We start from the raw sequence: 72089 nt of genomic DNA, 5'->3' as shown, positions 1-72089 counted from the left end.
AGGTTAGCATATGTCTTAACTTATTAGCTAGGATATTAATGTTTACAATGGGACTAAATCTGTGACTTGAGACTCAAGTGACAAAGTTGGGTTCACTATGTAGATGAGCAATATGGCCATAGCCATGAGCCTGTGGGACCAGGGAGTGGAACGTGGTGGTCTGAATGCAGGCTTGTGAATCCATGTGCATGGATATCCATGGTCTAGGCTGCCGACAGAAGCCATGGTGGTGTCTGTCTTCCATGTTGCCACTGGAGGTCATCATAGTATTTGCGGTTTATGCTGTCGCCCGAGGAGTCACGTTAATGTCTGTGGTTCCTGCTGTCTGCAGTCCATGCTGTTCCATGCTACAACACAGAGATCATGTTGAGGTCAGTGTTTCCTGCTTCTTACAGAGACTGTGGTCCATGCTGCCACTAGAAACCATGTAGAAGGCCATGATCTGTGCCACTGCTGGCTTCTATGGGCAAGGAGGCTTCCTTTGCCATGGTATTTATGACTGCAGACTTGTGGTTGAGAATGAGACACATGTGACAATCTCCCCCAAAATAAATAAATAACAAATAAATAAATAAAACCGTATAGACAGGACACCTTTGAAGAGAGTCTTTAAAAACTGTGATAAAGATGCTAAAGTGTAGCTCATCACAGCTGATGGCTTCTGGAGGGGAGTGGGGGAAGGACTCAGTTATCTTTAAGGTGCTGGCCACTGGGAGCCTGACCATGCTCTGGTGAGCATAGAACGTGGTGTATTTTTTTCCTTTTTGCAGGAAGGGTATAAATGTGGACGGGTAGACCTGGGGAGGAATGGGAATTGAGGTAGATTGTGTGAAATTCCCAATAGTCAATAAAAATATTATGCTGAGGAAAAATAATTTAAAGGTCAATAACACCTAAGGTCATCTGACTTACACACACACACACACACAAGCTGACACCCCTCCCAAAGGGTAGTCCCTCCCAGAGTGACTGACGAGTCCCCCTTCTGGCTCCCACTGTCACTAGACAAGCAGTAAGGGTTGGAAATAAACCTTCGCATTTGAAGCCTTAAGGTTTGGGGACTGTTTGTTACCACAGAATAACATGGCCTATCCGGACTATAGCATTATTTCTGGAAGAAAAAGGCACACATAGAAAACTATACCCAAATGTACCTGACATTTTCTACACGTATGATAGACTCTGGTTAAAACAACAAACAAACAAACAAACCAACAAAATATCCAACCAACCAAACAAAAATCCCCAGACAATATCAGATATTAGCAATGATGTGTGAAGCCAGAATTCACTTATATCGATTCTGGGGATATAAAATGGTATGGTCACTTAATAAAAGTTTGGCAGTTTATTTAAAAGTTAAATGTAAGTTAATTATACAATCTAATAACTTTGCTCCAAGGTTTCTATCCAGATGTGAAAACATATGCACACAGAAATACTTGGAGCCAAATATTTGTGGCAGTATTATTCATAATAGCTAAAAAGCTGAAGTGATCCAAATGTCTATCAATTTGTGAATGGCTACACAAAATGTGGTACATCTATACAATGGAATATTACTCAACAATAAAAAGAATTAAAATACTGATACATTCTACTCTATGAATGAGCCTCAAAAAACACTCTATCAAGTGAACGAACCCACATAGACACAAAATATTGCATAATTAAATCTCTTTGAAATATCCCATAATGACAAATATGTAAAGAGAGAAGGCAGATCAATGGCTGCCTGGAGGTGACAGTGGGGTATGGGGCTGACAGTAGGTGTAAGGGCACCTGGGGAGGCAGAGCCTATTCTAAGATTGACCATGAAAATGCCTGCAAAACGCTATCATTTCTTTTGAAAATCTTTGAATCAGATACTTTTTTATTTATTTTATTTTCGTTTGTTTGTTCGAGGCAGGGTTTCTCTGTGTTCCCCTGGTTGTCCTGGAACTCATTCTGTAGACCAGGCTGGCCTCGAACTCAGAAATCTGCCTGTCTCTGTCTCCCAAGTGCTGGGATTAAAGGCATGCACCACCACTGCCTGGCTTTTTAAAAATTTTTGAGGCAGGGTGAGACACACTCTCTACAGAGTCCAGTCTGGTCTCAAAATCATAGAAATCCACCAGCCTCTGTTCTCCAAATGATACTTGTAGTGGTCAATGCTATGCTATCTGTGAATTCTACTCCAATGATGCCACTGAAAGAGAATACAAACACACTGTTTGGCTAGTAGCAAAACTTCTGTAGATGCTGTGCTAGTACTACTCAGTTTTGGACTGCATGACACTGAGGACTGTTTTGCGGTGGTTGATTAAAAGTGAAACTCAGAATGCTAGGGATGGCCTAGTGCTTGAAGCGTTCTCACGAGGCCAGAGAACCTTGCGTGTGGGTCATCAGCACCCATGTGAATAAGAAAGACGGAGCCTCACAGTGCAGCCGTGGCTTTGTCGTCCCCAGTCGGCGCAGCCTCTCAGGTGACACAGCTGCCTTTGAGTTATCTGGGCTCCTCACCATACTCCAGTAAGCAACCCCAATAAACGCACGGCTTTGCCAAGCTGGATTTTGATAGACTTGTTACTTTGGTCTGTCATGGGTGCTCTGTAACTCTGGAAAGAGCAACAGAGGAATCCATCGTGCTAGAATTCAAAAGAGCTTCCAAACAGATGAAGGAGATCAATGTAGAGAGCATACCTCTTTAAATTTATGTTGCTGGAACACTGACTAAAATAAGCCAGTTAAACCCACACAGGAAAGATCCGATGAGGCAGAGAGTTAGAGAAGATCTCCTTTTACTAAGAGAGAGTGAACACGGGGCTGGGCATGGCTCTGTCAGTCAGGTGCTTGCTAGGCAGGCTTGAGGCACCCATTAGGGTCTTCAACTTCGTGTAAAAAGCCAGGTAAAGCTGTACAAGTCTGTAATCCTAGCGATGGGAAGCAGACGCAGGGGGATGGATGCCTGGAGCGTGCTGGTTATCCAGCTTACTTGAGCTTCAGCCCAGTGAGAAACTTTGCTTTAAAAATAACGTGGAGACACAGAGTAAGACACTGGAAATGGACCTCTGGCCTTCGAGTGCACACACAGAACAACTCAGCTGGTATAGTGGGGCCCACTATAATCCGGGCTCCTGGGACATGGAGGTGGTAGCTGGAGACCCTGACTCAAAAACCAAACCAAATCAAATAAAAAACTCCCAGTGGGGAGTGGGTGGGCCAACCTGTCACATGAAGGGAGTGTTTTCTCAAGGATTTAATTGGTTCTAAAATCTAAAGAAAATAAAGATATTCCAATTAACTTTATCAAATAAACTCTACCCTGGTAACCAAATACCAAGGAGACAGAGAAAGAAAAATCACCAGCATAGATTTCACTTACTCAGGACTAAAGTGGTTGAGGAGCGGCCCCCACAAAGTCGGTGCCCACCGGACCCTCAGGCTATGACTGCACTTGGAAATGAGGTCTCTCCATGTGTAACTATGAAGAGGGGATCCTACAGGACTAAGTGTCTAACAACTAAAGAGAGATCACATGCGAATGACAGCAGAAGCTGGCCTGAGGCAGCTACCAAGGTTGGTGAGGGGACACCAGAGCCACAGGAATACAAGGCAGGGTCCCCTATGAAACCCCTCCTCAGCCTCAGGCTTCTGTGACTGGACAGTGACAGCATGGTATCTGCTTTAGTAAGCAGCCCAACATGTATCATGTTCTGGAGTCGCCAGTACAAAAACTGCAGGGAGACATGCAAGGAGTTTTCTAGTTCCTGGGTGAGCTTGTCACTCTGGGAATGATGAGCAGGACAGACAAGAAAGCCTGGTACAATCTTTTAAATTATATTTTATTTGGATATTTATCCTAGCATTCAAGGAGCTGAGACAGAAGAATTGCTGTGAGTTTGAGGCTGGACTGGGCTACACAATGGATTCTAGGGCATCCTGGGTTATAGATGAGACTCTGTCTCAAACAATAGCAATAACAAAGGAAAAACAACAATACATTCAGGAGGCAGAGACAGGTAGATCTCTGTGAGGCTGGGGCTGTAAGACCCCAGAAATTGGGGAGACCTCAGTTCAAGTCCCGGAATGAGCTGGCCGGCACCCCAATGACTCAAGAGAAAACCACACCTGATGCAAACTGCAAGAGGCTTTATTATCAGCTAGCTGAGGATGCACTCCTTTTGCTGCACAGGGCAGGGCAGTTCAACTGCGAGCTGTAACAGTAGGGGGCTTTTAACAGCTAGCTGAGAAATTGGAAGGAGTTGGGAGGAGTTGGGAGGAGTTGGGTTACAGCTCTTCTCTGCCGGGTGTCCTTGGTAAAATTACAAGGCATGAGGAGTAGGGAGTGAGTTATAGTTCTTCTTTGTGAAATTTTATCTCCATGTCCTTGACACAGGGAGCCAGGCAAGTGCCTGGCTAGGTCTTTTTACAATTATCGCATCTCTGGTTGTAAGGTATAGAAACAAAAAGGCTTTTTGCTGTCTATAGAGAACAAAGAGCTTCTTTCTGGCTGTATCCCCAGAGATCAGGGAAAACAAGCTTGGAGGAATGTTTTAGGGGCTTTTCCTTTCAGGGAGAAATGCTCTAAGTCAGCATCTCACAAGGCCAGCCTGGTCTACATGGTGAGTTTCAAGCTAACCAGGGATACATAGTGAGATCCTGTCTAAAAAAACAAATGATAATAAATAAACAGAAAAAAATAATGTTACACATTTAGCATCCCAAAGAATAAATGCTTGAGGATGTCTAGTTAACTAATAAAACTTTCCAGCTATTATAATAGAGAGCCACCCATTCAGCCAGTGATTTACATTTATTGCAGTCTTTTGATGGTTAGCTTTGTCAACTCAGCACATGCTAGAATCATATGGGAAGACAGTCTTAGTGAGGGATTGTCTATATTGGGTTGGCCTGTGTAGGAAGCCGGCAGCAGGTGGCACCATTGCCTTGGTGAGTCCTGAACTATGTAAGAGTAGAGAAAATGGGGATAGAGAACTGGCTCAGTGGTTAAAGGCACTGACTGCTCTTGTAGAGAACCCAGGTTCAATTCTCAGCATCCATATGGCAGCTAACCACTATCTTTAACTCCAGTCCCAGGGAACCTGACTCCATCTTTTGGCCTCTCTGGATACCAGGCATTCAAGTGGTACATAGATGTACATGCAGACAAAATACACATAAAATAAACTTTAAAACAGAATTTTTAAAAAGACAAGACATGTAGCTGGGTGCAAGCGAGTGAACACACGGGCATTGTTTCTCCTGCTCCTCACTGAGGATTCGCTGAGCATCTGCTTCGGGTTCCACCATGCGCTGCCTTGCAGTGAGAGAATTCGAGAGCTACCACTCAAAGTAAATTCTTTCCCATCTAGTTTGTTTTTGCCAGGCTATATCATTGCAACAGAATAGAGACCAGAAGCAAGAATGGTCATTAAATGCATGTGTTTTAACCCCCGAATTACTGATACTAGAGAGACTTCAGTGTTGTACAGACAGTTTGCCTCTGTGTTCCCCACCAGAGGCTCCCATCCTCCCTCTGCCACGCCTTCTCCCCTATGGCAAGCACGGTATGCACACAGCTGGTTTCTGGGCTGTTTCCTCCTGCAGCAGCCTGGGGCTCCCTCTCTCTCCCCTATCTCGAGACATTCTCTCCACCTCTGTGTCTCCAAAAACCAACAGCCAACGCTCCTCCTCATAACTCTCCAGGTGCCTGTCCTTGAGACCTTAGAGAAATAACAAGCTCAAGGGAGACCATGGAAAAAGTAAAAGGTAAACAGAGGTCAGGTCACAGACAGTTACGACTGGCCGTAAAATTAGTCCTGGAACAGACACCCGTTCCCCCTCTCCCACTTCAGTGCTATTCCACCCTCTACTCCCCTTTTCTGTGAATATTCACACTATTCCTAACTAGACTGTATATAAACCCTGAGTTTTCTGGACTCAGGATCGCTTGCCAGCATTCACACAGTGAGTGCTAGGTGAGCGAACAGAGTTTAAACTTGAAACAATAAAAAGACTCTTTTTGCGAGTTGCAGTGGACTTTGCAATTCTTGGGCTCGTCTGGGTTTCCTGTGGACTCAAAGCACAACACATGCACACAGGAACAAAAGGATGAATGGAAAGCCAGAGACACACATAGCTGCAGATATGCATGCAATACTACATAGGTACGGTTGAAACCAGCAGGCTGGCCAGGGGCTGTAGCCCAGGCTAGCCAGGGGCTGTAACCCAGTGGTACCTGGCTTGCTAGCATACACAAGGTCCTGGGTTCAATCCCAGTGCCACAAAACAAAGTGAAACAAACCAGTTCGGCAAGTAGCTCCCTATCCTAAAAGCTATTCCTTATCAGACAGACTGATATGCATTTAATGAAACACTGACAAATACAAAAACAAGAACAAAAGTTTCAGAAAAATTTGGATGTGTTTTACATATCAAACAAAAGGGAACTGAAAAACAATGAGATTTAAAAGCATACACTTTTAATGGGAAATGCAAAACAGTGAAAAAAATTTTTAAAAAGATTTGACATGTTTAAACAGTATCTGTAATGGACATAATACACACACACACACACACATATATACACACACATACAGCTACACTCACACCACTGGGTTGTACACACACACACAAAACTACACTTACACCACCGGACTGTACACACACATGCCCACAGCCACACTCATACCACTGGGCTACACACATACACACAGCCACACCCACACCCACACCCACACCACTGGGCTGTACACACATACACACACACACACACACACACACACAGAGCCATCCTCACACCACTGGGCCATATACACACACCCACAGCCACATTCACACCACTGAACTGTACACACACATGCCTACAGCCACACTCACACCACTGGGCTACACACACACACACACTCCAGATTCAAGCAAACACAAATGGTCAAGACACATGAAAAATGTACCCTTAGCAACTGAAGACATTAAACTCTGGATAATGAGATCATGTGGTCTTAGAGGCAATAGGAGAAGCCGCTGAGAGACTGGGAATGCTGAGCCAGAAATGCTTGCAGGAATGACTGTGAGTTAGTGAAACCCTTCATGTATCATATAGCACTTATAGTGTGTGTGTGACCACCTGCATATGAAGGTATATGCGTAGAAATCAGGGGACACCTCCTGAGAGTTGATCCTTTTTTCCAACATGTGGGTACTAGGGATTGAACCAGGTCCTTTGGCTTTGAGGCTTTGTCTTCATGGCTCAGTATAAAACCTTCTTGGGATAGTGTGATCATGCCTTTGTTTTGGAATTACCACTTTTCCTGAGAAAATGATCATGACTATGCACAAAGGTTTATTGCAAAAAGATGCTCATATCATGTCTGTTTCCAGAAAAGCACAACCTGCAAGTGCAAACTCAACAGTTTGGGACTGGTTGAGCTAGGACAAATACCTAGCCAATAAAGTGCTTAAGGTGAGTCACAGGCTGGTGAGAGACAATGTTTCACAACACAAGGTGGATGGCATTCAAGGATGACACCTGAACATTCATGCACATAAAAAATAAAATGATTTAAATTTAAGATTAAAAAAATCAACACTGGTGCTCTCCTGCAGGGTCAAGAGTGTCTGGCTGGTGGGGGGTGGGGGTGGGGGGTGTTGTTGATGGTGGTGGTGGTGGTGTGGTGTGGTGGTGATGGTGGTGTGGGGGTGGGGGTGGTGTGGTGGTGGTGGTGGCTGTGGTGGGGGTGGGGTGGTGGTGGTGGTGATGGTGGTGGGGTAGGGGTGGTCGTGGTGGGGAGGTGGGGGTTGTAGAGGTGGTAGTGGGGGTGGAGGTAGGGAAGCAGGGTTAGGTCCTGGCTTACAACGCTTGCTCATAGCAAGGGTTCTAACCTTTCAGGAGAATGAACACCCTATCAAGAGATGGGATAATTAATATGCATAATGCAGAGCTATGACAAGCTTGTAGGTTTCATCCTTTTTCCCAGACTTTTGTCTATATCCTAAATTTGACAAGATAAAGCTATGCTTATTATGACCAAGAAAGAAAGCACACACAGCTAGTAAATATTATACTGTATTCTGTGAATTCCACCAGAACCTGGTGTCTGGATCATTCTTCTTCCTCCCAGGCTGCAGAATTTCCACCCTGTTGTTCCCTGCTTCCTGTCTGTGCCCACACAGCTTTCCTGCCAGGATGGCTTTCTCTCATTCCAGTTCTGATCTATCTGTGGTAAATTCATCAAAAGCGCCCTGCCCACACTGCCCCCAAGAACACTGGCTGAAAAGGGCAGTTTGCATATTTCCTGAAACAAAGTTTCAGTAGCCCTAGAGGGAATGCCGAGTTTAGGTTCTTGAGACAAAGTAGACCTCCAGTGGTGTTAGTTCTTTGGGATTTTATTTACTTATTATTATTTTTTTTTTTACATGTATGAGTGTTTACTTGCATGAGTGTCTGTAGAGCATGTGTGTGTACTGCCCACAGAATCAAGAAGGGGGCATCATATCTCCTGGGACTGGACTTCCAGGAGGCTGTAAACGGCCAGGTGGTTGCTGGGAATCAAACCTGGGTCCTCTGGAGAAGTAGCCCGTGCCCTCTTTGGTCCCCAATATCTTGATGTCTGGATGATGCGATCCACTATGGGGATTCATTGTGGGGGGATTCACTCTTTCCTTTGACTTTCCTAGGATGTTTCATGTCAGTCTTGAATGTGAATTGCTGTTCACGCATTGATCCCAAATGATCCCTGAGAAAATGACCGAAATGTCAACATTTTCCAGGAAAGGACAGTTCCAGTGAGCCAAGCCTTCTTTAGTCTGCTTTCATGTTTCATTAAGATTTCAGATTCCCTTGCTATGATGTGTGTTGAACCTTGATATATTTGAAATTTAATTTGAAATAAATTCAATTTTAAGTTTAATTCATTTTGCTCTGAAATATCATGAAAGGAACAAAGAACATTGTAAATGTTTACACTTTGAAAAAATAGAGAAGATGCTCAAATGTATCAAAAGGAATAAAAGAAATAGAAATTAATGGCAGATGATGCTTTAATTTTAGTAGGTAGGGGCCAGCAAGACGGCTCAGTGGATACAGTGCTTGCCGCCAAGTCTGGTGACCTGAGTTTGATCCCAGGACCCACTTGGTGGGAGGTGAGAACTGACTCACATAAGTTGTCTCTGACCTTTACACAAGCACAATGGAATGCATGCACACGTATGCTCACACTTAGAAATAAAATATACATATAAAAATATTTTAAAAACTGTTTTAATAGGTTAACAGTACTTCATTGTAAAAATTACTTATTTTTACTTTGCTTTGTTTTTTGATTTAACATTATTTTAGGATTTAATTGAGGGCTTCACACTGCTACCTTTTAAAATATTCTTGAAAATTTTTATTAATTTATTTATTATTTATTAACTGTGTATGTGTGCATGACATATGTCTATCACAACACTTGTGTGGAAGTCAGAGAACAACTTTGTGGAGTTGGTCCTCTTCTTCCACGTGTGTGTAGGCTACTGTGATCCAGGTCAGGTTAGCACACAAGGCAAACACTTTTACCGCCTCATCGGCCTCTCCTGTGGAGCAATGTTTACAGGGCTGGGATACCATGGCAGAGCACTTGCCTGGCCGGTATCAATCCTGTGTTCTGTCTTTGGTACTGGAAGTCCACAGATGACCACAGAAAGTATAAAGTAATCAGGCATAGCTCTTCATGCCTCTCTCTAATGATGGAACTGAAGAGCTTAAGTCAGAATTCCCACAGGTTTGAGGCCACAAAGAATTAACAACAACAAATGAAAAATAACAAAGTAGCATGCTACATGGCCACTTGCTGCATTTACTCTTGGCTGTCAGTGGTCTCAATTGAGTCAACAACCAGAAACCACCTTTCAATTACAGAGAGTCCTTGAATATTCCAATTAAAACCACAGGCAGAGGGGGCTGGAGAGATGGCTCAGTGGTTATGAGCATGGACTGTTCTTCCTGAGGTCCTGAGTTCAAATCCCAGCAACCACATGGTGGCTCACAACCATCTGTAATGGGATCTGATGCCCTCTTCTGGTGTGTCTGAAGACAGCTACAGTGTACTCACATGCATAAAATAAATAAATAAATCTTAAAAATAATTGGTATCTTGCAGATTTCAGTATTTTAGTCATTTGGCAAATTTGGTTTCTATAAGTTAATTTTCTGTGAGTTAGTCATAAAATGAATTGACTAAGAGCAATTATTAGAACATTTTTTCCTATTGTTAGAACATAAATTTTCTAATAAATGTATGTCTTCTGTACTATTATCACCCTTTTATGAATGAAAGCAGTGGGTGCTTTTGTGAGCAGGGCTGTGCAAGGCCAGAGTTCATACTTGACTTTACAGCCAGTACTCTAGGTCTGCAATCATTGAGCTACTATATGAGCTCTGACTTCACCTTGGCCTTCTCTTTCTCTAAGAAGCCTTTGCTGACCTCCAGGACTAGACATGGGCCTGTGTGTCAGCATGTTTAATGCTTTAGAAGTGGGGAGCCACCACTGTGGCCACGATACTGTGGCCTTGCCATGATACTTTGAGCTCCTCAGAGACAAGTCATTACTCCCTCTCCGTGGTGGCCCTGGCCCAAGTAAGCACTCTTCCAGGGTGTGCCTGATGGAGCAGGACTCAGCATATCAAGCCTTGAAGTAAGAAGTGTAACTCTATGTTTGTATTCTTATCCTGGTGAGGGGATCACCGGCCTGGGAGAACACACTCGGCCAGCTAGTGAATCAGTGCCTGAGGTCTCCTTCGATGACTATGAGGGCAGTTGGGACTGTGGCTGTATTTGGTGTCTCTTCTGGGAAGAGGAGAGGAGACTCAAGGAAAGGGGCTTCTTAGTCTCTGTCTTTCTCAATTCACAGCAAAAATCAGTCTGCAGTGCTTTCGCTCTGCCCATCCCTCCTCCAGTCTTGAAGGAATTTCTGGAAGGTTCTGTAGTAAGGTGCTAGGACTAGCATAGTAGGCAGCACAGTGCTGGTGCTATGCCAACTTTGCTTGGGGTTTCTCTCCTGTCTCCAAGTTCCCTACTGTGGCCTGACTTGGGACTTCTCTGGGGATTTGGCTCAAAGCATCTTAAAACTTCCCAGCAGACTACAAGGAAAACAAGGAGGGTTTGGATGGTTGTCACCAGGCACGCCTGTCATCGAAACTCTAGCAGTCGGAGGCAGAGGGCTTTCTGTGAGTTCTATGCAACGCTCTCTGAAAAATAAAACAAACAAAAGGAAAGACTGAGCTGGTGAGAGGGTCAGCAGAGGAAGGTGAAGGTGAGGGCTGCCAAGTCTGACGATCTGTGTTTGACACATGGCCCAAGGACAGACTTTGTCTCTGACCCCCACACAGGAGCATGCCGTGCCTCACACAAACAGAAACACTTAAATAATTGCAATTTTAAAGTAAGAATTATAAATAAAAGGAAGAAAGAAGATGAGGAGGAGCAAAACCAAACCTGGATTGACTGTGAATTGTTACAATGTGCCCTACACAGGCACTTCTTTGAGCCAGGGTGTCCCTTGGTTGTCTAGGAAGGTGCAGCCCTTCTCCCTTAGTTGCTGAAGGACCAAATCATGGCTTATATCTTCTCAAGGCTTATAATTCATAAATATCCTGACAGCAGTGTCTAATATGTTGAAATTTAAATAGAGAAGCATCACTAAAATAGGGAAGAATCACTTAAAGAGCTCCCCCAAAGAGATAAAGAAAGGAGGCATGGGTGGTGATGGGCTACAGGGACTCCAGAATCTAACTGCAAACCCATCACTTAAAGAGCTCCCCCAAAGAGATAAAGAAAGGAGGCATGGGTGGCGATGGGCTACAGGGACTCCAGAAGCTAACTGCAAACCCATGCACATTAAATGGCTGGGATTTAGCTCAATGGTAGAGCAGATCCAGGCTTGTTCCTCAGCAACACACACACCAAAATGTTAAAATAGTCCCTTACATGTCACATTACAAGGGAACTTGATACCAACACTTCATTCAACAATGTCAGAGAAGGTATCCAGGACAACTGGATAGGAAAAACCAACTGAAGGCACAGGGATCACAAAGGAGGAATAAAGTTGTCATGACTTAAAACAGCAAGGTGAAAATATGGCTTCATATATATATATATATATATATATATATATATATATACATATATATGTGTGTGTATGGGATTTAACCATGTTCCTAAATATTCAAGTGAGAATTCTGTTGCATTTAACATGCTAAACCAGAAGAGATTCAACAGTATCAGATAATGTAAAATATCTTAAAATAATTTGAATAAGATGTATCTGTGATCCCTGCTTCAAAAATAATAAAGCTTTGGTAAGAAATGTTAAAGGAGGCTAAAAAGGTAGACAGACGTCCTATGCTCATGGGTAGTGTGAAGACTGAATTTGGAGTCAAGGTCATTGAATTAAAGGCACGAGAAGGCTCTTAAGGAGCCTGATAAGACGATTCTAAATTTTGTTTAGGGCCCGCAGTCACTAGAACATTTTTGAAGAAAAGCAAGAGAGAGCAGTCTGGCCCTACTGTATATTAGGACTATGAATGAAGCTTTAGCAAGTGAGAGTGGCAAGATGGCTCAGTGGGGAAACACACCTGTTGCCAAGCACTGTGACCTGGGTTTGAGCCTCAGAAATGACAGGGTAGAAGGAGAGAACCAATTCCCAAGTGTACTGTTTATTTGTTTGCTTGTTTCCTTCCTTCCTTCTTTCCCTTCTCCTCCTCATTCTCCTCCTCCTCCTCCCCCCTCCTCCCCCTCCTCCTCCTCTTCCTCCTCTTCCTCGTCCTACTCCTAGTCCTCGTCCTCCTCCTCCTCTTCCTCTCCTTCTTCTTCTATGGGCCCAACCTCAAAACCAACTATAAAGATGCTTGGCACTACTGTGAAGATGCTAGTATCAATCATGTGGTACTCATTAACTTACAGTTGCTAGGCATAAGCTAACCCTGACAATACCAGAGGATTGTTTCATAAGATTCTTACAGACCCATTGATCCTCATAATATTTTGGTTTACTGTTAATTATTGGGACAGCCACTGCAAAAGCTGCTTTGTGGGCAGATGCCATGGTTAAGTGGGTAAAGGCAGGGGCTCCTCAAACCTAATGACCTGGCCTTGATCCTGGAACCCAGGGAGAACTTGGAAGGAGAGAATCAACTTCCAAACATTGTTCTATAACTTTGATGATGGGTATCAGGCATGCACATGCCCATATTTACACACTTATTAAGCACACATAGTAATAATAAAAAATTAAAAGAGGATCTGGACTCTTCAGCCCTACTGACAAGATTGCATAGTCTTAAGGTACTATGCATGCCAATAGGAAATGAAAGTAATAATCAACTTTTCCAGTTGTTAACCCTATGAGCTACAGTATCATCTGGCTTAGCAAGACATGCCTAGCAATAGTGGCACCAAGAGTGTGGGAGCAAACAATCACTTTCTATTGGATTGGATTTAAAGCCTACTCACTCTCATACCCAGCCTATTACTGGGCCAAGAAGATAGCTAGACTGGTCATAGACTCTAGAGAAGAACCTATTATTACTTTGCTAAGTGGACGTAATATTAAGACAGCTTCTAATGACTTAAATTATACCCATATGTTGGAACAGTGTCCAAGAATGGAGTCATGTGAAGAGAATTATGAGCACTGTGAGCAAACTCCAAGAAAGCAAGACAAGCATCTTGTGACCGCAGTATCTTCAAAACACTCTTGGATTATGCTTTCCCAAGTGTAGTGGATATGAAGGAGTTTATGTCAGATCATTCATCACAACTGGCTAGCCCACAGCTGAGATTTTCTCATAGGAACTTAATTTGTGATTACAAAAATGATTCAGTCTTCTCTCATGTCACTATTATATTATATTATTGATAGCTCACTTAGTAGTATAGGAGGGATTCATAGTCCAGACATTCAGCAAACTATTAATAATTCTTTTTCTTCAGCTCAATAGCTGGACCTGGCTGTTGTAGTTCATCTGTTATGGTTAATTCATAAACCCTTAAATATTGTTTCAGATTCTCTTTATGCTGTACAATTACTTTTAGCAATAGAAATGGCTTTGTTTTTGTCTTCACATTTTGTTATGCTTTCATTACTTTGGGAACTACAACATCCAGTTAAAACCTGCACAAACCATTACTCATACTTGTGCACACACTAACCTCCCTGGTTCTATTGCAGAAGGAAATAAGCAAGCTGATGCAGTAACATGCACTATTTTTATTCTCCAGAAGAAAACTGGGAAGGGATGTGCATCTGTCATTGCACATGGATCCTCTGAAACACTATGGATTCCTATTTAGCTCCTCCAACCATCCCGGATAAGAGACAGAGACACCAGAAAGATAGCAGACCTCCAGCTAAAGGACAAAGTGAGATTATGACCATGTCATCAGAAGTCAAACCTGCCACCTGGGATCACATTAAGCCCCACACAGCAAGGGAGAAGTTATTCTCCTAATGACTCTGTGTTGATGGCTGGATCGTGGGACCATAATAGACTCACTCATTCATCTGGAGAAGGGGCTGTGTTTAACTTTTCCTTGGGATTTAAATCACTTCCTATTTGCATAGAACATCACAACATGTGTATTTCTACTAAAGGCATATATAGGTTTATGTTCTACAAGAGACAAGAGCTACTAATCATATGGGGCCCCTTTAAAGTTATTTTCTACATTTTCTAATCAATATAATAATGCAACCAATAGTACTGGGCATAGTTTGGATCCCTGTCCTTGGTGGCCAAGCACTACACACACTGCTTTCGCTATTCTAATATCATTTATCGTGTTGATAATTTGATGCTCATAGGATGCTCATGCCTCAGATGACAATTAGATTTATCTACAACAACTCAAACAAAAACCACTCTGGATATATTAAAAACAGAAAGGGGTGCGTGTGAAATGTTGGAACATGGTCTAAGAATGAAGTTGTGTGAAGAGATTTCTGAGTTTTTTGAGAAAACTCCAAGGAAACGGGAGTCTTGTGACTTCAGTTTCTTCAAAACACGGCATTGCCTTGGGGTTATGCTTTTGCAGTGCTCCCAGGTGTAGTAGTAGGGGTGAGTTTATTTCAGATTATCCATACAACTCGATATTGTTATTTATTTATATGCTCCTATGAAAAAGAAACTAGTTTCTGCCCCATGCAGCTTGCCCATCATGGGTGGCTTGTCTGCCAAGTACAGCGTGCCCTTGTAATTGTACATTTTATTCATATGACTTCTATTAGCCCTCAGAGTATAAATTGTCTGATGCGCTGAATAAAATTGGCTATTGCATGAGACTTTAGCCAAACCTCGTGGACTGGGTCCACTCTCCCAGATCCCATCTCCTCTAGAGCAGTAACACTAATGGGTCAATGCAATTCTCAACTCAATCAGAATAGCTTCTATATGCAGAAGATGTTGGTTGACATTCAGACACACAACTGCCAAGGTGTATCAAATAAGAGGCTGCAGAGTGCTCACTCATAAATGCTACATTTGTATCATACCTCCTCCTCCCGAGGCTCACAGTTCATTTCTGAAGAAGGGACAGAAAGAGTGTAAGCAGTGGTGGGTGGCTACAAGAAAAATAGTGTCTTTTGGACACAACATGGCAGTTGTACATATAAACTCACAACAGCCATGATAATAAATATAAGACCTGTGCAAGCTCAAGCCAGAGCAAATCCTAGCATGTTTAGAAGAACTGGGCACAGAATCCCCTCCCTAGCCAAGAAGCTGTTGGAACTGGTAGATGACGGGAGATGGGGAGTTGCCACACCCACTCTAGTGGAGTTTGTGTGACAAGTCCAAAAGCTTGGCCGCAGTTCTGAGGCAAAAAGTTTCACAGAAACTGGCCTCCTGGAGTCTTTGGCATCCTATAACATGGAAGTGGTCCAGATTTGTCCTTGCAATAGTGTGGAGGTCTAGCATGCTTTTTTACAGAATTGTTTTATTATAAGTGCTCCCAAGGAGTGATTTTACAAATAGCTAAGTTAGATTGAACATTGCTTCCTGGCCTCTACCAGCGTCCCAATATCCTAGGCAATCGTTGAGCCGACCTTGGGCTTGGAATTTCATAAGAATATTACTTATTCAGATGAATTGCCTCCAGAGATATAGCAAAGGAGATCAGGCACTGCAGTTTGCTGGATAGGAGCTAGAAATCTCAGGGTTAGTTCAACAAAGTAAACTTAGAATTCTCATTACAGTCATGAATAGCAGACTACATTACATAATAGTAGAAAGAAGAGGGGTTGTGGTTTAAGGAGGAACTAGAGTATTATATTATTCATGAAAAGGTTAGTAGAACGGAACTCCCCCTGGTGCATATTTTTCACTAGACCCAGAGGAATAGCATAATTAGGTATTTACTAAGGGACCCCTGGTGGTGGGTTAAACAATAGACTAGAATTGCACCTGGGCATACAGCTCTCTCACCTGGCTCCTAAGAATAGCTGACTTTAGATAGGGCTGATCTTATCTCAGTTGTAAATACTGACTGGTTCCTGCTAGATTTTATGTATGCATTTCTCTGTAAAGAGTCATTATGCATTGGATAACCTCAATGTACCTTGGCTAATGTACCACCTAACTTCCTTGTTTTTCTTCTGTGTTATAAGTCTGATGCTCACATTGAGAAATTACATTCAGATCCAACACTCTCTTGTGTTTGTGTCTGTTTGTCATTTGCCGACTCCTTGCCCACCTGAGTACTGGGACCCTGATTTCTCCTGTGGATTGAAGGACTCTGACTGAGCCAACCCATGGCAGGGAGTCAAGTTTTTCCAAGAACACAGCAGCTGATAAGTCTCCTGTGTTCCAGTGAAATATCAAAGACTATTTGGGCAGTATGAATTAGCCTTGACAGATTAAGAAAAAAGACACGAAGTTGGGTGAGGAGGGAAGAGAGGTTGATTTGAGAGGAGTTGTTGTTGAGGCTAGGGAGATGACTTTGTAGGTAAAGATATGTGCTGCCAAGCCTGATGACCTGAGTTCAGTCTCTGGGACTTACATGGTAGAAGGAGAGAACTAACATCCACTACTTGACACCTGGCCTATACATGTATGTCACAGCAGGTTTGTGTGCACCCAGGCTCACATGCACAAGCAAGCAGTTATAAACACATCCATCAGAATGCAGGTTGACAATGGATTGGCAGGGGGAGGGAGGCAAGATGGACCACAGATATACACAGAGACAGATATACACATGGATGGATATATACACAAATAGATATATACATGGACAGATATACAAATGAATGGATATACACACCAACAGATATACACACAAATGGGTATATACACAGATGGATATACGCACAGACAGATATACATGCGGATGGATATATACATGAGGTTGTGTGTAGGTGATAGTCTTGTCAAGGCAGAAGAGCATGGGTATTTTCTGCATTATTAAAAAGCAACAAACTAAATTAAAGTAGGCCATGCTTGGATCAATGATGTTCTTCACGGAATCTAAGCGTGTGATTACTGTTATTCTATGCACTGGTGGTCAAATTAAAATAAACATTTGATAACAAATGGAATATGGTTATCTACTAGAGGTACCCAACAAAGCTTGCGTGTAGACCAGATACTAAACATTCCATTCAAAGAGACTGGAGAGTTTGTGCCCTGAGCTGATCCTGTGCCACAGCACTCTACACCCAAATGCCACTAGGAGAGAGCTGGTCTCCCAGGAGTGCTGACATGCCTGTGAGCACAGGGAAGACCACCACTTCTGATCCGAGGGACCTGTCTGGAGCCCTCAGGACACAGGAACCAAGGAGCAGCCTGGGACAGGATTCTTCCTGTTTCTGTCTGTGCCCAGAACTGACCCTGTGCCACAGCTCTCCATACCCAAATACTGCCAGAAGAGAGCTGGTCTCCCAGGAGTACTGACACACAGGCTTGCAGGAGGGACAAGCTACAGTCTGAGACAGCAAGACCATCACACACAGCAACAGTGACAGAGATTTGAAGACAAGCCACTTTTAAGTGAAGTTAAAAGCATGCACTGTTCTTGCTAAGGAGTTTGGGTTCCCAGCATCCATATCTTGGCACTCACAGCCTCCTGTAAACTTCACCTTCAGGGACCCGACTCCCTCCTCTGGCCTCCTAGGCACCTATACTCACATATCCCCACATAGATACACATATGCATTACTAAAAATAAATTGAGTCTTTTTTTTCTAAATGTGCATATATGTTAAAAGACAGCCATAGGAACAGACAGGGGCTGCATGAGAATTGGGGGTGGGGGGAGGAAAAGATGGGGAGATGAAGGAAATAGTCAAGCCTTTGGGGTAAGGTGAGCCATCAAATGAAAGCAGGAAAGCCCTGTCTCAGGTTAGCCAGCAGAAGCAGGTGTCTCCAAGAAAATATCTATTTAGAAAAAAGGAAAAAGTCTCTTTACTATCTATTGAGGGTGTTTCAGAAGTCAGAAAAGCCCTACATAGTTTTTAGAAGCTCAAAAGCAAGGCCATGTGTAGACATATGCTCATATTTTTCCAATCAAAGATATTTACATGAAAAAAAAAATCTGGGCCACCCTGCCTCTGAGGCTGCATACTTTTGATTAACTCCACCTGACAAGATGCCTTTTTTTTTCCATTTTAAGTGCATATGTGTTCGTTTCCCCTAATTTAATCAGCTTGCTGGTGTGCACACCTCCAAGTGTTTAGTAATTCCATGCGTGTGTTTTGCAAGCACAGGTGACAGCAGCCCTCAAGTGCACTCAGGCTGCAGACTTGACTCAACTTGCTTTCACTGGCTCAAGAATGGGCTTCTCTGTCCTGTGGCTGCCTGGGGTGGGGAGGGGCGGGGTACAACTCAAGGTGCCTCGGTTTTCCATTGCTACCTAAGGTTTCTACCCACGCCTTCTCCTGAGCCATTGCCAATCCTTGCTCACCTGATCCCCTGGCTTCCACTCCCTCCAGGCCCGTGAACAGGGAGCTGAGTAGAAGTGAGTAGCGCTTGCAGTGGCAGGCACTCTGGAGGGCAAGGTGTGACACTCAGCCCTCTGTGGTGTGGTCCCTTTACACTGGTCTTTTTATGTGTCTTCACTAAATGTAAGTAACAGATCCTTATAAATGACAAGTAACGAGCTCCCAGGAGATCACAACGAATATAGTGCTGGACAGCTGTGTTTTCCTCCACTAAAGTGTCTGTCTGTCTGTCTGTCTGTCTGTCGTCTATCTGAACCACTGGGTCATGGCATGCCAAGAAAGCACTTACTAAGTTACATATTCACAACCCTCTTTACCTTTCCTTTCGGGATAGTCTCACCAAGTTGCCCAGGTTGGCCCTAAACTTACTTTAGAGCCCAGTTACTTTTCATTTTTCCTTAGTGGCTGGAATTGCAGGTCTGTGTCATCAGGCTTGGCTAACTATATTTCTTCTTTAAAAACAAAACAAAACAAACAAAAAACATCATTCAAGTTTAGTGTGGTGGTTCACTTTTACCTTAGCACTCGGGAGGCTGCTGTAGGGAGATTTTGCCTTTGACGCTAGCTTGGGTTGTCTCAAAAACAAAACCAGTACAATTGGAACAAAAATCACTGGTCGGGTTTCTATGCTGTAAGGTGCACACAGGTAGGCACAGCTGCTGGTTTTGGGTACGTGTGTCGTAGAACCGCTGCCACTAAGATCACAAACCTTTTTGTTTTTTAATTTTATTTATTTATTTATTTATTTTTACCTATACTTGGTGTCTTTGCAGAGGTGGCCAATTTTTATCTTCAATCGGGAAACTTCTTGGTTTTGAGGGATTCGACTTCTCCTAAAAGCCCAGGGTTTAACGTGGGGTTTCCGGCAATCTTAAGAAATTCATACCACTTCCCCTAAATATATTTCTCCCTCAAGGGGGAAAATGCTCTCTGACCGACCAGATTCAGGACTTCTGGTCTGACTCAGGCTTGTCCCGGGGCGTACTGGGGCTCCGATAAGAAGCAGCGAGTATTCTCTCCGTTTGTTCATGAGTCATGCTGCAAGTCAGGAATCTTCCCCACCCCCCACCCCGCCCTCCCTGCTTTCCCAAGTCATGCTTAGGCAAGAACCAGCAGAGGCAGATACTCCCTATTCAAAGTCGCCATCCTTAGAGTCCAGTACCCCAACGCGCGACTCAATGGGGACCCCTACTGTCGAGACCCGGAAGGACAGAGTGGGCGCCGAGGTTTGCTTGGAGCACACCCCAAAGGCAGTGTCGGTTCCCGCCCACCCTCGCCGCAAAAGTACCTGCACATTTCTGTTCGCTTTGTTTTAGTCAGTGAAAATGCTGTGTTTCATCACGTCGTTTTCATACATATCATAGTCCTTTGCTCACAGTAACTCTCATTTGCCTTCTTGTTTTTCTCTTGTTTGCCTTCTTGCATTTCTCTCCTTTTCCCTGCCGCAGGTCTTCTTCCTCATCTACTGCCATGCCACATATATTTATAGTTTAATTAATTCTTATTTTTTAAAAAAGAAGTCCAGATTCCTCATATGAGACAAAAGGTAATATTTGTCTCAGGCCGGCTTCTTAAAAAAAAAAAATCCAAAAAACCCATGACTGTCTATAGTTCCACTCATCTCTCTGAACTGACCCAAGTCTTCTTGTCTAATGGGGCTGATGGCAGACCCTGGCTCTTGCTAATAGTGTTGCGATGACCGTGGGTGTGCAGTGACCTATTGGGTGCTGCTCCAGGCAGGAAGCCACAGAGCAGCAGCTGGATCCTCAGCACAGTCCCACACTCATTTGCCCCACCCTCATCCCATCTATTAGTGACAAGAATGTGGCCTGAGTCTCAAGTTTTCAGCCTCTGTCAGCACTGGAGCAATTAATCATACTCGCTTCTGGGATGAACCTTCCCCAAGCTATCAACCTCCCCTAAGGGAGAGCTTTAGGCTGTGAGCCAGAGGTTTTCAGGACTGTGAGGACTGAGAAGACCCAGCTTAAAAAAGCCCAAGCTGCAACTTCTTAACCAGTGCTTTTGGGGCCCTGATCCCAAATTTCCCTCCCACAGGTCCTGATGGGAGTTCGGGGATGCTTCACCTAGGATGAGTGTCACGGCCATGTCAACCTGAGATTCATCTGCTGTGTGGATGTGTGGAAGCACAGGGCTCTGTTTTGAGACCCAGTCACCATAGCAACCCAGCTGCCCCAGTTACAGTGCTCGCAGCACCACCAAAATAACAATCCTCTCCAAGCTGCTGAATGTCGACTTTCAGCTCCAGGTGACAATAACCAGCACACATTTTGATTTCATAAGTTTTTGGAAGGAGGTTTTAAGTAATAATAATAAGCATCGAAGCTGGGTTATGTATGTAAAGGGGCTCTAGGCTGATCCTTTGTTATCTCCCAACACCCACAGACCACAGAGCCAAACAGCAGTGCTGTTACAAAGCAGCAGGAAGAAGAAAGGAGCTCACTGTGATTTCCTGGGGCTTGACACTTCCCTCCCAGGTTAGGGGTAAACATGAGAACATAAATGATGGCAACCCAGACAGGTTTTCTGTAGGTGTGACAAGCTAGAAAAGCAAAATCCATCTTTAGTTTTTCCTCTTCCCAACCCCATTCTCAACACATTTATTCAGTGGTGTGTGTGTGTGTGTGTGTGTGTGTGCACGCGCACGTGTGTGTGCATGCCTGTGTGTGCTTGTATCATTGAGTTCAAGCCATGGTGTACATGTGGGGTTTAGAGAACAACTTGTAGGAGCTAGTTCTTCCCTTCTACCATGTGGGGCATGGTGACTGAACTCAGGCCATCAGACTTACCTGAAAGCATCCTTACCCACTGAACATCTCAGTGGTCCAGCATCTTCTTTCCTTTAGTCAGCTCTGCTCCGCCTTCATCTTGGTCACCTGCTAGCAAGACTACCTTCTCTCTGATGCTAGCTGACTCTTCCTGGCCTTCACCCTTTCCAGCTTCACAGCCTCCCAGGCTGTTCCCCCTGGATTCTCCGCACCTGTCACCCACAGTGACCTTCTCTGGTTGCAGTGTAAGCTGACCAGCACTCCCTGCTGATTAGGTACCACCACAGGTGCTAGCTGGTTCAGTTTCTCCACCTCCTCTAGATGGAGCCATTTTCTAAAGTTCTATTGCTCCTCAGAAGCCCTCAGCATTGCTTTAATGCCAGCATCCACGACATCTCCATAAATACACTGTCTCCTGTCTCTGACTTACAATCAAATAATTAATTTAGGACTATCTTTCCCCTGGGGGGAAAAAGACCCTTTCCAGACTTGTTTTAATTTTGTTAGATATTCTTATTATCTCTTGAGTCCAGGCTTAAAACTGGACATCACTTAGATTTAGTCTTTCCCTAAGCATTTTGCTGCACAGACTGCCCGTGTGTGTGTGTGTGTACACGTGTGTGTTTGTGTGCACGCACATGCCCATGTGGAGGTTACAGAGCAGGACGAAATCAGGTGTCTTCTCCTGTGCTCTCATTCTCAATGCCTTGAGGTGGCATCTGTCACTGAGCTTCACCTCTGTGCTGTATATTGCCTGGCTTCTTACGTGGGTACTTGGGATTTGAACTCAGGACATCTCTAGTAGCGCAAGCTTTCCTCCCCAGCGTGTGATGCTTCTTCAGTTTATGTCCTTTTTCATTTCTGAAGCCTCAATTCAGTTGTGACCCTCAATTCCCATTGCTGGGACTGTTTTTTTTTTTTTTTTTTTTTTTTGGTTTTTCGAGACAGGGTTTCTCTGTGTAGCCCTGGCTGTCCTGGCACTCACTTTGTAGACCAGGCTGGCCTCGAACTCAGAAATCCGCCTGCCTCTGCCTCCCGAGTGCTGGGATTAAAGGCGTGCGCCACCACGCCCGGCTGCTGGGACTGTTACAGTGATTCTGGACATGGCTTCAGTCCCACCTCCCACTCCTGCAGGGTAGCCAGAAAGCAGAAGGAAGAAGACCTTTGGAGTGGGTAACCTCTACATGTACTTCCATGGCTTTGATTTTTTAAAAAAATCTTGTAGACAAGGTTTAAGAGACCCTCAGAGAGAAAGAGAGGGAGAGGGAGAGGGAGAGGGAGAGGGGGAGGGGGAGGGGGAGGGGGAGGGGGAGGGGGAGAGGGAGGGAGAGAGATTTGGAACTCAGTAGCAGCTGGGGATGACCCCAAATTCCTGGTCCTCCTGCTTCTACCTCCCAGGTGCTAGGATTAGAGGCAAGAGCCATGATGCCCAATTTCAATAAAATAAAAAAATTAGGGGTGTTTTGTCTGCATGTATATCTGTATACCACATGCATGCCTGCTGCCACAGAGGAATAGACCCCTTGAAATTAGAGTTATAGATGATTGTGAGCCACCATACTGGGAATTGGACCCAAGCCCTCCTGAAGAACAGCCAGAACTCTTAACCACTGAGCCACTTCTCCAGGCCCTGCTCCCACCCTTGTAAGTCAGGATCGCTCTATGAAGACCAGGCTGGTTTCAAATTCACTCACTATTACGCATACTGGCCTGGAACCTGTGGTGTTCCTGCTTCAGCCTCCTGACTCCTGACTGAACAAAAAGAGGGAACAACCAAGCCCAGGAAACAGATCTCTCGATGGCACACTTCACTTAGTAAGAAGTAGCCCCTCCTGCTAACTCCTGAGCACCTTTGGCATGGCTCATCTTTGCAGTTCATGGCTCTTTGAACAGCATAGCTCAAGTCCCATCTGTTCATCTGCTAATTTGGTCCAATGGGCCAAGTGTGCACCCCGGCATCTGTACATCTGTCTGACAAAGTCCTAGCCATTTCCCAGCTTAGTTGCTCTGGGTTGGCTGGCCCCGCGTGGATGCCGTGGACGCCCCTGTGTGGGTGTAACTTCTTCCTCTGATCTCTGGAGCCCTTTCATCTCTCCTGTGGCCTTTTCTGCCTTTGAATTCTCTTTGCTGCAGGACTGAGTGAGGCTTATGACCTGGACTGTGACACATCAGAAACAGACTTGCCCTGTCACACTTCCCATGCTCTCTCCTCAGCAGCCGCTGCGTGCAACTCTGCCCAGAGGCAAAGCTGCACAGGGAGCCAATCCCTGACTAATCAAGAGCTACTCTCTCACTGACAGATTCTGGAGGCAAAATGACAGGAAAAGGATCGCAGTGTGACTTCGACAGGCTGCACCAACATTTCATTAGGCCTTGTTTACCATTTTAAAATATTAAGAAATTACATTTATTTATTTTGTGTTTGGGAGTCAGAAGACAGCTTCCAGGAATTGGTTACCTCCTTCTACCATGTGTTCTGGGCACTCACAGGTCATCAGGCTTGGTGGCAAGCAACTTGGCCTGTTGAGCGAGCTCCCTGGATCCTTTTTACCATTGTCTGGAAACCCAGGAAACTCCTTTTGTCTAACAGCAAGAATGGATTTTGTTTGGTCCCAGACCTCAGGAAGCTGTGTTCTCTAGTGGAACTAGAGGCCTGGAAACTTAGTTACAATTCTTCCTTGACACTCATGAATCTGTGGGAACTCTCCCCGGACTCATGCACTGAGCAAGCACTTAAAAGCATTTGAAAACAAACTATAGTTCTTAAAATTGGCACTGCTGGGGCTGCAGAGATGAATCAGTGATTGACAGCACTGCTCTTCCAACCAGAGCTTGGTTCCCAGCACCCCTGCCAGGCACCTCCAGGAGGCCAGGCGCCATCTTCTGATCTCCTTGGGCACTGCATTCACATGCACACACACACACACACAGAGTAACACAAATAAACCTTTTAAAATAAGCATTAACATGTAGTTTTAAATATAATAATGTCTTAGTACCAAATTATATTTCCAGAATACTGATGATCGTTCTCTGAGCACAGAAAGGATCATTTGAGAGAAGCAAGATCCAGAGGAGGAAAGATGGGTGAGGCACAAATACGAGCCAAGTGTGGTGATATATATGTGTAACAATGTTGTAATGAAATATTCTGTATGCTAACTAAAACATTAAAATGCTTATTTGTCATTCTAGGTTTATTTTATTATAAATTTATTATATAAATGCATATTTACTTTTTTTTCCATTTAGGAGAGATTTATTTGCTTTTAAATTACTTTTATATGTCTGGAACCACTGGGATAAAACAGAACAGTTGGCCATAGGTTCTTCTCTCCAGGGATTAACAACCTAGTGTCAAGGTAGAGCAGTAGTGGCAGAAGTGGGTGTGGTGATTCCAGCCTCAGATGGACTTGCCAGGCACAGCGACACCTGGGGGCTCACAACTTTACTCATTCCTGAGAGACTGAGGGAGGCAGCCGCCTACGAGACTCCATGCTGTTTTTGTTTTTGTTTTTTTCATTGTTTCTTTGAGATGCTCTCTTTTGACCTAACTGTGATTTATTATTATAAGCCAATGTCTAAATAAAACCTGAAATGTTATACCATAATTCAAAGTTATACTGTAATGTGTCCTGCCCATTCGGGCCATCTTTTCTAGGCCTGTTTCTCTGACAGTCATTTATGTTGATTTCAAGTGTATTCTTCCAGGGTGGTACGGTATCAACAATCCAGGTAATAGAGTAGACATCATATCCTTTTTCTTACTTTTTTTGTTGTTTGTGGAACATGATTTTAATATTTTCAACTGTTAATATTTAACAAACAGAATAATTGTTTTAAGATATATTTCATTGTTATGAAAGATCCTGAGAGAGTGAAAAATTATTTAAGCCCCTAGACCTGTGTCCAAAATAGACCTCATTAATGGCAGGGAGTAGAAAATTTTATGACCCATTGTTCCAGGATGTACTAATCACAAAGTAGAAGTTTAACTTGCCCCACTGCTCCGGGAAATGTTTGTACAGAATACTCTAACCATTCCTTATACCTGTTGTGCAAACTTGCTAGCTTGCCAAATTCTATAGCCCAATGCCAGGTGTTTGCGGTTTCTGCCTTTATAAACCCCTTACCCCTTGAGCTCGTCATCGACTCCTCTACCCCTGCGTGGGATACGAGTCGTCTCCAGTGCACTGGTCTTTCCAGAATAAACCTCTTGCAGTTTGCATCAAGACCGTTTCTTGTGAGTGATTTGGGGTGTCGCCTCTCCTGAGTCAGAATGTGGGGGAGTCCTCACACTGTGGGTCTTTCAGTTACATCTCCCTTTTCCTGATTTTATTAACTCGGATACTGTCTCTGTGCCCTCTGGTTAGTCTGGCTAAGGGTTTATCTATCTTGTTGATTTTCTCAAAGAAACAGCTCCTGGTTTGGTTGACTCCTTGTATAGTTCTTTTTGATTCTATTTGGTTGATTTCAGCCCTGAGTTTGATTATTTCCTTCTATCTACTCCTCTTGGGTGTATTTGCTTCTTTTTGTTCTAGAGCTTTCAGGTGTGCTGTCAAGCTGCTAGTGTGTGCTCTCTCCAGTTTCTTTTTGGAGGCACTTAGAGCTATGAGTTTTCCTCTCACCACTGCTTTTATTGTGTTCCATAAGTTTTGATATGTCTTCATTTTCATTAAATTCTAAAAAAGCTTTAATTTCTTTATTTCTTCCTTGACCAAGTTATTACTGAGTAGAGCATTGTTCAGCTTCCATGTGTATGTGTGCTTTGTATTGTTTTTGTTGGTATTTAGATGAGCCTCAGTCCACGGTGATCTGAGAGGATGCATGAGATTATCTCAATCTTCTTGTATCTGTTGAGGCTTGTTTTGAGACCAATTATATGGTCAGTTTTGGAGAAGGTACCGTGAGGAGCTGAGAAGAAGGTATATTCTTTTGATTTAGGATGAGATATTCTATAAATATCTGCTAGATCTATTTGGTTCATAACTTCTGCTACTTTCACAGTGTCTCTGTTTATTTTGTTTCCATGATCTGTCTACTGATGAGAGTGGGGTGTTGAAGTCTCCCACTATTATTGTGTGAGGTTCAATGTATGCTTTGAACTTTAGTAAAGTTTTATGAATGTGGTTACCCTTGCATTTGGAGCTTAGATGTTTAGAATTGAGAGTTCATCTTGGTAGATTTTTCCTTTGACCAGTATGAAGTGTCCTTCCTTGTCCTTTTTGATAACTTTTGGTTGAAAGTTGATTTTATTCGATATTAGAATGGCTACTCCAGCTTGTTTCTTGGGACCATTTGCTTGGAAAATTGTTTTTCAGCCATTTACTCTGAGGTAGTGTCTGTCTTTGTCACTGAGGTGGGTTTCCTGTATGCAGCAAAATGTTGAGTCCTATTTATGTATCCAGTCTGTTAGTCTATGTCTTTTTTAGGGACTTGAGTCCATTGGTGTTAAGAGATATGAAGAAATAGTGATTATTGCTTGCTGTTATTTTTGTTGTTAGAGGTGGATTTATGTTTGTGTGGCTATCTTCTTTTGGGTTTGTTGAAAGATTACTTTCATGCTTTCTCTAGGGTGTAGTTTCCCTCCTTGTGTTGGCATTTGCCATCTATTATCCTTTTTAGGGCTGGATTTGAGGAAAGATATTGTGTAAATTTGGTTTTGTCATGGAATATCTTGGTTTCTCCGTCTACAGTAACTGAGAGTTTTTCTGGGTATAACAGCCTGGGCTGGCAATTGTGTTCTCTTAGGGTCTGTATTACATCTGCCCATAGATGTATGATCTTCTAGCCTTCATAGTCTCTGGTGAGAAGTCTTGTGTAATTCTGATAGGCCTGCCTTTATATGTTACTTGACCTTTTTCTCTTACTGCTTTTAATATTCTATCTTTATTTAGTGCATTTGGTATTTTGATTATTATGTAACTGGAGGAATTTCTTTTCTGGTAAAATCTATTTGGAGTTCTGTAGGCTTCTTGTATGTTCATGGGCATCTCTTTCTTTAGGTTAGGGAAGTTTTCTTCTATAATTTTGTTGAAGGTATTTACTGGCCCTTTAAGTTGGGAATCTTCACTCTCTTCTATACTTATTATCCTTAAGTTTGGTCTTCTCATTGTGTCCTGGATTTCCTGGATGTTTTGGGTTAGGAGCTTTTTGCATTTTCTTTGACTGTTGTGTCAATGTTTTCTATGGTATCTTTTGCACCTGAGATTCTCTCTTCTCTCTCTTGTATTCTGTTGGTGATGCTTGAATCTATGACTCCTGATCTCTTTCCTAAGTTTTCTAACTCCAGGGTTGTCTCCCTTTGTGATTTCTTTATTGTTTCTATTTCCATTTTTAGATCTTGGATGGTTTTGTTCATTTCCTTTGCCTGTTTGATTGTGTTTTCTGTAATTCTTTAAGGAATTTTTGTGTTTCCTCTTTAAGAGCTTCTACTTGTTTACCTGTGTTATCCTGTATCTAAGGGAGTTATGTCCTTCTTCAAGTCTTCTATCACCATCATGAGAAGTGATTTTATATCCGAATCTTGCTTTTCTGGTGTGATGGTGTATCCAGGACTTGCTATGGTGAGAGAACTGGGTTCTGATGATACCAAGCAACCTTGGTTTCTGTTTCTTATGTTCTTACACTTACCTCTTGATATCTGATTATCTCTAGTGCTACCTGTCCTCGCTGTATCTGACTGGAGCCTGTCCTTCCTGTGATCCTGTTTGTGTCAAAATTCCTCAGAGTCCAGCTGTCTCTGTGATCCTGTGATTCTGTGATCCTGAGATCCTGGTGTGACCAAGCTCCTGGGATCCTAGGATCCTGTGATCCTGAGCGTGTTAGAGCACCTGGGAGAGGAGCTGTTTCTGGGTGTCATGGGACTGGCTGCGGAGTTAGCACCCAAGGTCTGCTCAGGGCACCTCTGATCCTATGATCCTGAGTGTGTTAGAATGCCTGGGAGTGGAGCTTCCTTTGGGTGTTGTGGGGCTGGCTGAGTTTGTGCCCAAAGTCTGCTTAGGGCACTGGCTCAGACCAGAAGGAGCCTGTGCTACTGGTGGTGGGCAGAGTTCCTGGGTTTCTGGGTCTCGCTGGTTCCAGTTACTCCTGGTGTTGGGGCAGATGTTGTGTCCTCCTCACCTCTGATCCTATGATCCTGGTCGTGTTAGAGTGCCTGGGAGCAGAGCTTCCTCTGGGTGTTGTGGGACTGGCTTGTAGATTTACTTTTAATATATTTTTATTTATACTATTTACTATTATATGCTTATTTTATATATAAATAAATTTATATAAATATGTGTACTTATATAATAAACACAGTACAATACATATTTTATATAAATTCTACTTATACTTTATATAAATTCTATTTATACTTATGTATATATATGAAAGTATATATTTTAGTGTATATATATATATATATCCTATTAAAATGTATTTTTTTTGTTAAATTTTATGTGTATGGGTGATTCACCTGCATGTATGTCTGTGTACTATGTGTGTGTCTGGTGTAGAAAAGAGTGCCATTTCTCCTGGAAATGGAGTTGTAGATGGCTGAGCTAACATGTTAGTGTGGGGAATTGAACCTGGGTCCTCTAGAAGAGCAGCCAGTGCTCTGAACTACTGAGCCATCTTTGAAGCCCACATACTCTTATTTTTAATGAGGTGTAACTTTTCAATATATAATGCTGGAAGCAGGCTTTATCCTTGAGAGTCATGGGAGCTCGTTTGGCAATGCTGTGGAAAAGTAGTTTACAAAAGTCAAAACCATGATTCATAGTAAAGAAAAAATTAAGTTAAATATTTTTTTATAAAGTTATTTTTGTGTGTGTGTGTGTGTGTAACACCTATGGCAAGCAGGAGAACTGGCCCTGAGGTCATGAGAGCAGGAGGGTTAGCCCTCACCTGCCGCAGCACTCAGGAGAACACGTCCTGCACCTTGCCTGGACAGCACAGTGAAGTTAGCCCTGGATTTGGGAGTCACATGTGAGCTCAGGAGAGCCAGCCCTGCCTCTTGTCTGCTGTGAGGTGGTCCAGATGAGGAGAGATGCCTTCCACCCATCCCCTGGCCCTCTATGACAGGCAGAAGAACTGGCTCCTAGATCATGAGAATGGGATAAGTGGTCATGTCCCTCACTGGCTGCAGGTCCTGTATCTCACCTGAGCAGCACGGTAGGGCTGGCTCTGGTTGCCTGGGGGTGTCGGAGAGGTGGGGTGGGGGATAGGAGTGTGGGAGGTAGGGGATGGGACTTGCCGGTGAGTCAACCCTGGGGTGTGAGAGGAGGAGACCCCACCCCTTCTCTACCCCATCGATGAGTCTGCTGGAGTGCATGATAGACCTGGTCCTACAGGATCTCATGACACAGGGCAACAAGAGAATATCCGAGAGGATGCCCAGTGAGCTTCCAGTCTTGATAGCATAGCATAAGTCAGAGGCCTCGAATCAGACCATGCACAACCACAAGCAAAGAAGTGTGGACAAAAGGGCATACTGTGGGACATACTGTGACACACTATAGCTTCTCAGACTTCTTTTTCTCTGTTGTGGGGGAGGTTGCAAGGGTGGAGGGTGGGTATGAGAGGAGGGGGAGATGGGTGGGATTGGGGTGGATGATGTGAAATTCCCAAAGAGTAGATAAAAAGTTTAAAGAAACTGATGTATGTATGCATTCCATGTCCTTGCATGTAGAAGCCAAGGGAAGACACAATGGGTGCTTCCCCATTGCTTTCTTAGATTTTGGAGGCAGGGTCTTTCACTGGATCTGAAACTCAGCACTGCAGAGAGGGTGGCTCACGAGTGAGCTCGGGGACTCGCATCTCTGCTCAGCAGTGCCCAGCTGCTACTGGGGTGCTGGGGATGTGAACTCAGATCCTCTCACTGGGGCAGCAAATGATCCTGCTCACTGAAGCCACCTCTCCTGACCTGAGTAGCTCTGAGGTCTCGGCAGAACCAAACACAACCTATAAAACCACCCACCAACAGCAATGGAGTGATTCCTAAGGATACTCCACTACGCTTGGCACCTTGTCCAGTGGCCATCTTGGTCTGCTTCCTGTGGCGGCTGATGGGAGCAGGAGCTGAGACCCACAGCCAGCAATATGGTGAGAGTCTAAATTGGAGGTCTCTGATGGGTTCCTCCTCAGAGCTCAGAGAACCCCGTGGACTAGGGGGAGGGAAGACTGTAGGAATTGGAGCGGATGGAGAACCAAGGAGAACAGAGCCACTGAATCCAGGAAGCAGGGCTCACATGGCTCCTAAGAGACTGAAATGGCAAACATGGGTCTGTAAGGGTCTGCACCAGGCCTTCCATTTGTATGCTATGGCCATACATTAACTTACATTAACTCCTACAATGGGAGTGGGTGTGTCTGACTCTTTTGCCTGCTTTTGAGGTTCCACCTCCAGCCTGGATACGAGGGCTTTTACTGTGTCTAATTGTATCTTGTTTCATCATGTTTGGCTATCATCTCTTGGGAGGGAGGACTACTCTTTCTGAAGAGGAAACAGAGGGGAGTTTCTAAAGAGTGGATGGAGAGAATACTGTGGTAGGATGAGAAAAGAATCTATTTTCAATAAAAAGCTATTTACTTTTGTATTTATTAGTGTTTTGCCTAAATAAACATATGTACACTGTGTGTGTCTAGTACTTGAAGAGGTCTGGAGAGGGTATTTGGATCCTGTGGAACTGGAGTTTCAGATGGTTGTGAGCCACTACGTGGGTGCTGGAAACCAAACTGCGGCTGCAAGAGCAGCCAGTTCTCTTAACCGCTGAGCTATCTCTCTCTCCTGACCCAACACAGAGTCGTGGTTTTTTATGTAACTGAAGTAATAAGATTACCAGGAAGATGTGAAGACTGGCTAGAAATAAATCAAAGACTTGGAAATTTATGCAGAAGTAATTCGTCAACATACAGGGCTGGCTCAGAGGTGCCCAGCAACTCTTCCAGTTCCTGGGCAAGGACCAAGAGTACTCTTATCACTTGCTACGAGTGAATCCACGAGGGCTATACAGCTTAGGTTGGTCTTGAATTTCAGCATCCTCCTGCCTCAGTCCTGAGTGCTAGTGCAGAACACGGGCAAGCGCTGCCACAGTTAGAAAAATCTCTCTCTCTCTCTCTCTCTCTCTCTCTCTCTCTCTGTAGGTATAAAATCTGTCTTCCTAATCAACCAGCAGAAGGTGCCTAACCTTTCAAAGTCTGAGGCACCAGGCGGCTGGGCGGGGCTCTGAGCATTCTTCTGCCCTCTGCCCAATCTTGACTGGGAAACAAGCCTGTTTGCCTTTCCCTTAGGGTATTTGGAACTACAGACATGAAAATGGATACCCACATTATTTTCCCCACTCCCAAACAGTCCCTTCCACAGGAAGCCTCCCACACTCAGGCTTCATTACGGCCTCTGAAGTCAGACCATGAGACCCTGTGGGTTTCAAATCATGGTTTTATGAATAACAATCATAGGCTAACTACTTAAGCTCTCTGGCCATAGCTTTGTCACCACAAAGGTCTGCGGCACTGCTTGACTTTGTGCAGGGGATTAAATGGGAGAAGGCACGAGTGGTCTATGTGAAGAAATGGTTCAATAGTTTGCCAGTCTTTATTCAGAGGATACAATGCTGAAAAATAACTGGTCTCCTGGACGTTAGAAAGGGCTGTGCACGGACATTCAAAGCAGAGGCAGCCAACGGGACACCACTGTGGTGACCCAATTCAAAGTATAATTAAACTTGCTGAAGAAATAATAATAAATTCCTGGGCTATCAAAAGAACAATTTACCTCTTCCAACCTGTGAGTTAAAAGGAATAAAAATACAGGGGCTGACCCTTTGTTTGGATGCCCCAGACACCACATGCTTGCCATTTTCAACAAACTGGTATTTCCAAAGGACAACAGCTTTCCCCCCCAGCTTCTTTGGTTAAGGAGACGTCACAGCATGTTAGGAAGGAGCAGCCAAGGACATCCCATTGATGACACAGAGCATGTGTTACTGGAGCCAGGTAGAAGCAGCGACTCAGAGCAAACCTGTGCACTGGTGCGTGGCTGGCAAAAATCACCCTCTGACCGTGCACTGACATTTTTACTTTGCCCAGGAAGCTGAGGAAGATGCTAAATAACCCCCCCCCCCATTATGAGTAAATATATTTCAGTTTTCTCTCCCTTTTACCAAGTCTTGGCTTATGGAACCATAAATTAAAACAACAAAAATAAAATAGTACTCCAACAGCCCAATGGTACAGACTACCAAGTCCTGCTGAAAAGGATGGACAACTGTGTGCCATAGCTCAGAACCAGACAGGAAATAGCATCAGAATGAGGGCAACATAGCCAAGGAAAGTGACAATTTTTGCCAAAGCCTGGCTGTACTGTCATCTTTTTCTTAAAATCCTTTTGAGGAGACATTTTAAAGTCAAGCAAAACTAATGGAGAATTTCCCTCAACAGGTTCTCCAAGGCAGTGTGACAGCAAATCCACCGGAGAAGCAAACGAAGTCCGGAACAGAGCCTCCCTCCTCACGAAGTCCCTGCATCTCAACAACGCAGACCTGGTGAGGGCTGGATGAGAGCATTTCCCGTCCCCTGTCAACTGGGGATTACACCACAGGGCTCCCAAACAGCTGTAGGCCTACAGTCCAGTGAGCACTCACCAAAGAGAGTCAGGACTACTGAGGACAGGGCTGATGGCCACCACATTTTTTTTTTTAAGATTTATTTATTTATGTAAATAAATATGTAAATACACTGTAGCTGTCTTCAGAGACTCCAGAGAGGGCATCAGATTTCATTACGGGTGGTTGTGAGCCACCATGTGGTTGCTGGGATTTGAACTCAGGACCTTCAGAAGAACAGTCAGCGCTCTTAACCACTGAGCCATCTTGCCAGCCCCACATTTGTTTTTAAGACAGGTATTACTACATAGCCCTGGCTAAGTTGGAACTCACTATATAGAGCAGACTAGCCTTAAAGTCACAGAGATCTACCCGCTTCTGTCTCCCTAGAGCTGGGATTAGTTAGGGCTGTGGGCTACCAGGTTTGCCTTGATGGCTACTATTAAGTAGGCTCGCCTCAAATAGTTCTAAGAACACCAAGAGAGGTGCTTAAGCAAGGATAGTTTCTTTTTTAATTTTTTCTTGAGACAGGGTTTCTCTGTGTATCCCTGGCTGTCCTGGAACTCACTCTGTAGACCAGGCTGGCCTTGAACTCAGAAATCCACCTGCCTCTGCCTCCCAAGTGCTGGGATTAAAGGCATGCGCCACCACTGCCCGAATCAAGGATCGTTTCTTATCAAGGCTCTATGTAAGCAGCTCGGAACCACAGTGCTGACCTAGCTTTTAAAAGCTACCTAGGAACTCATCAGTATCTATAATTTTGAACAACAACAACAACAACAACAACATCAAAGGTAGCAAAATGCTGCTGGGAAACAAAGTCAGATTCTAAAAATGTGTAAAAAAAAAGTATCAGAAAACCAAACACCATGTATTTCTTTTGAATCCTTACGAGTTCTCTGAACTGATTTGCCCATTTATCCACAATCCAATACCTTATAAGAAGGAGAGAAACCTACATCTAGAAAGCACCTGGCCCACCTTTGCTCACATCCAGTCCTCACCCAGGAAAGGAGAAGCAGTCAGGACATGACCACGGGCAGGGCAGAGATGCCCTGTGTGCTTCTGGTATGGCACTGGCATCTAAAACCAGTGAAGTGGGGGACTCTTAGACTTGTCATTTGGGCTTAGAGTAGGAATTTGGAGCTCAAACACTGAGAAACCAAGAATTCTGAGGAGCCCTTTATTACCTCATCCAATCTTGTCCGTAAGCAATTAATTCTGTGAAAAACACAACCGAGTCACAGTACATGTTACATATACCTGGTGACTAGGAGGCTAGAGGGCTAGTTTGTCTCTGTGTGGGTGGGGAAGAAGCAACAGCAGTCCTGCCTCAGGCCCACCAAGCCCTGTGCAGCCAGTGTTAGGACCGTGGTGCAGTGCTTTTACCAGCCTGAAAAGTAAACATAGTTTGTGCTTACTTCAAGGGGCAAGATCTCACCACACCTTATTGAAAATGGATCAGTGCAGGCCTGGCCCAGACAGAGCACAGAGGGGCGAGAGCCAGCAAGGGAAGACAGGCACACACCTCAGTACAGAGCCCCAGGGGAAGTTCTGGCTCTGGACCAATGCCCCGGGGGACAGAACGCCCTGGAAAAGAATGAATTGCTATGCAAATGATCAATAAATAGCTATGTGAGAGCAGTCACTTTCTCACTCTGCCTTTGGAGACCAAGTCTGCATAGGCAGTGTGCAGGAAGTCGTGCAGCTGCTTGGCATTTCCCGAGTGCCCCAGGATGGTTGTGAGCCGCTCCAGGGACAGGGTGGCCAGCTCTGCGATGTTCTTCACTTGGTTCATCAGGGAGCGACAGTTCTTGGCGTTGACCCCGGGCATCTTCAGCACAAAGTCTTGGGGGCCGGGGTTATATCTGTCCGACTCAGGCAGCGTCTCTGAGTCTGCGGTGATGGCTATGGCTGTGGCCGCATCAGGCTGTGGCTTGTTCTGCTTCAGCTCCTCAAACAGCTCGGCTGTGGCGTGGGGCGAGGGGCACCAGAGCAGCCGCAAACGCGGGAAGTGCAAGGTGAGGAGTGTAAGCTTGGAGCTCACGTCGTTGCTGCTCATCTCTTGGAAGAAGGCACCTCGTGGCGCCAGGGAGAAGGGCTTGCTCGGGTCAAACTCAATGAGCAGCACAGGCCTCCGGTAGTAGCGCGACATGGCTAGGCACTGGCTGTACAGGCGGCCACTGTGCAGCGAGCCAATGAGGTCGCTCACACTTTTGCGCTCCACACACAGCTCAGGTGTCAGGATGTAATCACCCACCTCCAGAGTCACTGGCTCTATGTCAATACCCCGCCGATGGATCAGAGATGGGAGCTCACTCCGAAACTCACGCATGTCCACCACGATGCTGGACTGGGTGCCATTCTGCTCCTGGCCACCTATGAAAAGGGGAATTTAGGTCGGGTCACAGGGAAGAAAGAGTACTTAGAGACGCTTTGTATAGGTTTAAATGTCTCTGATGAATAGCTCGGATGAATAGCTATAATACTTTCTACCATTCTAAAAATAGAATTTATAGAGAAAGCAGAGGTAGTTTCCCCCAAATTAAATGGAGTCAATAGGAAAGTTACAACTTACAATGGCACACAAACACCTTCTCTCTGATTCCTCTCTTCCCCCTTATGAAGAGTATGTTTGTATGTGCTGGGCCTTATATGCAATAAGGCCCTATGTGCAATAAAGGCCAAGAAGACTGCCTTCTGAGCTGCTGCCATTAACTTTTGGGTCTAGAGATGGGAAAGGGAAGACGCTGGGAGCAGCTTCTTACACACTGGTGTGCATACCTGGGGCTATGCTAGCAAGCAGATTCTGAACACGGCAGATGTAGGATCAAAGGCTCAAAAACTGCATTTTCAACAAACTCCAGGGATGTTAATGCTGTTGCTTTAAGAACAATCTCATTTGGGTATGTGTGCTACCTGCGTGTATATGTGTGAGCATGTGTATGTGAGTTTGTGTGTGTGGCATGTGTGTATGTGTGTAGCTACATTGAGCCCGTATGTGGAGGCCAGGGGAAGGTCGTGAGGTCAGTCACAGCTGAATGGACTGCTGGGAGGGAGGGCCATCAGAGGAGGCAGACCACTGGGGCAGGCCACCGAGAGGTGTCCTGCACAGACCCTGACATTTGTCTGTTTGCTGCCACAAATCAACCGCTTTCATGCCCACAACCTTCCCCTACAGTGTTCTGACCCATCACAGGCCTGGGAGCAACAAGGCTGGCTGGGTATGGACTGAGACCTTTAGAGATAGGTCCAATTACCCCCTGCCTTAAGTTGTTTCATGAGCCATAGAGAACTGACAAAGTGACCTGAAAAGGGTGAGGCAGCAGGGTCAGAGAAGACACCAGCATGGCTGTGAGGTAGAGGAAGGGCCTCGAGCCAGGAATGCAGGTAGACTCTAGGCACTGGAAAAACCAGGAGATGACTCATCTACAGACCTGCCAGGAAGAAAACAGCCCTGAAGCTAGTGAGTGACGGCCAATGGGATTCTGTTTAGCCTGCAGACTCATGAGGTCAGTGTGTGCTTCTCAAGCCACCAAGTTCGTGCAATGCTTTACAGTACAACAGGAAACTCAGGCTTCCCAAGGGCAGAGCTCTAGGATGTGCTTTGGATGTGGTACCTACAGCATGACCTCACCTCCTTCACCCTGCCTTACAGGCTACAGTTCCTCCCAAAAGCTTACCAGGCAAGGCAGAGTTAAGTATCTGCTTCAAAAAGGATCCAGATATTCTGAAGCAGTGCTCCCTAGAGCATGTGGCCCGAGGACCTTCTCTACCACGTGCCTTTGGGATGTGACCCCAGTTCCCAGGCACAGAAGCAGAATCTCTACATTAGAGGCCAGCACAGTCGCGGCTGTAATGAGCATCTCAAGCCACACATCACAGCACATGGGTGGAGACCAGAGAACAATTCTCAGGGTGGCTTTTCTCTTGCTACCTCGAGGGATGGGCCACGGAACTCAGATTTTCAGGCCTTCATGCAAGTGAGTCTAATCTCTGAGCCATTTCTCTAGTCCCTGACAAATACCGATAAAACAAGGGAAGGAAGGAAGGAGGGAAGGAAGGAAGGAAGGAGGGAGGGAGGGAAGGAAGGAGGGAAGGAAGGAAGGAGGCAGGGAAGGGAGGAAGGAAGGAGGGAAGGAAGGAACGAGGGAAGTCAGTCAGTCAGTCAGTCCTTAAGTCTCAGGGTTTCAGTGCATGAGCAGCTAGTTCTGTTGTTTCTGAACCTGTGGCAGGCAGAACATGGAAGCTTGAACTCATCGGCCCAGTGGTCTGAATGGACCCAATGTCAGCAGAGGTTAAATCCTCTTTGACCCTACTGCTTCTCTCAGGCTGCTTGGCTGATGGCAGCCTGCATGGAGGTGGAAGTCCTTGTGAATAAGTATGCTGCACTTGGGAGTCCAGCAGACCTTGGTGGCATGCCAAACACCCAGAACTGGAGAGATACCAAGAAGCAGAAAATGCTCTGAAGCTGGGAGGGTGCATCCTTAATTAAGGAGTCCTAGTAATGTGCGACCCTGAGACTACAGGCAGAGGGACTTGGGGATTGTCCTTCAGCTATTGTGTGAGCCAACTGGCTTCCTTGGGCACAGAGCCCAGGCAGCATTCTGAAGGCTTCACTGGTAGAGTTCATCTGCTGCCTCCCCAAATCATTTTCTTCTCATTAAAAAAATCATTTATTATTATTTTAATTATGTGTATGTGTGTGTGTGTACCTGCATGGGTTTCTATGCAGCACAGGAGTGCATGTCCCTGGAGAGGCCACAGGATGGTGCTAAAGTCACAGGTAGTTATGAGCTGCCTGATGTAGGTGCTGAACTGAAAACTCAAGTTCTCTGCAAGAACAGCCTTGCAATCTCCCTTGCCTGATTCATGGTTTTAAGAGTTTATGTAGCTGGGCGGTGGTGGCGCACGCCTTTAATTCCAGCACTCGGGAGACAGAGGCAGGCGGATTTCTGAGTTCGAGGACAGCCTGGTCTACAAAGTGAGTTCCAGGACAACCAGGGTTATACAGAAAAACCCTGTCTTGAAAAACAAGAAAACAAAACAAACAAACAAACAAAAAAAGAGTTTATGTAAAAATCTCAGCTTTGTGGCTCTGGTTCCTCAGAAGGCAGACATGGCCGGGCGGTGGTGGAGCACGCCTTTAATCCCAGCACTTGGGAGGCAGAGGCAGGCGGATTTCTGAGTTCGAGGCCAGCCTGGTCTACAAAGTGAGTTCCAGGACAGCCAGGGCTATACAGAGAAACCCTGTCTCGAAAAACAAAAAAACAAAACAAAAAAAACCCCAGAAGGCAGACATGGTTCAGGGTAGGGCTTACCGGCTTTCCGAGTGTCCGTGGGAGCATCCAGGGCTGCTGAGCCTCTTGCTAGGTCCAGGTTGGTCTCATCTCTGCCTTCCCGTTCTTCGGGGACAACCATGCTAGCTTTTTCCCTGGGGAACAAATACCATAAGCACCATTTGAGTGATCTCAACGTTCTAGATTAATCTTTTGAAAAATCTAATCTCTAAGACAATCTACATGCTGGCAGTAGGGGTGCACACCTGTAATCCAAGACTCAAGAGGCTGAGGCAGGAGGATTGTCTCTGATATATGACTGGAGGGTAAGGCGAATGCAAGAGATACATTAGAAAGAAACAACCAGTAGGACTGGCCGGAGGAGCGCAACAGACCGCTGGCCTCCTTCCCCACCCTCTAGAGTTGCTATTAAGAAGCTCTTTTAGTGTCTGTCATGTGGCTGAGCCTGCCCCACTCGGCTGTAAGGCTAAGGCACTGTCAACACTGGAAAACAAATTAAATCATTGAAAGTCAGATATTTTTCAGGTCCCAGGGAGGGAGAGTTTAGTCAGTGATTAAGAAAAAGACAAAGAAAATGCAGGCACGATGGTCCCCTCCCCGTCCACGTGGGAGGCCCCATCATTCACCTTTAGTTTCAAAGGAGAATCAAGGTCAATACAAGAATAAAGTTTACGTCAGGGTTTACAACAATCAGTATCTGGGGACTGATCTGGGGACAGCAGTCACTCCTGGAGTGTTCCCTGCTCTGGGTTAAGGGATCAGGATATAAATGTGATCACTGGGCTGGCGAGATGGCTAAGTGGTCCAGGTGCTTGCCACTAAGCCTGACTACCCAAATCCAAGCTCCAGAACCCACTTGGTGGAAGGAGAACTGACCCCTGCAAGCTGTCTTCCGATCTCCACACAGTATATATGCATACATGCATGAATATACACAAACAACGTAACAAATATGATCATGCAATCCTCCTAGTCTTCAGAGTGACCCAGTATCGCATAGACATATGTTAGGAGGACTGTTCCCGGAGTACAGCGAGCGTGGTGGTTCCTGCTTAAAACCAGGGAGCGTGTGATGATTACCTCAAGAGGCTTAAGTCCTAAGAGTTTAATCTATGCCTGGGGCCAGAGCATGGAGAGCTGGACCGTTCTCTCTTGAGGCTTGCAGCAGAGCTGAGGAAAGCCACCATGAACAAACCCACAGAACTGAGAACCTCAGCAGACTGGGGCTAGGTTAGACCAAGGAGCTGTGAGAGGGATGTGTCCCCACCAGGTCTGAGATGCTCCAAAGCACAGCTCCCTTTCACACTGTGGACAACAGAATGGCTTTCATACAATCCTCTAGGCCAGGGCCAAGGGCTCTGGGAGCACACCCTTGCCTGGCATTGACCCCAGCAGCAACTCCCGGTCACACCCAATGTACCCAAGAGGACAAAGGCAAACTATCAAGAACACAGCCAGCAAATCCTCAATATTATTTTCTAAAATGTTTGTGTTTTCTATCTACCACTTTCACAAATTAAGCTACAGATCACATGGGAGTGTGTGTGTGTGGGGGGGGGGGGGGCTTCCAGATGAATGTGCTGCCTGTGGGTGGATATAGCACAGACAGGAGCAAAGATCTAGTTCTTATTGGCAGTGTGACCTGGAATAAGTCATTTGGTGGCTCCCTGCCTCAATTTGTTTTCCTATCTATAAAATGGGGATAATGCCAATAAATCTATCTGAAAAGACTGACTACGATATGCATGCAACGCACTGGGTGGGCTCTTGGCATCCCGCACCTGCTATGGTGTACCAGGGTCACACGGGACACCAAAGGTCTGCTTTCAAATGAGGCTGGTGCTGTTTCCACTTCTGAGAAAATTCACAGCCCAGAAAGGAACTGCAGACCATAAAGAAAGCAAGTCTTGCTGAGCAGCACCCGGGAGCTTAGTAGGCATCACCATGCCAACAGTACCCGTTCCTTGTCCACAGCAGGCACGGATGTTGCTTTCACATATCACTGATTTCCTTCTTATTATTGTGTAGCCCAGGCTTGCCTGGAGTGCTAGGATGGTCTATGATATGTGGATGGCTCTAATGATGATGTGAGGTGGGAGGGAGGAGCTCAGGTGTGGCATCCAGGTAAGTCCTCTTCTGCAATGCAAGTTTCTTACAGCGAAGCCAAACGATCTTGACTCTTCCCTGTTCACCAGGCAGCACCTTGCCCTTACTCTCCAGCAACTAAGTTTGTTCCCTTTACTTGTCTGCAGTCTACTCTCTCTGAAGCAGCTAAGCAGCCCTCATTTGCTGCCTGTCTGCCTGATTCATTGCTCTCTGGTTAGTTTAAATAGCAGCCCAGTGTTGCTCTTATAACATCTCCCATGGAGGTCTTGGCAAGAGTCTGCTCTCTTAGTGTCACAGTAAACTTTCTCCCAAGTTCAGGCGAGGTGCAGATGCCCTACTGGCAATGCACCACATGTGTAGCTTTGTGTTTTTAAAAACAAACACCACTACCCAATCTTCTGGGAGAGTGAGTGTCCTAAGGCTCTACATAGTGCGAGCACTCGGCTGCTGTGCAAGCAGAAGACTATTTATAAGTAGGCCCTGAGTTTTAGGTGAAATACCATTAAAGTGGATGTGTGTTTTCTCATGGGTTGGGAACTGACCCGGGACACATGGATGCTACATGGGTCCTCTACCCTGATGATGGCTCTGCCTCTGATGACCAGTCATTTGTATAAGCCAGTAGTTGTATGGAGGTGCACAGCACATTACCACAATTGACTCCAAACATCTTTTTCTCAATTAGGCTCCTTGATGAACCAGGGGAGAGGCAGCAGCTCAAAGATCCAAGTCTGGAGCATGAAGGCATCCTCTAGGGCATTCTAGCCTCATAGCCTATCATCTCCCTGGTGACAACAAGGTACCAAAGAAGAGACAACTGAATAGAGAAGAGTGCAGGTGCTGAAGCTTGGCAAAATTCCAAGAAAGGCCTGCCTGCTTACAGCTGGGCCAAAGCTAGGTCCCAAGCACTGAGCTCTGGGGCACCCTTAGTTCGAGGGTGTGTTGTACCTCAGGCCTGGGGTCACGGGGACAAGTGTTTGATCATTGTATACTCCCTGTGATTGCTGCTGAGTGCTTGCTTTTGCTCTGGCATGCTGTAGCTGGAGAGACAAAGTCGGTCACATGGGTGCTGTGCCTATGAGACCAAGCCTCAGTGAAGACTGTGGACACTAAGGCTGCACGGGCGTCCCTGCTGCCACTTCTGCATGTGCTGCGGCCTGTAGCTGCAGGTGGGCTTGAGTGCACCTCCATGGTTCAGACAACTTCACTCCTGCTTGGCTCCTGCACTTCACTCTGTGACTTTCCCTGCTGATGCTTAGCTGTGTCCTTTTGCTGGGACAACCTAATTATGACTCCTTCCAAGCAGATCTCTTGACCTTGGTGACCCTGACACAGGAAAACCAATGACCTAATAAGGACACGTAAGCTCTAGGTGTTTATTTGTAATGTGATGACAATTACTGTGATCAAAGCAAAGTCAGAGACAGAATCTTTTTAGGGCAGTAAGAGCTGCGGGAGGTGCTAGCCCACCCGAAGGTGCTGAGTCTCTGACTCGTCTCCTAAGTGTTTCTCAAATCTGCCCCTTTCTCTTCCTTAGCCTATCTTTGCTGCCAGCTTCCTCTCAGCAGACAAGTGCATCCCTGTCTCCTTTCATAGACAGCTTTACCAGAGTAAGTGCAGCATGCCACCTGCAACATGCAGTGCTGCCACAGAGTCCCCAGGCTCTGAGCTTTTGAACCTCTGATCAATGTGACCCTGTCCTCACAGTATTTACATGTACCAGATGCTCAGTAAGTAATGTCACCGCTGGACACTCAGAGGGCAGGGGCTCTGAGAACTGTAAATAAGAGGTCATTTGTGTAATAAGACATTACTTTTGAAATCACTTTTAAACACACACACACACACCCACACACACACACCCACACACACCCACACACACGAAACAATTCCATATGCACTTGTGTAGGCTAAGTGGACTGAGTAACAAAGCTACCTGTCTAGCAGCTTCAAGGAAACGCCCCTATTCTAGAAGACGTAAAGGGAAGGGTGACATCCCAGTGGACTGAACTATAAATACCCATTGCTAGAAATGTCTGCGCTAGATTAACCTGGGTAGACAGATGCTGAATTCCCATAGCCAACTCCGTAGGATGCTGTCCACTCTGGGATCCTGTCTAGCTCCACGCCAGGCTTTACTGCCCATGTCTAAGGCATGAGAAGCCCGTTAGGAAGTCGTAGCTATTGCTCTTTGGCCTGGGCTTTCTTTGCCTCAGCTCTAGGATGCCCTCAGATCATCAGCCCACTACAATTTTTTGGTATGACCTGGTGAGTCATCTGATCTCCCAGATGCTTAGGGATAAGAGAGTTGCCAGCCAGTTTGTGACTGTCCCACAAACAGCTCCTTCTGTTAAACTGGAAACCACCAGGATTGGGAACATGGCCTCCATACTCAAAAACAGATACACATGTTCAGAAGGACAGCACACACTTAGTTACAGCGGTCAGAACGGAGGTAGGGTAGGGGTTAGAAGTCCTTCCCAGACATAATAGAGTGGCAGCCCACCTGCAAACCGCGGATTTCTGAGTTCGAGGCCAGCCTGGTCTACAAAGTGAGTTCCAGGACAGCCAGGGCTACACAGAGAAACCCTGTCTCCAAAAAAAAAAAAAAAAAAGAAAAGAAAAGAAGGATGCTGGAGAGCATCCTTCCTAGAACAGTGTTTTGTGGCATGTCTGATGCTGACCATCAAAAACAGTTTCCCTTACACATTTCTGATATGAAAAAGCTGAAATTCAAAATGCTACGAACTGTAAAGTGTTTGGCTGGCCAACACAACGGCACAACTGGAAATCCCATGTCCAACCCTGTGCAGGTGGCACTTACCCAGCTTGCTGCCTCCAATGACCTTAAGGCCACATCACTAATACATATATTACCTATATGGAAATATCTCAACATTTGAAACACTTCTGGTTTCAAGTATTTCAGTAAGAGATACAACTTGTATTCTACTCATTAAACCCACAGTGAGTAACTGCACGGGTAAGAGAGAAGGAAGAGGAGGGGAATATGCAGCAGGCAGACATTGGGCACCAGGCATCTCCCAACTCATGACCCCACCCACTTCTTTGGGAGCCGTTTAATATTCCTACCAGAGTAGGACCCAGAAGGACAGGCCACCCACCTCACCTTATGAGCTTTTCAAAGGCTTCCTTTTCTTTCCGCAGAGCAGTCAGGTAGCGCTGCTCTTCCGTGGAGCCTCCGTATATAAGAAAGTAAACCCTGTGGGTTAAGACAGAACTCTTTTAAGCTGCAAAGATGTAATCTTAGTCCCTGTAAGGTACAGCACAGTGGAGCATCTAGAGCAGCAGCCCTGGAGGCTCAAGTCACAGACACCAAGGAAGAGCAAGCCTCTCCGGCCCCATTGCACAGCCTTTCCTGCCCTCCACCCCGCCCCCCCCCCCCCCCCCCCATCACTGAGCAGCTCCTCCACCCCAGCCCTCACCCAGTGCGCAGGCTCCCTCAGGCTGCACCAGACTGGCCTGCTAAGGGTCCTAGGGTTGTCACCCAGGGAGGTTTCTTTTTCTTTTCAGCAAAAGGAGGAACACAGTTCAGGTAAACACTGAGATAGAACTAGAGGAGAAGACTCTTTCTTCATAACTATAAACAAAAAATGAAGCCCACAAAATCTCTTGGAGGCTTCATTTGTAACTTTTTCTTTGTACTTCTGCCAAATGATAGCTTAGAAGTGGGAAATCATCATTAGAACCAGCTTAGGGAAATTCAGTGTTAGCAACAAGCAAACAAATTAAACAGCTAAGACCTTTACCCTCTGTACGTTCTCAGTTCTCTTTACCCATGTCACTGCAGAAGGGAGCCAGGAACATTTTACACATGGATAGTATCAGGAATCTTAATTCTTTCTGTCTTTCTTTCTTTCTCTCTTCCTTCCTTTCTTTCTTCCTTGCTTCCTTCCTTCCTTTTTGTTTCTAAAGGGCCTTGGCTTGCGACTGAAGAAATGGCTTGTTGGTTAAGAGTGCTTCCTGTTCTTTCAGAGGACCAGGGTTCAGCTCCCAGCACTCATGTTGGGTGGCTTATAGATGCCTCTAACTCCAGCTTTTACACCCTCCTCTGGCATCTTTGACAACTGGCACACACACACACACACACACACCATTAAAAATAAATGTTTTTTTACAAGTCTACAGAGAACTTGCTTTTTTCTCATTTGTGGCTGAGGCTGAATCAAGAGCGCCATGTTGCCGCTACCTCATCTCCATTAGAAGCATTTCCTTCTAAGCCGGCTTTACTTTTAGCACAAATCTCCCTAGAGCATCTTACTTTGAAGTTAGGAGGGGAAGGTCATTGGATGAGTTAGGAGATGTCAGCTACTCCATGGATGTGCCATATGACTAAAGCCAACAACTTCCATTTCTGAGGCCAAGTTTCCCACTGACTGAGCGAGCAGTGAATTTCCAGATCTCTTCTGCCCTTGACAGGGTAAGAAGCTTGGTGGGCATGAGCTACCTGGGAGCTGAAGGCTGGCGGGATGTAGCTGACTATCGGACAATGCTCTTGCCAGGGTCTTTACCCCTGGGCACCTTCGTGCTGCCTCTATCGCGTCTTCTGTGAAAGGTGGCTTTAGTTACCTGTTACAAAGGGTTTTCTTGGCTGTGTTTCTGGTTCAGGCTGAGTTCAGGATACTAATTCTGATATTTATTTCCCTTTAGTTAGCTGGAGAGTAAGAACACTGTATTCTTTCTCATCTGATAGATTGGGAGATTTTAAAGATATTTCTAGAACCCAAGAAAACTTGGTACAGTAATTCCTAAAACATGTTGGTTTTGTGAGAAAGAAAGTCAGAGTCACTTAAGTTTGTAAGCCAGGAGTTGGTGGGATGGCTCAGTAGGTAGAGGTGTTCTCTGTCTAAGAGTGTGGTCCCTGGAGGTGGAAGGCATCAACAACTCTTGCAAGCTGGGATGGTGTGCACATACCCATACATGTAAGGAAAAATATTTAAGATTTTACAGGGTGGTTTAGAAGGTTAGTAGCATTTGGCTAAGCCATTAGTATATTACCTTTGGTATTGCACAGAACATTATCAATTTCCTAGATTTTCCAGAAACTGTACCTGTAAGAGACACACTCAGACATAAAGAAAGAATATGAGCAGGGTACGGGAAAATGCCAGGGGTGCCGGAGGCTTGCAGTTCAGCCTGGGTGACTGACATCCATCTGGAACGTTCTCTCATTCACCAGAAAGCAGCATCAAACCGGCCTCATCGTGGTTTGTTAAAGGTAAGAAAGCCACCATGAAGGCCAGTTTTTGTATTAAAGCCTGCAGAACTGTCAGGCACAGACTTGCCTCAGAGGTTTCCCAGGCCTGCTAGCCCTGTAGATCTCCAGTTGACGAACAAAGGTGAGCTCTGCATCATACAGAACCACGTATCTGGGCTCCACCTCGTGCAGTACCCGCGTCAGGGCATAGGGGTCGCTGCACCCTAGAAGCGGATGGATGATGGTCAGGGGCTCTTTCAGGATGCCATAGGCTGCATCAGATGACACATTTAAATCAAATGATTCATGCTTAATCTCTCCCCCGCAGCCTTCTGGGCTACTGCTGGTCTGTCTGCACAGGTCTTCCTCCAAAGCCCTGTCCTCTGGCGGCTCCTCAGCGGTCCCCAAAACTTGTGTCAGAGTCAGCTCTCGCTTCTTCCTTTTGAGAGGGGCCCCCCTTTTGGCGGAAGCACGCTCCTTGTTTGGGGCATCTTTTGGTCTTTTGTCAGATTTTGTAGTTCTCTTCGGGCCGTCCCCCTTTCTAACATTTACCCACACTTCTTCTGCTTTGCCATCCTTCTCAAACATTTTCCTATAAAGTCGCAGCAGGAAGGTTTCTGCACCGGCAGACAGGTAGTCTCTCAGCTGGCAGCACGTGCGGTCATCGCTTGCACAGATCAGCACCCGGCCTGCAATCAGAGAGAACGCGCACACTTGCTTGCTCGCTCGCTCACATCCTCGGCCCAGTGGGCCGCCGAGTCCCCTTCTAAAGGAAGGCATCTTCCGTTAAAGAACCCAGTTTACAAATTGTTCAAAAGGGGGTTTGGGGAGCAACCACATGCTTTCACCTCTGGACAGACCACGGAGCAAAGCCCAAGCCAGAACTGTTGAGAGCCAAGGTTTTAAGGAAACTTCAAATGGATAACTTTCCAGAGGCTCTTAAGACACTAAAATACATTTCAAATGGATTATAGAGTTAAATGTAAAATCTTAAATCACAAGGAAAGATGGCTTGTCTCCACTCCCAAGATGGAGGTGATTTTCTAGCCTTAAAAGTAGAAGAACAATTCTCAGAGAACATTGTATCTAATGGTTGATTTTAGAGCAATAAAAACAGCATTTAAAATTCTAAAGACAGAAATCAGCAATGATAGACGGTACTGTTATTACCACCAAGAACGAGCAAACTGGTGTAGTTTACGGTGGCCAAGACTAACGAGAAATGTGCATGAAAGACCCAGCTGAAAGCAGGTTACTAATATCAAAGCTTAAGATGTCTCAGTACAGTTGCCATGGATGTGTAATTCCCACTTATAGTTAGCTAAGTAAAGTGAAAATAAGTATTATAAAAACCAATGTCATGGATACACCTCAAGTCCCAGTGTTTAGGAGGCAGAGGCAGGAGGACAGCTCCAAGTTCAAGGCCAGTCTGGTTTACAAAATGAGTTTCTAGTTAGCTGCTTGAGAACTATGCAATCAAGTTATTTAAAAAAAAAAAAAAAAAAGTCACAAATCCCCTCAGTTTTTTAATGAAAAGTTTTAATTATATTCATTTTATTAAATGTATTTAGTGTATGTGTACAGGTCAGAGAACCCTATTCTCTTCCACCACCATGTGGGTTCCAGAGAATGAACTCAGGTCATCTGGTTTGGCAGGAAAGGCTTCGCTCATGGAGCCATCTCAACAGCCCCCTCATGAAGCTTCAAGTATAAGCTTTTGTGTCGGGCCATTTGCATAGCTATCCTTGACTGCAGGCCAAGGGATGGGTCTAGTGATGGATGGATCACTAGATGACATTACAATGTGAATCACACGTGAAAGAAATCTAGAGGGAAACACATGAATGTTAACATCTTCATCGTCTGCCGGAGACAGTCTTGTCCACTCCGTAGTTTATTATTCTTTTTACTTCACCTAAGTGAGCATGTGCGATGCTGAGTTGTGGGTCACAGTACTGTAAGTTCTGGGTAATTATTGCCAGGATCTACTAATGTAAGGAGCGAATGACTTCTATAAAAGACTTTGTGTGTGTGTGTGCGTGCATGTGTGAGCGTGTACATGCAGATGTCTGTGGAGGGCAGAAGAGGGCATTTGATCCCCTGGAGCTGGAGTTCAAACTGGAGCTGTCTGAGTGCTGGGACTGAACTCTCCTCCTCTGCAAGAGCAGCAAGTGCTCTTAATTGCGGAGCCGTCTCTCCAGCCCCGTGTGCGACTTTAGGAAAGCTAAGCATTTAGGTTAGTGCACAGTCATTAGTTTTCCAGTGGACTCTTCACAGTGTCATGACACTCTGTTCTCATTTCCCCGTGCCTACCACCCCACCTGGCTTGCCTTTGCTACTTTGCAGTTCAAAGACTCAGTATTTTCAAACATGCACATTTACTCTCTATCTAGTTTTATTTGTGATTTATACATCTGTCTTAGTCTACAGTGCTCATCTGTTAGCATGCTCATGTTTGAAGGCAGAAGGCCTACAATTGGAATTGTTTTTCTTGGGCTCGGCCAATAGGCATTTAAGCTTCTTTGAAACGACACTTGACTAGGCATATAAAACAGAAAAAACATTAGCTGATTCCTGGGAGAGTCTATATTTAAAACCTGGTGAATGCATACATGGAAATACGCTGCCTCTTTAAATAGAAGCTCCGAGAAGCTGAGCAGTAAAGACTGTGCTTCATGAACACGAAATGACCCAACCTGGAGAAAGGCTCTTTGAATGAAGGCGACTGACACTGAACGCCTGTGCACGGTGTGGGTTTGGTAACACCTGCCTGGAGTCTAGTACTAGGAAGCAGAATCAGAATGTCAAAGCCAGCCTCAGATGCAAAGCAAGCTCCAAGCCAATCTGGGCCAGTGTAATCAGTCTCAGAAACAACAGAGTAGGCTAATGTCACCAGCTCCTTTGTTCCTACCTGGGCCACCAAGGGCTTCACTCTCCTTATTTTCTGCTTCGATTTCTTTCAGGACGTCAGTCAGCGCCTCCCACTTTGGATTGCTCTCTAGAACCAGTTCTTTTTTTGTTTCTGTACAGAAATAAATGATAACCTTATTCTGTATGGCGTTCAGTTAGAACCATGGCAAAGGCTTTCCCACAGCAGAAAACTAACATCCCTGTAAATGGACATGTCCTTGGGCTTCCACCATTCAACATAGGAGCTGCTTCCCTAGAAAAGCCTGCTGACAAGTCTAGCTGAAATATGCAGAGGTGACGGAGTGGACAGGCCATGTGCATGGCCAGTGAGATGGCTCTGTGTTGTCAGTTGTGATGCTGTACATAAGCAGCTACACAATGCAAGGTCTAGGTGCCAGCAACACTTATTGTCCCTCCCTCCCTCCCCTCCCCTCCTCCCTCCCTCCCTCTCCCCTTCCTTCCTTCCTTCCTTCCTCTTTCTCTTTCTTTTTCTTTCTCCCTCCCCTCCCCTCTCCCTCCCTCCCTCCCCTCCTCCCTTTCCTTTCTTTCTCCCTCCCTCCCTCCCTCCCTCCCTCCCTCCCTCCCTCCCTCCCTCCCTCCCTTTGTTTTGTTTGGCTTTTAGAATCATAATTTCTCTGTGTAGCCCCAGGCTGGACTGGAACTCACAGAGATCCGCCTGCCTCTGCCTCCAGAGTGCTGGGATTAAAGACTCCCACCACTGCTGCTGCTGCCTGGCAGTATTTATTATTTTTAATAAGCCTATGCTTTCTACAATCCTGAACACAGATAAAAGCAGGTATCAACTACATCTTTATTCTATAAGTATTCAAACATATGAATATACTGTTTTGAATAGATCTTTAAAATAGGCAAAACTAGGTAGTAAATATCCCATCCCAGGCAGGCCCTAGACAAAGTGTCTTGATGTTTACTAGATAGAAGCTGGAATCAAGCCCACCTTTGTCTACTGTATTTTTATTCTTTAAAAGTTACAAAAAATGCTGAAATGTTTCACCGAGACTTTAGCGCTCAAGATAGTAACAGCTGAAATGGTTCTTGTGTAGCAGTAAGAACACAGTTGGTTGATGTCTGGCCTTTGACACTGGTGGTCTCTGGCCATGGCTATCACCCTGGTTTCACTGTGTGCTCTTCCCTCACAGTGCAAGCATCTCTACGCATAGCAGAAGATGCTACATTTGCTTTAAACTGACACCTGCTTCGTGCCACTGTGGCCACTGTGAACAGAGATGCATGTAAGGCCTGACCTTGAACTTCTGGACTCGCCATCTTTTCTGATGTTTTGGCCTTTTTGCTCAGTTTGACATCTGGAACGCGGTAAACTCGGGAACGAGCATTCACGAACATGGAGGTGCTAGCATCCAGGAAAAGCCAACCTAATAGAATGGGTTTTAAAACAGGGCTTCAATTAGTGGCAGTTTTAAATACTCTTAATGAGCACATGACGCACATAGACCACTGGCTGCCATCTTGCTTCTACATCTGACTATTGTAGCCTCTGCTTTCAAAGCGTGGCCCAGGGCCTCCTTTAGGACTCCTCAAGGTTGTCATGGGTATGAGATCTCAAAACTCTGCTTACAGTAATTCTAAGATAACCATTGGTTGACATTTCCAAGGTGGTACTGGAGAACACCACACATAACTTCGCATAGTCTAAGGCAGTAGCACCAACTAATGAGTGCTTTCTCACATACCTCTGTACTTCATCACTGTTGCGTGTCCATGACACTGGGAACTGTATCCAGGGCCTTACATGTGCTGAGTATGCACTCTACCATGGTGTTATATCCCTCCCCATGACACTGGAGGCTGTATCCAGGACCTTATGTGGGCTATGTATGCACTCTACCACGATGCTATATCCCTAGGTCTGTACTTTGTTATTTGGGAAAGTTCTGAAGAAGCAGTGAAAATTATTAATTGCACATATTTTGACCCTGGCTCAAGGGTCTTGGGTAGTTAGCATGACAGTCACTGTACATGTGTGTACTTCTAAATGAATCTCATAAGCCTTTGACATTCTAGTGGATGAAACCCTCCCTCGGGGTCTTTGAGTAACATTAATTTTAAGTTTCTACCAACCAAACTCCCAGAACACAACCTATTTCTAAATTAGGCTGCACTACAAAGCGCTTCTCTGGAAATAAACCTGTCGGGAATGGGTATATTTATTATACGGAACAGAAGCTAAGTGGGTGGGAACATTAGCAATCACTAAACCTCTCCATCCTTGTGCAGTGAGCATGAAACGCAAACGATCCCGAGCTGAAGACAGCACCCCGTCCGTTAACACAGTATTCACACCAGCTCCTAGAATAACACTGGTATTTCTAATCTCACACCTGAATTCTGACCAAACACCTTCTCTGTTGCTCTCAGAGACTCCAGAAGATTAAGAAATGTAACGCAATCGTACTGCGAGAGATACTGCAGCAGGGTTCTTAGTATCTTCAAATCCTGTACCAAGGATTTAGTCTTGGCTCCAAGCTGATGCCACAAAGGGTCCAAGTAATGGCGGATTGTCTGAAAAAGAATACAATTTACTGTTGTTAGGATATGTTCAATATGGCTTTTCTTTACACAGCCATACTTTCCATAAGGGTTATTCACTGGAAATGTAAAAACATAGTTAAGATGCTAAATGTTTTGTTATTCACATTTTACTACAATTAGAGTCCCTAAATATTTTTTTTCCAAGGAAGTAGCTAGAAAGTTTCAGGTCACTAATTCCTAATAATGTGTTAATTTTTCAAGCATAATGTCTTATTGCTAAAATTTTTATGACCAGATGGAGTTAGGCTCCCTTGATTACTATTAACATTACTGTCAGGGGGCTGGGGAGATAGCTCTGAGCTTAAGAGTGCCCATTGTGCAGAAGGACCTGAGTTCAAATCCCAGCACCTGCATAAAAAAATGGGATGTGCCTCTAACCCTGGAGCTATGGGGGCAAAGACAGGAGGACCTCTGAGACATTCTGGCTGTCAGCTTAGCTCTCGATTCAGTGAAGACCCTTTGGTTGCTCCATGTCTCCTCTGGCCTCTGTACATTCAGGGGCATGTGCAACACACATATACATGTGCACCTAGCATGCACAGACACAACACACAGTGGCCCATGCACATATATGCAGTCATACATAAACATGCATGGTCATACACATCACAGACAGAAACGGCCTGGTCAAAAACCCAGCGATTCATTCTAATGAAGAGAAATGGCAGCATATGGGGCATCTCATTAGACACACTGAGCAGAGGCGGTATCTGTGTGCTCCAGACTGGGGTGTGTATGCACGAGAAACCAGACGCAACCTGGGAAAGGAGGCTAGAGCCACTCCACAACAGCACACCACTTTGTCAGAAGATGTATGGATCCTCAAGATTTTGTTTGACCTGATGCAAGCTCTGTCTACATTCAGATGTGATTAGTGTAAGAATGTCTAAAATACTCCTTGCTTCTCACTGTCAGCGACACTGGACAGAAATCAGTGTTCAATAAAGCCCTCTGCTTTTCTAGAACAGGTTTGTTATCAGCACGCACTAAGCTATTCACACGTAAGGATGAAGGAGAACACAGAACACACAGGATCCATTCTGTACATGAGCATTTCACAGTAGAATGTTTGTACAGTGGCCTCTTCTGTACAAACCCACACATTGCTCCCAGTGACACAGAGACTGACCCAGGATTTAAAAGACAGTAGTAGCATGTGTTAAAGTAAATGTGACCTGGAATTTCCTAAAGATAGCATTCTGGAGCTCATAATTCACTATAACAGATTAGAGGGCCACATAGTGAGAGCTGTCCCAAAACAAAAACAGCCCCATAAAACCAAACCCCAAACTAAAACAAAAAAATTGTACCCAACTTTCTATTTAAAAAAGACAGTAGATTCAGGGATGCCTAATTATGAAGCATTCCTTTATAGACTTCTTGTCTACAGATAACCAGATACTGCCAGTTTGGAACAGACGTTGATTATACTTACAATAAGACATTCACTCACTACATAACTGAAAAAGTCAGTCTTATGCTTACACGGCAAACACGTATGTCACTGTGACTTACTATTTCCCAGTGGGCAAAGCAGCCCCACTTTAAGTCACCTACAGTTTAATTCCTACAAAGAACATGGTGAATATTGAAATGCCTTCCACTCTTTAAAATAACAACGTAACCAGCTGTGGGATAAGAGAAAGAAAAGAAGTGGACCTTGTCGAATGGCTTCCCAAGAGCGTTTTCTAGTGACAAATCTTCTACTTCTAGTGACGGGTTGTGGCACTTCAGTTCCTTCAGACACGCATTTAAGATGTCTAGTATGGCCGTCTGAATGGCAAGCATGGCGGGAGTCATGGACACGTGAATCTCTACAACTTCAGGCTTGTGTTGTTCCAAGAATGAGTTGACTGCTACATGGAACCTACGGAGACAGTTTCCAAATCAACTTCAACAGCTACAAACACAACAGAAGCACAACAGATATGCATACAAGCACACCAGGCCTCACTGAGTGCCCAGAAAACGTGTCAGCCCAACCCAAGGCCTGCTTTCATAGTGTGAGTAAACATGGCTCCAGGCTCCAGGTCCCAGGCCCTTACTGTGTATAGCAGCTTAGAGCTCATAAAAAACAAAACAAAACAAAATGAAACAACAAAAAGCCCCATGACACTCATTTGGTGTGCCCATGCCATAGTGCATGTGTGGGTCCTGGGGATCGAACCTGGATCATCAAGGTTGGGAGCTAGCCCTTTTACCCAGTGAGCCATCTTACTATCCTCAACCTTATTCTTTTTGAAAGATATATATATTTTTTTATCTACTTGTGGTGTGTGTCTGTGCATTCAGAGCTCAGAGGACAACCCATGGTCAGTTCTTTCCTCCCATGTGGTTCCTGGAGATTAAACTCAGGCAAGCGCCTGTACCCCTGAGCAATCCTGCTGGCTCTGCTTTTGTGCCTCTAACAGCAGAGCTGAGCTGTCTGGGCCTCCACTACCAAAATATTTATTATTTACAGGTGGTTTTAATTCCAAAATAAGAAACAATTAAAAGAATAATTGTACAACTAGTAGTCTTCATAAAGTTGAAACCCACACACACAAATGTGTTTATAAAGAAGAGGAAGAGGAGGAGGAGGAGGTCCTTATGGACAGGCTAGTAAAGGACACACTGTGTGTCATTCCATTCACTGCATTAAAATGCAGCTCAGTTATGTCACTGTTGGCATCAGGACCTCCCAAACCTATGACATCACATGGGCAACAGCGCGACCTACAGACCTGTTGTCAAGACAACGGCCACCATATTTCCAGAATCCATTGAGCTCACCTCCCATCTTTACGTCATTTTCCATATAAATAAGGGGAATGCCTCTCCCTCTCTCCTTCCCTTTCCTCTTTCTGCTGATACCTTCTCTGTCTCTGTCTCTCTCCTCAGTAAAACCTCTTCCACGTGGAACTGCCTTGGCCTAGTGTGCTGTTGAGAAGGGACCCACCGTTCTAACACATCAGTCATTACCTTGGCCACAGGTAGAGCTTCCTCACAAAAAGGTTCCGCATCACTCTTTCCACGTGACAAAAGCCAGTGTCAAAGGCAACAGCGTTGTCGGTGAAAGCTTTGATGAACCCGCGCTTGTTTTTCTGGCGGAAGAGGCGCAGGATGAAGGCTTCCTGGCAGGACTCAATGATTCTGTGTGCCCTGTACACGAGGATGCCTGTTGGGGATTGTATTAGTGAGGGCTCTTTAGAGTAACAACATATAGGATGAATCTCTCTATATATAGACAGACAAGGGAAAGGGGATTTATTAGAGTGCAATAGGAACCCTTGTGATTTCCTATTCAAGGGTAGTGTCCTAGCCAAGGTCACTATTGCTGTGATGAAACACCAAGACCAAAAGCAACTTGGGGAGGAAAGGGTTTATTCTGCTTATGCTTCTACATCACTGTTCATCATTGAAGGGAGTCGGGACAGGAACTCAATCAAGGAGGGCAGGAACCTGGAGGCAGAAGCTGGCCATGGAGGGTGCTGCTTACTGGCTTGCACCCCATGGCTTCCTCAGCTGCCCTCCCCCATCAATCACTAATTAAGACAATGCCGTATATGTCTGCTTATATCCTGACCTTATGTAGGCTACTCCTTTCAATGACTCTAGCTTGTGACAAGAGGACACAAATCTACCTGCAGAGGTGGTGGTCTGTGTTTTACCTTCAGTGACAAGTGTGCACATGGGAGGTGAGGTGAGGGAGTGAGTCTCCAGAACCAGTGGGAACACGAGTGTCTGGACCACAAGGGGGGCAGGCTGAGGGAGTGATAGAGAGCATGGGTCTTGAATGGCCCTCTATGTGAACAGATGAACTACATAAAATAGCTTCATTTTAACAAGTCTGGGTAGCATCTGCATCCCATTAGATGAAGTCAGCTTTGAGGATACAGTCAACAAAGAGCTAAATTATAAATTACACTATTTTAAACAAAAACCTTTAAAGAACAAACTTAATACAACATTTTGTTTTGTTTTGGTTTTGTTTGTAGAGGCAGGCACATGATCTTTAACCTAGCTTGGCCTTAATTATACTCATGATTCTCCTGCCTCAGCCTCCTGAGTACTGGGATTACAAGCATGCACCACCATACCTGGCAACGTGGCTTTTGTGGTCTGTACATTGTGGTACAATGCCCTGAATCTTAAAAACAAGAACAACGGCTGAAGAGGTGGCTCAGTGGATAGCGCAGTAGCCATGTGGGTATGAGGACTGGAGCCTGTACTCTTACAACAATCAGGTGGCAGTGGGTCCACTGTGCCCAGGAGCTACTGACCCTGCCTCAGTAAACAAAGCAGATACAGACTGAGGAGGACATAGGATGTCAAGGTTTGGGTCTCCACACACATGCACACTTGTGCACATCTACCCACATGAGAGCACACACAAATACATGCACATACAAAAGAGATAATTATAAATGTTTCCTAATTTTAAATATCAGATGCTAAACAAGAGAGCTTTAACACACTACCATTCTAATTCCATTCATTTCTTTATTGTGCGTGCACATGTGAGGGAGATGGGTGGCAGTTACAGGACAACTTCTGGGAGTCGGTTCTTTCCTTCCGCCATGTGGATTCTGGCGATGGAACTCAGGTCAGGCAAAGCACCTTTACCTACTGAGCCGTGTTTTTGGCACATTTTAATACAGTGTGTTTAGTGACACTCTAGAGAGAAGTATGAGATATAACAGGGGACAGATGTCATTTCTGTCAACTCTTCTTTCCATGAGGATTCTCAGTCTTTACACTGGCATGTCCATGCACACACGTGCACTGGCTTTTGGGCCTTCCTGCCTTCCTCACAGGGTCCTGAAAATGACATTTTGACACAGGGTACTTTGTGTCATTCAATAACTCACTGTACAGTGTATTACTTTGCATGGCCTCGGTAAGGACAGAATGACAGGATTCCTGCCCCTCGGACAAGGCCAGCAAGTGTGGGCGAGTGCCATGGCAGCTGTGGGCTAAGGCTTGCTTGCATAATAATGAATATATTTTACATTCCTCCTTCAAGGAGTGTTTTCTCTGCTAATGTTAATGACTCCATGATAATCAGAGACAGCAGTCCAGGAGGCAAAGGTATAGCTAATGTCTCAGCAAAATGGTAAATGCTGGGACCTTTAGAACAGCCCTTAAGAACTCTAAAAACATGAGCTCAAAAATATATAATTTCTCAACTATGTAAAATATAAGAATGCTATATGAATTAAGAGGGGCTTCACGAATCTAACGGAACAAAAGCAGCTGTGCTAAGAGTCAGCTTGCCAGAAAGATACTAAGTGTTGTAAAAAATTAAAAAAAAAAAACAGACATGAGGTTCCTTGCCACCTTTAGCCATTTATGTTCTCGGATGAAAGACACACACACACACACACACACACACACACACACACAGCCTTTCTACTTAAGATGCCTTAAGCAGCACAATAGCTGGGCAGCTGCCTACCCCCCATGCTGTTAGAATCCACTTTCTCATTGATAACCCCATTCCACCTTGGCTGTTCTTAACCCAAATGGGCAGTCTTCTGGGCCACGCCCAAGGTGGCTCCTCTTGCTCTTGCTTCTCCCCCGGCTCCTTCCTCATCTCTAGCATGGAAAACCTAAACTTGGACTTTGTCTCTTCTTTCTAGCTAATTAGCTGCTGGTACCTTTAGTTATCAACCAGAATTAACTGGGGGCAGAGTCCCTCAGGCTATGTGCAGACTTCCAATCTTACAGGACAGCACTAGCATACAATAAACAGTAAAAGACAAAACCTCAACCAAGGAGATAAAGAGATTTAGGGAGTGGTGATTGCAGGAGATCCCACCCAGCTAAGTTTTTTGTTTATGGTTATGAAGGCAGAGTTGACCCCTGGACAGAGCAAGGTTAGGCCCTGTGGTGGGTTGGTTGGCTGCTCCTTGTATTCTAATGCTAATTTGGGGCCCCCCAAAACTGCCTCCCCCAAAGAAGAGAGAGTGATCCTGCCCCTACTTAATTGTGATTGGTGAATAAAGATGCCAACAGCTGGGCTGTCAAGAAGGCTCAGCGGGTAAGAGCACTGACTGCTCTTCTCAAGGTCCTGAGTTCAAATCCCAGCAACCACATGGTAGCTCACAACCACCTGTAACAAGAACTGACGACCTCTTCTGGTGTGTCTGAAGACATACAGTGTACTTATGTATAATAATAAATCTTTTAAAAAGGAAAAAAAAGATGCCAACCGTCAACAGCTGGGCAGAAAAGATAGGTGGGGTTAGGTTTTGAGGGCTTAGAGAGAGCGCACCACCAGAGGAGAGGACAAAGAAGCCATCATGAGAACTCGCAGGAGAGAAAGGAGAGACACCATGGGTTAGCTGAGCCATAAAAACGTGGCTATGTGGGCTGGCCAACTGCAGTGAAGAGCAGCCCAGATGAAACATAAGTAACAACCTGGGTGGTTGATAGGAAGGATGATTTTTACAGCATGGAGGGTAGGCAGCTGCCTAAGGCATATGTAAAAATATAAAGGCTGTGTGTGTCTTTCACCCTGGAACATGAATGGTCAAAGGCAGGGAAGAAACCCTGAGTCAGGATTTGGAAAATATATCTACTACAGGCCAGGGCATGATAGAAATGGTAATTTTAGGGTGGGGTCTCTCCCAGCTAGATCACTGTCAGTGCTTAACTGAGGCAGATCTCTGAATTCTTTTGCAATGTTAAAAAAAAAGTGCCTGTTTTGTCTCCTTAAAAAAAAAAAAAAAAAAAAAAAAAAAAGAATTCTGGAAAGCGGTATAGGCTGCCAGCTTGGATCCACAATCTGACTTCTAGCTGTTTGTTTTCTCTGCTCCCAGACACCTCTGCTCTCAGAATCCCCTCCAGGCTGAGCTTCTGGACCAAAGTGGCTGGCACTAAATTTCACTCTCACTAACCACCTAGCAAGTGTGTAAAGATTCACTTACAAGCTTATGGACCAAGACCTTCCAACCACTCTGGTACGCTGATCTACTCCCTGCTCAGAAAACACTCTAAACCTAGCACAGGGCTTTCCCAAGGACTCTACTGGCCACACTTGCTCAGCGTGTACTGAAACATTGCACAGGAAGCTAGAGGTAGCCCAAGAGCACAGGGACCCAAGTTCAAACCCTCAGCACCCATATAGAATGCAAAGCATGGCCACCCTGTGCATGGCGGCTCCAGAGCTGTAGGAGAGGTCAGTAGCTAGCTGCCAGCCTGCCTCCAAGTTCAGTGCTACAGAGAGAGGCCCCATCTCCAGGGAGTGACAGAGCAGGCCACCTAGTACCTTCCTCTGGCCCATGTATGTGCACAGGCGCACACCCCCACACATATACACGTGCATACCACACGCAACAGAAATATCCCATAAAATTGAAAACACTAAAACTGGACTTTCAAACTATAGGTAAGCCTCAAATTAGGACACTGTACTCTGAAAGGTCCACATTATTTCAGAATCCAGAAGAAAGAAGAGCACTAACGCTAACCCCAGGTGCAGGCTTTGATACAGGCTCAGGTAGGCCTTCGGAGGCTGGGCCACCCTGGGCCATCTGACGGTATGATTTGGATATGAAATGTCCCCAGAGGCTCATCTCACAATAAGGGCTTGCCCCTGCAGGTGTGCTCAGAGGCCTCCGTGCATTTTCCTTTCATGGAGGTATTATTTTAAGATTAAAAAGAGGGGGAGGGGAAGCAACCTGATTGAGGTCATCCAGAAAGACGGTGGACACAGAAAGAGGTTCTAAGCCGCATGCTTCCTGCTGATGCCTCCGTGGGGTCCTTGCAAGCATCTGAGCAGGTGAGTGTGGAGGGTGGTGGTAGTGCTATAAGAGTCCCCTGTGAGACAGGGCAGCCTGTGTCCCAGGATGGACAGACTTTTCAGTCAAGAACCCACCTATAAGTGGGGCTCTGACGGGTGTTTAGACTGTGCAGGCCTCCTCTGGGGTGACCAATGGTGTAATACTGACATCTAGCGGTAGTTTCTAGACAATGTTCTCATGTTAGTAACTTAAAAATATACTTACACAACATAGAGCGGGACAGGTAAGGGCTTTAGATGCTCTAATATCTCCAACTATAAAAGGGCAACTATTTGGTACTGTTTATTAAGTTTACTGTATTCAAGCGGCACAGTAATGCTAGCATTCTAACATAGTGTTTCCTTTTTTTCTTTTAAAAAATATTATTTTACGTGTATGGGTGCCCTGCCAACCCCTGCCTACATGTATGGATACCTGATTTTTAATTAGAAAAAAACCCTAACAAACCCAGAAATACACACTGGAAAAAAAAAAGATGCCTGTGTAACTGGATGTGGGCACATAGAAGGATGCAAATAGATCCATATCTATCTCCCTGCAGAAAACTCAAGTCCAAGTGGATCAAAGAACTCAACATCAAACCAGACAGACTGAACCTGATAGAAGAGAAAGTGGGGAAAAGCCTGGAACGCACTGGCATAGGAGACAACTTCCTGAACAGAACATAAATAGTGCAGGCTTTAAGATCAACAACTGATAAATGGAACCTCATAAAACGGAAAAGCTTCGGTAGGACAAAGTCAATAGGACAGAGACAGCCTATGAAACGGAAAGATTTTTACCTACTCCACAGTTGATAGAGCTTTAATATCCAAAATATATAAAGAAGTAAAGAAACTAGATATTAAAACATATCAAACAATCCATTAAAAATACGGCACAGATCTAAACAGAGAATTCTCAATAGAGGAATCTCAGAGGGCCGAGAAGCACTTACGGCCATGTTCAACATCCTTAGCCACTAGGGAAACGCAAATCAAAACAACTCTGAGACTTCATCTTACACCATCAGAGTGGCTAAGATAAAAACTACAAGTGACAGCTCATGCTAGTGAGGATATGAATGAAGTGGGGCTCCTGCATTGTTGGAGGAAATGCAAACTTGTAAAGCTACTATGGAAATCAACATGGCAGTTCCTTAGAAAGCTGGGGATTGATCTACATCAAGACTCAGCTATAACAACCACTCTTGGGCAAATACCCCAAGAATGCTCTATCCGACCATAAGGACACCCGTTCAACTATGCTCTATCCGACCATAAGGACACCCGTTCAACTATGCTCTATCCGACCATAAGGACACCCGTTCAACTATGCTCTATCCGACCATAAGGACACCCGTTCAACTATGTTCAGCTGAGACTTTATTCATAATAGACAGAAACTGGTAACCATCTAGGTATCTTTTAACTGAAAGAAAAAAATGTGGTATGTTTACAAAATGGAGTATGACTCAGTGGTTACAAGAATGACATCATAAAATGTGCAGGCATCATATGGATCCAACTAGAAAAGAAGAATCATCCTGGCTGAGGTAACCTAGACCCAAAAAGGCAAACATGGTATGTTGTCTTAGTCAGGGTTTCTATTCCTGCACAAACATCATAAGTTGGATGCCGGGCATGGTGGCACATGCCTTTAATCCCAGCACTTGGGAGTCAGAGGCACTCAGATTTCTGAGTTGGAGGCCAGCCTGGTCTACAAAGTGAGTTCCAGGACATCCAGGGCTATATAGAGAAACCCTGTCTCGAAAAACCAAAAAAAAAAAAAAAAAAGCAAGCAAGTTGGGGAGGAAAGGGTTTATTCAGTTTACACTTCCACATTGCTGTTCATCACCAAAGTAAGTAAGGACTGGAACTCAAGCAGGTCAGGAAGCAGGAGCTGATGCAGAGGACATGGAGGGATGTTCCTTACTGGCTTGCTTCCCCTGGCTTGCTCAGCCTGCTTTCTTACAGAACACAGGAGTACCAGCCCAGGGATGGCACCACCCACAACGGGCCCTCCCTCCTTGACCACTAATTGAGAAAATGCCTTACAGCTGGATCTCACCTGAAGCGCCTTTCTCTGTGATAACTCCAGCTTGTGTCAAGTGAAACACAAAACCAGCCAGTATATATGTATTCACTTACAAGTGGATATTAACTGCTAAGTAATCAAACTGTAATTCACAGACAGAGAGGTAAGGAGAAAGGCTACAGGGGGAAGCATAGATCTCCTTTGGAAGGGAAAACAGAATAGATTCTGTGAGTGAATTCCAGGCAGAATGGGATGGCAGGAGGGATGGAGGGAGAAAAGCTGGAATTGGGGGACGTTTGGGGGATGGTGTGTAAACTTGGTGTTATGGAAACTTTCTACAATCTATGAGGATGGTCCTGGTGAGGACTTCTAGTAATGGAGAATACTAGTCTGAACTGGCCATCTTTTGTAGCCAGGCAAGGCTTTTAGTGGTGGGTTACATTTAGTTAAGTAGTTGCCGAGGAGGTCTAGTGGAGATCCCGAAACAACCCAGGCTGATGTTAGGACAGAAGGCCACCCTCTGAAAACTGTCAGTGGGGTTCCCTTGCTGAGGACAACTTCCACACAGCTTACTGAATGTAGAGAGATCGAGCTGGTGTGGGCTTGGAGCCTTCACCTCTACATTCTAGTCTCTTCAGCACATGCAGGCTATTGAAAGAGAATCCCAGACACCAACCCAGCCATAAAATCCTCCACCTACAATCTGTCCTGCCTCCAAGATGTTCTGCTGTCATGGTGGCGCAAAACTTGTGGGAGGGGCCAATGTCTGATTTCAGCTGAGGCTCACCCCATGAGAGTGAGCCCTTGCCCTACACTACATGAATGGCTCAAACCAGAGACTGGATAACCCAGAGCCTTAGGGGCAAGAACCAAATACGACCGGTCTTAGAAAAAGATCAATGAAATGATTCCTAATGATACGGTGCTATATGAATAGAACAGTGCCCTGTGCAGTTGTTATCAGAAAGGCTTCCTCTGGCAGCAGATGAAGTGATTATAGAGACCCACAGCCAGACATTATGAGGAGAAAGAGTCTAAATTTGAGGCCTCCCCTTGCAGAATGGGGAACCCTGTAGAAGATGGTGAGGAAAGACTGTTAAGAGTCAGGGGATGGAGGACACCAGGAGAACAAGGCCCACTGAATCAATAAGCAGGGCTCACGTGGGCTCACAGACACTGAAACAGCAAGCACGAGGTCTGCATGGGTGCTTGGTATATATGCAGCTCTCTGCATATATGCATGCTTGGTATTTTTTGTGGGACTCCTAACAGTGGGGGTGGGGCTGTCTCTGATTCCTTTGCCTGCTCTGGACTCTTCTCCTACTGGGCTGTCTTGTTCAGCCTTAATAGGAGGGTTTTTGCCTTGTCTCATTGTATCTTGTTTTGTAGTGTTTGTTGGTTTTGGAGGCCTGTGAGGGACCCTTAAGGGCTTTTTCCAGTCCTATACCCTCCTTACAGCTTCCCCCTCCCACCTGGGGTCAAGGCTAGGCCAAGTTCCATTCTCCTCCCACAGGAACATTCTTGAGTAAAAAAAGTTCTCCGAATGTATTGGAAAGTCCCAAGTAGAGTTGAAATGTGTGCCATGCTTGCTAGCCAATAGTTTTAAAGATCAATATGCTTAGCCAATAAGTTTGAACTGTAACCTTTTGGATGTAACCCGTGCCCCTAAAAAGTATAAAAACTGCTTGTAATAGCCATTGGGGTCACCTTCTCATCACTCCCCTCAAGGTTGAGGGTTGATCCCAATGCGCCAGAAAATAAACCTCTTGCTTTTGCATCAATCTTGGTGTCTCATTCTGGGACATCTTGAAGTAAGTACCACTGACCAAGCGTGGTGTCTTACACCTGCTCTTTCTGAAGAAGACACAGAGAGGGAACGGATCTGGGGATCCACTAGGAGGAGTGGGAGGAGGAGAAACTGCGGTTGGGATGTATTATATGAGAGAAGGATCTAGTTTCAATATAAAAATTGAAAAACTGAGAAAGATGAAGTTCAGGAAAATTAAGGATCTTGTATGAGTGGGGTGTTAGCCCCCAAAGTCAGGTCAACTGTCTGTGATGCTCAAGACGCTGTCTGAGGCAATAAAAAATGCTAGACAAGACTGAGCAAAACCTGATTCAGCCAATCAGGTGCATGGAATGGGAAGTGTGTGTGTGTGAATATGTTTCCTTCCATGAGAACACTCACCACTGAGCACTGTACATGCAGTTCACCAGCAGCCATCAAGCAAGTGTTACCGACACATACTGACTATTCATCCTGAGGTAAATAAGAGCTGCTGGTGCACAGCTTTAGGGTGAGCCAGACGGAAGCAGGCAAGTGTAATGAAGTGTTTTGAGTGTTCTGGGTAAAGAGGCATAGGGGAGTTTAATGGCAGACTGGCAGGGCTCTTATATTAGCTACAGGGCAATCAGAGGTTTCTGAAGAGACAAATGATATGAAAATCAATTGCTTCTACACTACTCCTAGCTGAAATTATCTCTCACCTTCCCCTCTGAAGTATTAAGTAACTATTTAGTTTAATTTAAATGATGGGGAAAGGAAGGAAAGCAAATTTACTTAGAGATTTATGAAGAGTTTGATAAGCACATCAAGTCTGGCTATACCCAAAGGGCAAATGCCTGTCAACTACAATATTCCTGAAAGTCAGACTGGGAAACAAGGAGCCACATCTTATATATAACCACACACTGCATAATGGTGCTTCAACCTGCAAGGTTCAAATACCCATAATCCAGTGGGTACACCTCTGTCAGAGCATGGCCCTTTCTGGGTTTGTACGCCAATACTAATACTGTGGCTAGAGAGAGGGCTCCATGGTTAAATTTATGTATTCTTTCAGAGGACCAAGGCTTGATTCCCAGCACCTACATGGTGGCTTACAACCATCTATAACTCTAGTTCCAGAATCTAACCTCTTTTAACTTCTGCAGGTACCAGACATATGTGGTGCATAGACATAAACACAGGCAAAAGGTCCCTGAACATAAAAAACAAAAATTAAAAATATCTAGCACAAATATACCACTAGTTATTCAGCATACATACTACTCAGTAATGTGTTAATGGCTATATAGTTAATTTACTATACTGTAATTTCCTTCCTTATTTTGGAAGTCTCCCTTCTACTTATAAAAACAAACCAATTGTAAAACAGTACGCCGTGTTGATGGCGACATCAGGCCCAAACAGCTCTGTTTACTATGTTTCTTGGTTATATCAAGAGGTCAATGTCTAATTGAGCTGTAACATTTAGGCTTTTTACATTTATTTTTACCTTAAAAATTATGCATATATGTTTGTGCATGTGTGATGGGGTGGGGGGTGTTGTGCAGGCAGAGTCCAGTGCTCTCAGAAAGAGGGGATCAGATGCCCTGGAGTTGGAATTATGGGCAGTTGTGAGCTACCTTACATGGGTGCTGGGAACTAAGCTTTGGAATTCTGCAGAGCAGTGAACCTTCTTAATCTCTGATCCACCTCTCCAGGCCACCCATGCGGGGCTTTGTCTGTAAGCTCTGAGGCCTTCATACAATAGCTAAATCATAGATTCTCAGTGTTAAGTGACATGTAGCCATACTTATTCATGTCATAAACATTTGCTGAACCTCTCGAATGGTCAGGTGGTCTGTCAACAGCTTAACTGCAATACTGAGTAACAAGAGCAGAACGTTTAGCAGAGGAGATAGACAAAAATAAAAATGTTCACATTGTAGATAAGAAAGATTTCAAATTCTTACCAGTTATTAAATCTGAAGGTATTCTACCTGTCAAGAAATCAACCACGAGTATTCGGCTTGTTGCAAATATAATACCACCCTGCGTATAGACTTCATAGCGACTGTTACTTGCGATTTCATTTGTCACTCGTCGAGGGAGATGTTCAACTCCTTCTATCTTCAACTGATTGATAAAATATTCCTAAATCAAATTAAACTCATTAGTAAGCTGCTTAGTACAGGGCAGGGAAGTTTAAAAATAGGTTATAGGAATTTAAAATGATGTCTCCATTCTCAGAGCTCATGAACATCACAGCAAATATGCAAACTAAGTTATTCTTTTATACCCATCAGACAATCAGGTCACTTTAATTAAGGTTTTGATTTGTAAGGTTAAGTTGTGCTTTGGAGTTTACATTAAGAAATAATTGTGCTTCAGTCATTATTTCCATTTCAACACCAAGTCACAGAACCTTTTAAAACCTTGGGTTAAAATTTTTCTACTCTTCTGAAGATCCTGAGTTCAAATCCCAGCAACCACATGGTGGTTCACAACCATCCATAATGAGATCTGACTCCCTCTTCTGGAGTGTCTGAAGACAGCTACAATGTACTTACATATAATAAATAAATAAATCGTTAAAAAAAAATCTTAAAAAAAAAAAAAGTTTTCTACTACCTAGAAACTACTTCCGGCCAAAGTCGGGTTTTGAGACAAGGGATTCCTCTCTGTAGACAACACTTTAGACTGTTAGATCAGTATTGATACTTCCTAGAGAGACGCCAGAATGTCCATAGGTTCAATGGCCCATTAGTCTCTCAGTCTAATGCCACTTTTCTGGGCATCTTACATTGCACAAAGTACCATGCCAAGCACTGTAGATTCTTTGGGGAATCCAACAGGGCCTCAGCTTTTAAAGGAGTTGTCAGTGACTCTTCTCAGCTGACATTTTCTTCCTGGCCACTACACCTAGGGGATCATCAGATTTATCATGCTAGGCTATGTCCTCATCTCTCAACATCCGCAGCAAGGCATGTCTCATTCCACTGTCCTCAGGATCACCTGTTCTCCGTAACCCACATTGATCGCTCCCTTAGTTTTAACTTCTGCACCCACCCCCATTTCCCTAATCCCTCTTCTATTGTGAAGTCTCAAGGTCTCCTTTTCTACTAGAAAGTAATAACTCTCAGAGACGCTGTCATCCTCGTCATTGTCCTTTTAGGGACCACACTCTGTCCTCCAAACACCCTTAATATCCAACTTCAAATTCAAACACTATTCCTACCCAGATTCTGATACCTTCTCTCCTTTGCAGTGCAATTCAATCCACTACTCTACCTCAATGTGTACTCGCCCCTCTCCTTTTCAGTGTTAGGGAGTGAGTGGGACCCGTATTCTCAGAGTCCTCAAACTGTGTCTCTGGCCTTGTATCTCTCTCAAGGACCTGTATTCAATGCTCTCCCATGTCAACAGAGGAACCCAAGACTTCCTTGGGATGCATTCCATACTTGGCAGTCATCCCGCAGTGTCAAGAGTCCAGGATCTCCTTCCAGGACCTCACTCAATGCCCTCCCTTGTCGTAGCAGCCACTTCAACTTCCCTAGGGTTCCCTTCCCTCCTTCGCAGCGACTTGGAACTGTGTAGGTGCCCCGCATCTCCCCCGCCCTGGGATCTTAATTCATTCCCTTTCGTGCCCTGTTTAAGATCTGCATGGGCTCGGAGTCCCAGCAATCCGCGTACAGCTCCGCGTTCCTACCGCGCCGATCTCGAATCGCATGTCCCCCAAACCCTCGGGTCTACCCATCCCGCAGTCGCACCTCCTCGGCCGGCTGCGTGTTGAGCACCAGCACCAGGCAGGCCGGGTGGCAGTGAAGCCGCAGGAAATGGTAGAGGAGCCGGTCGGTGCCGAGTCCGCGGGCACACACCACCAGCCCGTCGCTGTCGAGCAGTTCCAGCACCTGCTGCCTCTCGTACTCCAACAGCGGCGCCATACTCTGGCGTCCGCCCGGCAGGCCTGGCTCCATGGGCGCCCTTCCGGGACCGCGGCCGCACGCTGACGGAAAGAGCCGAGTCTAGCCGAACGCTGGCCGAACGCAGGGAGAGACGCCAGGGCCGAAGGAGCGCGGAACAGAGGTAGCTGCAATGGCCGACTGAGAGTAGGCCGGATGTAGCCGAAGGGAGCCGAGTTCAAGAGAGCCAACCGATTGTAGCCGAAGAGGAATCGAGGCGGGGACAACAGTGGCCCGAATGTGCCCGAGCCCAGGGCAGGTCTAGTCGAACTCAGCCGAGAGGCGCCGAAAGCGTTAGCGCGCGCGCGCGGGGTTCCCCATCCTTTGGTTCTCTAGACCTAGGCATAAACTAACAAAATGCAAACAGAGAAGTCTAATCCGCGTAATCCTCCAATACCGACAGTTCAGAATACTAGCTGTCAGTATTCCAAGTGCATCCAGAATTGTCATCGTTTTCCTAGCGTGAGGGTTTTGTCTCTACTTTTGCAAGTATTCCTTCCCCCCGCCTTGAAAATTTTGAATAAGCACAATATCTTATGAGTTTCAGTCTCTTGTTTGCAAAGGTCTTGAACGCAGTAAGTTATTTTACAAAGCCTCCATCAGGTGCCAGTTGCAGCCGCGTTCCTTCCACTAGAGGGACATCTTGGGTCGTGTTTGTAACTACCTAAAAAACCTCCAGGTAAGCAATCTAGGAGGCATTTTCTCTCAGAATTCTCCATTCCCCTTTATTTTCAGCCCATACGAAATACAAATGAAGGCAAAATAGGATTGTTCCATTACTCAGGAATAACCATGGTTAACAACATACTTTTGCGTGTCCCCTACCCTCTGCCGCTGCTCAGTTTGCGGGCTTGCCTGCCTGCTTAATTATATGAAATAATAAACAACCAAGATTCGAAACCAGAGTTTTGGTTTCTTCAGGTGGGACAGGCTATCTCACCTGTTGAAATAAATTCAAGGCCAGCCTGAGCTAGAGATGGGGACCCTCCAGCACAAATATAAAGAGTGTTAGGATGTAACTTAGTGGTAGATCCTGAGTCCTTCACAAATTTTCCCTAAATCTCTGTCCATTATGTGGCTGGGTTTTCTGTAATGTGGAGGCATATGCTTGTCTAGTTACTTACTGGAGAACATTTAGTTGGCTCCCACTCCTCCCCACCAGCACGCAACATAGCATTTCACTAGCTTAGTTCATACAGAAGTTCACTCAAACCCTCAAGGTACGTTTCTCGAATGGATGATTAGTGGGAGAAAAAGGACACATTTATTTGAGTTTGCTCGACCTTCATTACATTGCCTTCCCGTTTACCAATCTCCCTTCACATCAGCCACTGTAAGTGGATTTGTTTTCTCCCTCTCCTCTGCTTCCTCCAGCGTTTTCCTTCTGTTTAGTCACAGTTAAAAGAGCATCTAATAATTCCTGCATCTTCCTGAAGTGGACAGAGATGCCTGCAGACGCTTTCCGCGCAGCATGTCTGGGAGCCAGGAGATAATGCCTGCAGTTCAGCAAGCCGGTTATATAATCAGGCAAGGCCACAAAGCGGGATGGTATGTTTCTTAGCGTTGGTTCAGGGTACAGTAAGTAGGTACTCAGCACACATTCAGAGGTGGGTGTGTGGGTGTGTGGGTGTGTGGGTGTGTGGGTGTGTGGGTGTGTGGGTGTGTGGGTGTGTGGGTGTGTGGGTGTGTGGGTGTGTGGGTGTGTGGGTGTGTGGGTGTGTGGGTGTGTGGGTGTGTGATTTCTCCCAGGTTGCAGCAGGCAGAATAATGCAACCCAAAGATTGAATTCCCAGAACCTATTATTTTTCATGGCAAAGGAGACTTCACAGATGTCATTGAGCTAAACTTGTGAGATGGAGAAATGATACTGAATTATCCAGGTATGCCCAATATAATCATAAAGATGTGCTTAGGGGCAAAGGGGAGGCAGGGGACTTAGCTTCAAAGGGGACTGTGAAGGATAAACTAAGGTCAGAATGAGGTAGAAAGGGCCAGGAACAGAGCGTTGAGGAGCTGAGGAACACCTGGGTTCTCCCTTGGGAAGCCAAGAAGTATCCCAGCCACCCCCAACAACCCATTGTGCATTTCTGGTGCCTAGACCTGGAAGACATTGCATTTTTGTTATTTTAAACCTCTGTGTTTATGGTGCTTTGTCGCAGCAATAATGGGAAAGGGATGTACAAGCTTTTCTTATTTTGACCACACTGAACTTTGAAGATGAAGTTCTCGGCTTATCCAAACAAACAAGCAAGCAAATGAATAAAACTGCAGATAGGACCATTCGAGGGAGCAGTTATTTTAGAAGGTCAAGGCTTATTGAAAATTCAGGTGTATACAGAGTGACAGGGGTGTAGCTCAGTGGAGGAAGCGCTTACTGTGAAAGCCTGAGTACCTGTGTGTGGTCCCTAGAATCCAGGCAGGGACTGCACAGGAGACTGTAGCTTTGTTCCTGGGAGGCAGTGACACTCCCTGGGGTTTGCTGACTGGGCCAGTGAGAGAGCATGTCTCTAACACAAGGTAGCTGTCATTATGGCTTAGCTGGTAGAGATGTTTGGCATCTAAGCCTGCTGACCTGAGTTTGATCTCAGGAATTAACATGCTGGAAGGAGAGAATCAACTCCCGAAAGCTGTTCTCTGACTTCCACAGTGTGCTATGGCTCACACCTTTTGTACATAAATGCATGTAATTAGAAAAAAAACAACCAATGTGGACAGTGCCTGAGAACTGACACTCAAAGTGGACCTCTGGTCTCCACATGTATGTGTACACAGTACATATACATGAACATATGGGTAAATGCACACATGCGCACACAGTAGCCATAGAGACATGTAAATACACATGGAGTATTCCCTCTTCCAATGAATGTTAATTGAGCATACAATGTGTCGGGTTCTGTACTAGTGCTAGGGTCTTATCAGGGAGCAAAGCAGGCAAATCCTTGCCCTATGTTCTAGAGAGCTAGTGTATGAAGAAGTCTGTTGATCCTCTAATTATGTGAACTGTGGTTACTTCTTGAACATTCCTAAATGTCCAATCACGAGAGTACTTGAAAAATTTTCATGCACCCCTAGTAAGCAGACTATCAGAGAGCTATTAAAGTCTGAATATGAATGTGGAAAGGGACCAAAATCTAATATATACTGAAGAAAGAATACATTGTAAGGTGAAAATGGATAGCATGGTCCCAGTTGCCTAAAAATATCAATAGCATTTTTCACAGGACTGCATGGAAAGTGCTGGAAAGAAATGAAATCTTTGGGAATAAAGGCAGGAGGTCAGCATCACGTCTGAACTTGACATTTTTCTGTTTATTCCCGTCTGACTTTCCTTCCTTGTACTTACACAGCCTTTATAATAAAAATGAAAGAAGAAACTCCCTAGCTACTGTGTAAACACTTCATCAGCACCAAAAGAAAAAAAAGGTTACCCTAGGAAGTCTAGAATTAGTATGCACATGGTGGATGACAGCTGGTATTTCAGGTCGGCACCTGACCACTTTGCACACTTTGACCTGTTGGATCTACAGTTCACTCCCATAAAAGTTTTCAACTTAAGTGATGGTTTTCCTGTCATGTAACTGTCACAATTCACCAAGCCTTTATTTCTTAGCTGCTTCCCCCTCCTCCTTCTCTTCTTTCCCCCTTCCTCTCCCATCCCTCACTCTTTCTTTCTCTCCCCCTCTCCCTTTCCCCTCCCTCTTCCCATTCCTCTCCAGCCCCTCTACTTCTCTTTTCCCCTTCCTCTTCTTCAGACTTGCCTCCCCTTTCTTCCTTCTGATGAACAGGTTCACCTCCTTTTTATTTTGCTTGCGAGGACATAGGCAGGTCCTCAGTGGCCTTTGACATGAGGCCGGCAATGAGATTAAACATCATTTTTTTTCCTCTTGCACACCCCAGTCTCATTGCAATTGCCAGAGCCAGACCACTGACATCTCTCTCAGCGTGCAGTCCTTCACACTATATGCAGTCATCCTTTGGTATCCATGAAGGACTGGCTCCAGCCCCTCTACCCCGACACTGCCTTAATATGCACATGCTCAAATATGTTGTAGAAAGTGGCACAGTGGGAACAGATCATGTGCTTGCCAAGCACGTGCAAAGCCCTGGGTTTTATTCCTGTCATGGTGCAGAAATGTTAACTGGAAATGGTGTAGTCTTCACATAGAACCCACCGAGTCTTGCTGCACAGTTTTGAGCTAACTATCACTGGAGACTTGTGATGTCTAATACAATGCACATGCTATGTAAACATTTGCTGTGACTTATTGTTTGGGGGAATATTTTGACAAGAGAAAGTTTATTCATGTCCAGCATAGTTGCAACTATTTCCAATATATCCTGCCTCTGATTGGTTGGATGCCTGGATGCGCAGCTTTCAGACACAGAGAGGTGTTACACCAACAGCTCATTAAATCTAGACCCTAGGCTCAATGCTGAGGATTCAGGCATAATCATTCCTGGAGTTCTCAAAGAGAAGATGCTAACCAAATGTTTCAATTTTGTTTCTGTTGCTATGATAAAACATCCTACAAAAAGCAACTTAGGGAAGAAAGAGTTTACTATAGCTCACAATTTCAGGCTGCAGCCCAGCACTATGGGGAAGCTAAGTCAGTTCCATCACAGAGCAGGAGCTGAGAGTAGTAATGCATGCATGCTTATTTGTCTGTTTGCTTGTTACACTTAGCTTCGTTTCTTGACTCACAGAACTCTGCCTAGGGAATGTATCACCCACAGTGAGTTTGGTTTTTCCACATTAATGGACTTAATTAAGATCAATCTCCCATAGAAATCCACAGGCCAGCCCTGTATAGCTAATCCTTCTTTGAGACTCTCTTCCCAGGGAGGAATATCTAGAATTGATTGCATAGCCACAAACTCATTAGGTAGAAATCTCTTTAATTGTTACTAAGCTGAAGTCATAATTTCTTAAATGGTACATAATTTGATGCAAAATCAAAGGTTTTCATTGGTATAAAATTCTCTATTGATACTAAAAATTTTGAAGTGCAGGGCTTAGACCCAGTCCTTCTATTGCTGTTATTATAAACAGATCTGAGATGTTTAAGTCTGTGAGTTAAGGGCCAAATAGGAAATTCATGGCTCTGAGTTTATTGTTA

The 72089-nt window shown here is 45.0% G+C and overlaps 1 protein-coding gene across 1 annotated transcript; it reads right to left on the bottom strand.

The window, feature by feature from the left end:
- Positions 1 to 32217: 32217 nt before the first annotated feature.
- Positions 32218 to 67114, bottom strand: Ercc4 (ERCC excision repair 4, endonuclease catalytic subunit). Its single transcript, XM_021184804.3, has 11 exons — positions 66778 to 67114; positions 64981 to 65161; positions 54401 to 54596; positions 53099 to 53306; positions 51229 to 51409; positions 50134 to 50262; positions 48870 to 48980; positions 46047 to 46647; positions 43871 to 43963; positions 38656 to 38768; positions 32218 to 35713 (listed from the first exon to the last, which is right to left on the bottom strand). The coding sequence occupies exons 1-11, from the start codon at positions 66982 to 66984 to the stop codon at positions 34980 to 34982; spliced, it is 2754 nt and encodes a 917-aa protein (XP_021040463.1). The 5' UTR covers positions 66985 to 67114; the 3' UTR covers positions 32218 to 34979.
- Between the last annotated feature and the right edge of the window lie 4975 nt (positions 67115 to 72089).

Source organism: Mus caroli, unplaced genomic scaffold, assembly GCF_978045245.1.
Source record: "Mus caroli unplaced genomic scaffold, Mus_caroli_1 scaffold_17, whole genome shotgun sequence".
Taxonomy (NCBI): Eukaryota; Metazoa; Chordata; class Mammalia; order Rodentia; family Muridae; genus Mus; species Mus caroli.
Note: the sequence above shows the minus strand (reverse complement) of the source record. Positions and strands in the feature narration are given on the sequence as shown.

What these genes read in the sequence shown, in the direction of transcription:
- Ercc4 (XM_021184804.3), bottom strand. Translation starts at nt 66,984, where the DNA reads ATGGAGCCAGGCCTGCCGGGCGGACGCCAGAGTATGGCGCCGCTGTTG. An exon ending in ACACGCAGCCGGCCGAGGAG is followed by an intron (nt 65,162 to 66,777) that starts GTGCGACTGCGG and finishes AATTTGATTTAG; the next exon opens with GAATATTTTATCAATCAGTT. An exon ending in TTGGGAAGCCATTCGACAAG is followed by an intron (nt 51,410 to 53,098) that starts GTCCACTTCTTT and finishes ATTCTTTTTCAG; the next exon opens with ACAATCCGCCATTACTTGGA.